General features: G+C 43.1%; 1 protein-coding gene and 1 non-coding gene across 2 annotated transcripts; both read left to right on the forward strand.

Moving 5' to 3' along the window:
* Nucleotides 1-1,013: 1,013 nt before the first annotated feature.
* On the forward strand, nt 1,014-22,444 carry LOC126234714 (uncharacterized). The gene is made up of 3 exons (XM_049943462.1): nt 1,014-1,143; nt 18,814-19,072; nt 22,122-22,444. Exons 1-3 carry the CDS (start codon nt 1,024-1,026, stop codon nt 22,352-22,354), a joined length of 612 nt encoding a protein of 203 aa, XP_049799419.1. The 5' UTR covers nt 1,014-1,023; the 3' UTR covers nt 22,355-22,444.
* Nucleotides 22,445-32,573: 10,129 nt separating this feature from the next.
* Trnas-cga (transfer RNA serine (anticodon CGA)) lies at nt 32,574-32,648 on the forward strand. The gene has a single exon. It is a non-coding gene; the product is annotated as a tRNA-Ser (tRNA).
* Nucleotides 32,649-72,089: the final 39,441 nt, after the last annotated feature.

Here is a 72,089-nt window from a genome sequence, read left to right on the forward strand (position 1 = left end):
TCGCTTTCCCTTAATTCCTGGTCTGCGTATGAAAATCATATTCATTTGGAGCAAACTACGCCCCTGTCACATTGCAATTCATACCACCTGGAACCACTGAGCAAATTCAGTCTAGATGTTTGTTTTTTTCCGGGCCTATATAGCATATTACCCCACTGTCTGCAGCTACAACTTAAAAGGACAGCCAGTTTCACCATTAGTTACGCAACAGACCTTTTCGCATTCGATTGAATGCCATCACGTTCCATCAGTTCTCATCACCCAGTTACACTAATATGACTCTATATCCATTCCTTTGGAGTGGATACTTAGTTGAACGTGCTGAACTGTTTGTAACTCCCAAGGACTTCTCCTTCGATCTTTATGGTGCGAATTTGTGTTCACTGTGGCGCGCCATTTTTCATAAGATATTCACGAGGCAAGTTAATGATGTGTTTTGAAGATTCCTTAAATGTCAACTGTGTCCATCATGTGAAGTATAATACATACATCCCATAGAAAGCTGATTTCTGTACCTTCCGTGCACTCACTTTCTGTCGCCCTCCTGAAGCACATGACGAGTCATCACTAGCTTATAATTTTCCTGATATAACTGTAACACAACACTTTAAAACGAACCTTAATAAAGATGAAACCTGCGATCATACTCAATGGGTTCTTTGTGAGATATTGGCTATCACTTTAATTTGTTTTTGGGATACTTACTGGCTTTTAGAACCTTCCACGACCGCCAGCAATATATGGAACAAACACTTCGTCCATTATTACTAACCACGTCATGTTAGACGTCAAGATGCCAGTGCCACCTCTGCTTAAAGAGCGGAGAGAACAAAGCTTTCCGTTGCGCAACGTGACCTTACCGTAGCACCTCAGGCGTTGCAGAAGAACCACACATAGCGGTTGACAGTTTTCTTCCTTTTCGCGGTAGACAGCAAAGGACAAAAAGCCGTGTGAACCGTCTTGCAGGATTCGTACATATAAGAGCGCTACAGTAACGTTCGGCATCAGTTGTGCTTGCAAATAATGGCCGTGTTGTACAAGGTAGCGATTATTCTCACCATAGCGTCCGTGTCTATCGGGCACGACCACAAGCATCACATGTGTCCGCCACCGTTTGGGATGAAACCATTTGATGCCGACAAGGTGAGACGTGTATTATTTTTAACTAAAGATTCCTACAAGTACCTAACAATTTACAAGTCACCATATAGTTTACGACTGAGGGTATTGTGGGGCAGCAGGTGGGATAATTGTTATTAAAATGTTCCTATTATTTATGCTGTTGTTTGCCATTCTCAACACTGGCTCTCTAACTACAATATTGGCAACCAGAAAGTGATTAGCAAAACGTGAAGCCTGTAATTAGAATTCCTGGTGCTCACTTCATCTGAGAAATACATTTATAGCTACAGCTTATAGCTCTGAGGAATTACGAGATTGTCTGGGATTCATAATCAAAAAACCATTTTCTCTAAAATGTTCACTATATTCTGAAAGTCACAGACCAAAATAAATCCTCACAATCCAACTACCAGAGCAGTTCAGAGTCTAATGCGCTGATGCAACTATAATTGTTCAAAATAATTGTTTAAGTGAATGCTCGCCATAATTTGATGATAATGTTCATCAAACGCCACGCTAAATAATGGTAGAATGTCTGTCCCGCGGCAGCACGTGAAAATACGACATACGCAAACTGAAGATAGATTATTAAAGTCAACCCACAATTAACACTTCACTCGAAAACGATTTCATGGTTACGCATATCCCGAGTAACTTATTACGGCATCCGAGGCTGTTTATAGCAATGATACCGACGCGACGCGACTCCCAGCACAGGTGGTGCGCTAATTAGCGTCTGGAGAGAACTGGGGCCTTCTCTTCTCGCGCAGCGTTCTTATATGTAAAGCCGCGGTGCGGACGGCTAAGGGAACGCCTGATCAAATCCGCTCTCCCGACTAGCCGCTGGGCTAGTAATGCACCACTTTAAGTTATCGAATAAATCATTGCTTCCTTTGCTGATGGCTGATGAAACTCTTAATTTAAATGTGCAATCAGCACACAGGTAAGTAATCATAATAAAAGTCTGACGTGGCTAAGTCAAATATTTTCGGCGAGAGAATTAATTTAATTACACTACACGCAGAAGACGAGCTCTGAACTTGCTCTTTGGAGATGTGCTATCGCTATAGTTTTATACTTATTCAGTTGAAACTTCTGACATCTTTATGATTATAGCGGATCTCCCTTCTACTTAAATTTAAACATCCTAGCCTTATTTATTCGCCTACTTAATCTATCTTGCTTCCTTAATTTCTAAGACAAAAACAAGAAAATCATGAATTTCTACTAAAATTTTAATTTGTGATATCCAGAATACTGTTTCTACTATATATTATGAAAAAGGAATCTAAATATATATTTTTAAGTTTCTAGCTCTTTTCTGTTGCGCCAATGATTTTTACAGAAAAAGTCCAAATTTCGAAAATGGTTAAAGTTATTGAACTGATATTCAACACATATTGATTTAGTATTACTCCTGACATGCTAGAAACGTTTCAGGTTATTTACTTGATTTTTAAAGTATTGCGCAACATTTATGACGTCAGAGCTAGTTACAGCGGACTAGGCTGGCACACAATGGAAAGATTCATTTGAATTTTATAAGGCGTGAGTATGCTGCTTCCCTACAGTATCTTATACTTCTATTCGTCATTCCCTTCCCTGATTCACTCGCAAATGGAGAGAGAGGAAAACGGCTGTCTACAAACATCCATACGAGCATTAATTTACTTTATCTTGTCTTTCCGATTATTTCGCGAAATGTGCGCTGGTGGCAGTAGAATCGTTGTGCAGTGAGCTACAGATGAGGGTTCTCTAAATTTTCTTAATGCTGTTGAGCCGTGGTGGCTCGCTCTGATCGATTTCCGGGTAAAAGATATCTTTTGTCGGCTGCCGAACGAGGAAACAGGGTGGCGCTCGGCCGAAGCGAGATGAGCCGGGTCGTGAAGAGGAAAGCGAGCGGCAGTCGGTGGAGTACAGTCCGAAAAAGGTAGATTGAAAACCGGCGTACTCGCCTGTGCAGTGCAGCGACTGCTGCAGTATTTTGCTGCGGGTCTGGCAGTGGGTTGGAATGGTCGCGGTGTTTATTCTGCTGCGATGGATTTGCCACACGTTGCCTTAGCCTCAAGTGTTTTAGTTTCCTTCCGCCTTTCCCGACATGGTTTCTGGGCAGACGTGTAGGTGAAGATTTCTACCATAGAGAATATTACTGTTTGCTATACTTGCTGCGTGCTTTGTGGTCCCTTCTGCCTGAATTGTAACCTGCTGGTTGTCTGAGAGAGAAAGTAACCTCTGAACTGCTGTGAGGTGTTTGTACTCTGATATACACATATCAGACAGAAGTTTTGCATCACCCAGGTTCCCAGAAGTCCTGAAGATAGACGTTAACTGTGTATATTGCATCACAGACACAGTCCCTTTAACTGTTCAAAGATGTAAACAACCATACATCAGCAGATTCTATTAGACGGAGGGAGTCCGATAGCCGATCATATCCAGGCATTCCACCAGGAAGGAGGCACACGGTTTATGTTGTCTGTAGTTCAACCATGCCTAGACGGTCAATACCGCGGTTCGATCACCTCCGCATTGTTATTTTGTGCCATGAAGGGCTCTCAACAGGGGAAGTGTCCAGGCATCTCGGTTACAGAGAGACAGTAACTCGCGATGACATGCCTCGCTCAGGCGGCCCAAGTGCTGTTACTGCAGTGGAGACTGCTACCTACGGATTATGGATCGGAGGAACCCTGACAGCAACGCCACCAGGTTGAATAATGCCCTCCGTGCAGCCACAGGAGTCATGTTACGACTCAAACTGTGTGCGCAATAGGCTGCATGATGAGCAACTTCACTCCCGACGTCCATGGCGAGGTCCATCTTTGCAACCACGACAACATGCAGCACGGTACAGATGGACCCAACAACGTGCCGAATGGACCGCTCAGGATTGGCATCACGTTCTCTTCACTGATGAGTGTCACATATGACCTCAACCAGACAATCGTCGGAGACATGTTTGGAGGCAACCCGGTCAGGCTGAACGCCTTGGACACACTGTCCAGCGTGTGCAACAAGGTGGAGGTTCCCTGATGTTTTGGATTGGCATTATATGTGGCCGACGTACGCCGCTGGTGGTCATGGAAGGCTGCGTAACGGCTGTACGATACGTGAATGCCATCCTCCGACCGATAGTGCAACCATATAGACACCATATTGGCAAGGCATTCGTCTTCATGGACGTCAATTCGCGCCCCCATCGTTCACATCTTGTGAATGAGTTCCTTCGGGATAACGACATCGCTCGACTAGAGTGGCCAGCATGTTCTCCAGACTTGAACCCTATCTCATGCCTGGGATAGACTGAAAAGGGCTGTTAATGGACGACGTGACCCACCAACCACTCTGAGGGATATACGCCGAATCGCCGTTGAGGAGTGGGAAAATCTAGACCAATTGTGGATAGCACACCACGACGAATACAGGCATGCATCAAAGCAAGAGGACGGGCTGCTGGGTATTAGAGGTACCGGTGTGTAAAACAATCTGGACCACCATCTCTGAAGGTCGCGCTGTATGGTGGTACAACATGCAATGTGTGGTTTTCCTGAGCAATAAAAAGGGCGGAAATGATGTTTATGTTGATCTCTGTCCCAATTTTCTGTACAGGTTCCGAAATTCTCGGAACCTAGATGATGCAAAACTTTTTTTGATGTATGTATTTTAGTGTTGTCTACGGAGCTTTGGTAAGACAAAGTGTGTACTACGTCTTCGTGGGGTTGTTACGGTTGTTTTTCTGGGCGTGTTATTTTACCTAAGTGTGTACTGACGCGAGCGGGGCAAACTTTAAGCTAGAGGCTCATTTGCTACTTCTCCGTGTATCTGAACTTCACCGTATGTCAATCTGTGATAGACGTTCCCTCAAGACTCTGAGTTGCTTGTAGTTTCAAGGATTTATGAAGTTTCTTTTAATTTCTAATCGCTAAGAAAGATACATACTTATTAGGATATGCTTTTAACGCTTTTCAGTGCCGTCCAGGCGAAAAATGTTCCGGGGATGTTTTTGTTTTGTGTTGATTACTCGCTACATGCCACTGAAGTCTCTAAATTGAAGATGCACTGGTACTCAGGCTAATTTGTTCGACAACTTTGTTAGCTCGGCCATAAGCATTGTGCAAAATGGTTATTCAGCGTCTCTGTAGATGGAGAGCAGTTATGGAACTTGCAGTTACGCTCCTTTCGGCTTATTTGGGCAGTTGTTGGTAATCGAAATTTGTACATTGGCTATTGAGTGCCTCAGATGGACATGTGATATTTGAACTTCAGATGCGCCTGTCACATTTTTTATTCAAAGAACTTGGTATAGTTTGGTCGGCCACGTGTTTAGCCTTGTCAGACCTTGCAGCCGATTGAGCAAGCACCACCGCCATCCGTAGTGATCGGTCTATTAAACCAGCGCCTTGATATCCGGACAGAAACCCACACGTTGGAAGCGTCAGTCGGTGTGCGTAAAGATGAAAAAGTGGTCCCCATTCCGTAATTAAAGCCTAATACTTCTGATCTGTGGCCTCTACACAGAAGCCAAATTTCATTAAATTTTAAAATCTTGGCTAACTGCCTGATCCGTGTTTCCATATTAATCGTATTTTTTAATATTCAAATAACTCTTGTCCTTTGAAACACTTTGGAAATTAGTAGTGCTGACTCAGATTAGATTTGTGATCTTTTACTCTCTTTATCTAGTGATCTTATGTAGAACTGTTGCATTCTCTTGTATCTTACAGAAGAAGAAGTAAGTGAGCCTCACTCACGATTTCAGAGCTGTGGTTTTCCATTGTTAAAGACAGAAATCATGTTTTTCAGACTCTTAACCTTTGTCCAAGTTGTCTGACGAATTCATGCTTCTATCTTTGGAGCGTGTGTTCCTCACAATGTATCCAACACTTTAAATGATTCCTTATTACCGAATTTGGCACAGTTAAATCTTATGATGGGCCTTTCAAATTATTTCAGTTATTTAGTTTCACATATCTGTTTCCCGAATTTGTCTGTTGATATAGTAAAATTGTATTGCAATATTTTGAACAAGATTGCGCTTTAGCAATGGTTAGAGATCAGTAAATGAATCCACAGTTTCGGCGGATGTAACCCCGTCTTCATCAGACAAACGTGTAACAGAATTTCACGTAGGAAATCTAAATAAGGAAGCGATCTGACATTAATCCAATGAAAATCTGCTGTCAGAGCACATCTTTGTGTACATTATAAAATTCGTTGGCTCCTACGTTAGAGATTTACAAGTAAAAATCGTTAAAATCCAGAAATAAAACCAATCAGACAAAATGACCGTCCATGTTATGAGGTGCAAATCGATTCTGTAGTTGTATTTTCGGTAAAACGGTGAATGTTTTTGAAAAGAAAACCCTTGGGGCACAGTCCTTTCATTTGGATCCTTTCTCGGCGTTCTTTTGGGAGTGAATACCCTGTAACAAGTGTTCCGCGAAAAGAACGCTCTCTTTCCTCCAGGGGTTTACATTTGAGTTCCCGAGGCATCCTCGTAACATTCGTGTGTTCAGCGAATCTACCGCCGACAAATCTAGCAGCACCCCTCTTTAGGGGACGTTGTATATCCTATGCCGCCAATGTTAAATTATCGAATTTTGTCACCCATTATCTAGGAAACTTTTTAAGACACCAACTTACAATTTCCCATAATTATTGAAAGCACCTTTCTAGATACACTGAACTAGAATTTTGACTAAAATTTTATTGATCTTTTTTTTAAACACTCAATTTTTGACAGAATTTTGAAAATAAATTAACGTAACAGCAAAACAACTAACAATATTATAATTATTCCGATTTCATATGTGTTGAATCTCACAGTTAGCATACTGTGAAGATTTCATGTCTCTACCATCAGTAAGTAGTTCTAAGTTCTATGGGACTGATGGCCACAGATGTTAAGTCCCATAGTGCTCAGAGCCATTTGAACCATTCGAACGTATGTACACACTTCCTTAGTAACTCAGGATTTGCCAGATCTTGTAAATACGCTGGATTGCCTGCATTAGTGCCAAAGGAAGAGAATGTTTATGTGTAAATTCATGCTGGGTGTCAGAAAATTCAGCTTGCCTCGTGGATATGGACACAAAGCTTGACAAGGCTTTTCATCAGATGTTATTCGATGAAAGAAATTGTCACAGTTATCTCTAATGGCCTTGCCATAATATTCCTGTAATTCATCAATTGCTTTGTCCGTTAGTCTTCCAGCACATTTCATTGTCTGGCTTGACAAGGCTTTTCATCAGATGTTATTCGATGAAAGAAATTGTCACAGTTATCTCTAATGGCCTTGCCATAATATTCCTGTAATTCATCAATTGCTTTGTCCGTTAGTCTTCCTGCACATTTCATTGTCTGGCCATCAGACAGTTTTGTGTTACCCAGCTTGTTCTTTAGGTTATGCAGACGAGTTCCCATTCTTTTCTTGACATCTCTTACACACTCAAGTTTTTGTATAGGAGCATCATATGGCTTACTGTTTTGTACTGCAATGAAAGCCTTGCTGTCTCCATCACCTAAGTAATTCGCATACCTGGCACGTCTCCCCTTCTGTGGAAAATGTTAACTGCTCCTTTTACCTCCATTCCTCGACTTGTGCCATCATAATTTTTTATACAATGCTGCTTATGAAGTAATCTGTTTTTGTGGATCACTGTACAACCTTGGCAGTACTTACTGAGAACTTCAAAATCCAAAACTTTTCCAGTGACAATACTTATTGCGGATGTAAAACCATTTTCAGAACCAAACCCACGCCTTTGGCAGGATCCATTCACAGCACTGCTGATGTCTGTGTCACCCTCATTTTGTTCAACAGCTTCTCATGCAGCAGCAACCATCGAATCTTCAGCCACAGCATTTACAGAGTCCCCAATTGCTGTTACATATTTTGTGTACTTAGAAGGTAGTTTTGGCAAATTTAATGCAGTGCAGAAAACATTACCAGCCCCTGCACCTTACCAATACATCTAAGACCATAGAACAGTCATACATTAGTTTCATACCTGAACACTTTGATGAAGTATGAAATGCTTTGTCGTTTTTGCACTTCTGACATTTAATAATTAATTTAGACACAACACCTATTCTAGCTTCAATATCGTCATAAAGTTTAACTTCACTATCACAAAGACAGCAAGAGACAGTTTTAGAAAGGATTTACAGATTAGTAATGACGTTATCCATAATATCATTACTTTTACCACTCTCACCCATTTCATTTCGGTACACTAGGGGGCGTGGTCACTTCAGAAACATTATCGTGGTTTCCTTCACTGCTAGCACACTTATTTTCAAGTACTTCAGAAGTAAATGCAGGTCTCACATATCTGTTACCCGCAAATTTGCGTTTCTTGAAGTTACTTTCACGCTTAGTCATTTTAATTAAGTATAAAAATCAATAGAAATTAGCTTACTACAAAAATAGCCGATAATCACACTACTTTCAACGAAAACTTGTATCAGAAACAAAGGACTGATTTGGTTATTCGTAATGCCAACTTCTGAGACGTAGCAGTAGGCACAGAACAAAGCAATTCGCAGCCTTCTAGACTGTGTAGTTCCCAAGATATGACCTGCTCAACTGTGGCAGTACATGTGTAGCCCCGAAATTTGACACTCACACGTCAACATTCAAAATACTATTTGAAGGTCTCACAATTGCCTGATTTTAATGTATTATATACCTAAATGTTTAGGAAAGTTCAAAGTACATTACGGAGTAGAAAACAGAATATGTCAAATTTCGACGAGTTTCACGTACCATATCCCCGTAAGTGCTTCGATTCTTCCTTCAATCCGAACTGGTGGGTATCCCTAAAAATCGATCAGTACTGAAGAATAGATCTCGCAAGTGTTCTATACGTGGTTTCCTTATAGACGAGCGATAATTTCCTGAATTTCTCGCCGTAAATTAAGTCAACTATTCGCCTTCCCTACTGTGACCTTACGTGTTCATTGTATTTCATATCGCATTATAATGTTTCTCTTTGAGATTTAATCGATGTGACTGTGTCGAACAGCAGTTCACTACCATATTATTCGAATATTGCGGGATTATTTCTCCTACTCAGCTACATCAACTCACATTTCTCTACAATTAGAGCTAGCTGTAATTCGCCTCACCTAACAGGTATTCTGTCTTTGTCATTCTGAAATCTTCTGCATTCACTCAACGACGATAGTTTCCCGTGCACCATAGCGTCATCGCCAAACAATCACAGATTGCTGCTCAACCTATGTGTCAGATCATTTATGTATACAGGGAACAGGGCCGATCCTGTCACACTTCTCTGGGTCCCTGCTAACAGTAAGCATGTCTCTAACGAACCTTCGGCGTTGAATACAAGATACTGGGTTCTGTTACTTAAGGAGCCTAAGAAAAACTCACATGCTGGAAACCTACTCCGCACCCTCGCATCTTCGTTTAGAATTTACAGCGTGGTACCGTCTCAAAAGCTTCTCAGAAATTTAAGAAAGTCGAATCTGCGTGTTGTCCTGCATCCATGACCCGTCAGATATCATGTGAGTAAAGGGCGAGTTCAGTTTCACACGAGCGATGCTTCCTAAATCGGCTCTGTCTTGTGGACACAAACGTTTCTGCACCAAGGAAAGCTTGGGACGCATTACCATGCCTAATACAATGTAGGAAACCCCTTGGCATTGAAAACAGCTTCCAGTCACGTACAAGTGGATAAATTTGCGTCCTGTATGATTATCAAGGAAATCTCGTACAATTCTTCCTGCAAAATAGTGTCACGTTCAAGTAACTATGATGGAGGTGTACACTCTGATGTTCTCATTGGCACATTTGGTAGCTTTGTTTAAAAATACTTGAGAATCGAGCCATGTAGCCTTTCCCTGTCGGAAAGCTTTAACACTCTGTGAATAGTTCTGATGCGGCCGTTGGAGGCGGCACTGTAAAATTAGCATGGCAGAAAATAAATATGAAGTTTATTGTAACACACGTAAACATTCTTCTCTGACAGGTGTTAGTTTGGAACGCAATAACTAAAAATAAGTCATTTCATGACTACTGAATGAGCATTAATAATATCTGGAGTCTGAAGGCCCAAAAATGTCATAGCAAATTGAAAGTTCCAACATACAGTGTCCATACACTATCTATACCGCAATAGAATTCCTGAAACGACTTACAATAGCGATCAAGCACCTCTCTTTCCAAAGTACACCACAACAGATCAATAATATTGGAAACTGGTGACTGTGGTGTCCAGGCTGGATGGGACAATTCATCCTCCTGCTCACGAAATCAGTCCTGCAAACTGTCTGAGCAGGTCCCTGTTGTCTTGGAAGGCCGGCCGGTGTGGCCGAGCGGTTCTAGGCGCTGCAGTCCGGAACCGCGCGACCGCTACGGTCGCAGGTTCGAATACTGCCTCGGCAATGGATGTGTGTGGTGTCCTTAGGTTAGTTAGGTTTAAGTAGTTCTATGTTCTAGGGGACTGATGGCCTCAGATGTTAAGTACCATAGTGCTCAGAGCCATTTGAACCATTTTTTTTTTTTTGTCTTGGAACACAGCATCACGACTGGGGAGAAACATTAGGATGGACCCGATCAGAAAAAGTGGTCTCATTATTATTGGCTGTAATGCGAACATCAAACTTTACCATACGGTGCATGGAATATCACAATATAGTAACCCAAATCATCACAGAAACTCTACCATCTTTCACTCTTGTGACTTAAATTTGGCCAGAAGCTAGAAACAGTGTAAAACAAGACTAATCCGGGAAGTGGCTTGCTTCCATTCTCACACAGTCCAGGATTTATGACTTCGTCATCACGTTTTCTTATTATGTACATTATCGCCACTGATGAGTGGTTCTGGAATTTCAGCTCGCCCTGCATTTCTCTGTTTATGAACCTCCCTTCGTGCTGTTTTCTTGCTGACAGGATTCGCGATCTCAACATGGACTTCTGCAGTGACTTTTGCAGCTGTTGTGCTGTTATTTTTCGTCACAAACCTCTTCAGCGACCGGCCTTTACGGTCACTTAACACACACTTTCTTCCGCATTGTGACTTACCACAAGGTATCTTTCCACTTTACCTGTATAAGGTATAAATTTTCGACAAGGGGCCTCTTGAATCTCCAATCACTTCGACGCTGCTGGTTACGGAACCCCACCATATGAGCACCAACAATTTTCGCACGTCCGAATTCACTTGCGAGCTCCAGATTGTACACAACTGTACAGAACCTGACAACGAACGACACTAGCACCACATTGAGGTCACTACAGAGGGGCCATTCGCGGTCAAATAAAATGGCGTCACCAGTGGGTTTGGCAAGCATCTGCAATTAGGTTAGTTATCAGTGGCAACAAAACGACTATTCACGTTGGTGTGTAGAATATATGAGTCTGGCGACATACCATCTGACTTTCGGAAAAGCATCATCCACACAATTCCGAAGACGGCAAGAGCTGACAAGTGCGAGAATTATCGCACAATCAGCTTAACAGCTCATGCATCGAAGCTGCTTACAAGAATAATATACAGAAGAATGGGAAAGAAAATTGAGAATCCGCTAGGTGACAATCAGTTTGGCTTTAGGAAAAGTAAAGGGACGAGAGAGGCAATTCTGACGTTACGGCTAATAATGGAAGCAAGGCTAAAGAAAAATCAAAACACTTTCATAAGATTTGTCGACCTGGAAAAAGCGTTCAACAATAGAAAACAGTGCAAGCTGTTCGAGATTCTGAAAGAAGTAGGGGTAAGCTATAGGGAGAGACGGGTCATATACAATATGTACAACAACGAAGAGGGAATAATAAGAGTGGACGATCAAGAACGAAGTGCTCGTATTAAGAAGGGTGTAAGACAAGCCTGTAGCCTTTCGCTCCTACTCTTCAATCTGTACATCAAGGAAGCAATGATGGAAATGAAAGAAAGGTTCAGGAGTGGAATTAAAATACAAGGTGAAAGGATATCAATGATACGATTCGCTGATGATATTGCTATCCTGAGAGAAAGTGAAGAAGAATTAAATGATCTGCTGAACGGAATGAACAGTCTAATGAGTACACAGTGTGGTTTGAGAGTAAATCGGAGAAAGACGAAGGTAATGAGAAGTTGTAGAAATGAGAACAGCGAGACACTTAACATAAGGATTGATGGTCACGAAGTCAATGAAGTTAAGGAATTCTGCTAACTAGGCAGTAAAATAACCAATGTCGGACGGAACAAGGAGGGCATCAACAGCAGACTCGCTATGGCAAAAAAGGCATTTCTGGCCAAGAGAAGTCTACTAATATCAAATACCGGCTTTAATTTGAGGAAGAAATTTCTGAGGATGTACGTCTGGAGTACAGCACTGTATGGTAGTGAAACATGGACTGTGGGAAAACCGGAACAGAAGAGAATCGAAACATTTGAGATGTGGTGCTATAGACGAATGTTGAAAATTAGGTGGACTGATAAGGTAAGGAATGAGGAGGTTCTACGCAGAATCGGAGAGGAAAGGAATATGTGGAAAACACTGATAAGGAGAAGGGACAGGATGATAGGACATCTGCTAAGACATGAGGGAATGACTTCCATGGTGCTAGAGGGAGCTGTAGAGGGCAAAAACTGTAGAGAGAGATTGGAATACGTCAAGCAAATAATTGAGGACGTAGGTTGCAAGTGCTACTCGGAGATGAAGAAGTTAGCACAGGAAAGGAATTCGTGGCCGGCCGCATCAAACCAGTCAGTAGACTGATGACCAAAAAAAAATCAGTATCTCGTGGTGTTTCCATGTCTTTGTCCAATCCCTGTTTCAAAGAAGATGCTAATTTTATTTTTGCACTTCTTAAGCTTAATAATTTGTTACAGTGAGTCGAAAACACTGTGAATAATTAAAGTGATTATAAGTAATGAGCGGTTTACATTTATAGCGCTCAATAACAAAATATCAGCACGACGATAAGGGCAGCAATGTGAACTTTGTGGGAGGTAACTGGTCAGTCATTCAGAGCGAGCGACTTGGCACACTGGTGAGCTCTGGACTGGCACATATCTGTTACAAGCTATCTAAATTTAGGTTTCCCATTGTTTCCCAGGCAAATGCTGGCCTGGCGTATTTGTTAAGTATGTTCCCTCAGTCTCGAATCACCTAGTTATGAACGGAGATCCAAAAAATGGCTGTAAGCACTATCAGTCCCCTAGACATAGACCTACTTAAACCCAACTAACCTAAGGACATCACACACATCCATGCCCGATGCAGGATTCGAACCTGCGACCGTAGCAACAGCGCGGTTCCGGACTGAAGCGCCTAGAACGGATCGGTCAAAGCGGCAAGCAACCAAGATCCACTTGACTTCTTTTCTGTACTTGTACATTGGGTGGCTCAGGGGCTCAATGCAAGACTAAGCACTTGAAGGCTACTGTACAATTCCTGTTGATTTCTAAGATATTTATCTGTCACTTATCACTTCTTTCACGTCTGGCAATTTTTATTAATGTGGAAAACGCCCAACTGTCTAGTGCTTTGAATTTCACGTTATATCTAGGTGCACAGCTCGGAAAAAATAGTATCTGTTAGCTGATGATCGGCTTGGCTTTAAGTTCTGACACTGCTCTTGATATTGCAGGCAAGACTCATAAATAATCAAAGAATATTGATAGAGAATAGGTATTGAACACTTCAAAACAGTAAAAGAAGTTCAACATATTCAGGAATGTAGGTGTAAGCTGTAAGGAAAGAGGGTAATGTAAAACATATTATAATCAAGAGGGAAAACGAATACTGACCATAAACGGAGTGCTCAAAGTATAAAGCGCATAAGGGAGGCATGCAGTCTTCAGGCAATACTCTTCAGCCGAAACATCGGAGAAGCAATCGTGGAAAGAAAAGAAATGTTCAGGAGAGAGGTTAAAATTTAGGAGGAAAAGATGTGGAAAGCTTCACTGATGAAATTATTATCCTTAGTGAAAGTGAGGCTGAATTGCAGGACCTGTTGAATCAAATGAAAAGTCTCATGAGAACACTGAGATTAAGCCGAAGAGAGACGAAAGTAAGGTGGAGTAGCACAAACAGATATGTGATAAACTTAACATCAAAAATAGGAATATAGCAAGAAGACTGTCACTGCCGTAGAGGAAATCCTTAGCCAATGTAGTCTACTAGTTTCTAAGAATGTGTGCTAGGAGCAGAGCATTTGATGCTGGAGAGGGATGACGAGATTCTAGTGGATTGATGAGATAATAAATGAGTGGAATTGGTAGTCAGAAGACTGATGACAAAAAATTACTCAGCATGGGTGTAAGAAAAACGCATGAGTGAGTTTACAGCTTTTGTTATTCATACACAACATCCAGGAAGCAATGGATGTAGATCACTACGAAGATTCCATTTTCTTCAATTTCTGAATCCATTTCGTCAACTACTGTCTAATATACGATCGTACGGAGAGTACTTTCCCGGATAAGTGATTGATCTCTAATTGGTTCCAAGAGTATTTGATTGATGGATCTCAGTACGTTACACTGCAAGGCGGATGTTCTGCAAAAACGAAAGAAAATCATTTGTCTTCCGAATAAATCTAACAGAACCTGTAAATTTCGCAATACACACAAGCGAATTATCATACACTATCAGAGGCAACATAAGACTGCGGCTGACCATGCTGTTGTCTACAGGACGATTGCGTGATTGGAAGAAAATACAAAAAGACAAGGACAAAATTGTCACTCGATGTAGTGACTAACAGCAACAATCAAATGTGGATAATATAAGACAATGACTACGACAAATCGAAGATACGAGACAATATTCGATTACAAGGAAAGTGGTGAACATACTAAGCACGTCAAATTGTATATATGTTCACGTACACAAAATTGGAAAATCAAATTGAATCGGTATTTGGGAAAACATGTGGAAGATTTAAATTAACTGGAAGGATTCTGGGCAAGTATAATTTATGTACAGGGTGTTACAAAAAGGTACTGCCAAACTTTCAGGAAACATTCCTCACACACAAATAAAGAAAAGATGTGGACATGTGTCCGGAAACGCTTAATTTCCATGTTAGAGCTCATTTTAGTTTCGTCAGTATGTACTGTACTTCCTCGATTCTCCACCAGTTGGCCCAATTGAAGGCAGGTAATGTTGACTTCGGTGCTTGTGTTGACATGCGACTCATTGCTCTACAGTACTAGCATCAAACACATCACTACGTAGCGTCAACAGGTTAGTGTTCATCACGAACGTGGTTTTGCGGTCAGTTCAATGTTTACAAATGCTGAGTTGGCAGATGCCCATTTGTTGTATGGATTAGCACGGGGCAATTGCCGTGGCGCGGTACGTTTGTATCGAGATAGATTTCCAGAACGAAGGTGTGCCGACAGGAAGACGTTCGAAGCAATTGAACATTCCAGCCTATGACTTGCGACTGGAGAAGTCCTAGAACGACGAGGACACCTGCAATGGACGAGGCAATTCTTCGTGCAGTTGACGATAACCCTAATGTCAGCGTCAGAGAAGTTGCTGCTGCACAAGGTAACGTTGACCACGTCACTGTATGGTGAGTGCTACGGGAGAACCCGTTGTTTCCGTATCAGAAGCTGATTAGCCTCCATGGGTACACTTCTGCGAATGGTTCATTCAACAATGTCTCAATCCTCATTTCAGTGCAAATGTTCTCTTTACGGATGAGGCTTCATTCCAACGTGATCAAATTATACATTTTCACAATCAACATGTGTGGGCTGACGAGAATCCGCACGCATTTGTGCAATCACGTCATCAACACAGATTCTCTGTGAACGTTTGGGCAGGCATTGTTGGTGATGTCTTGATTGGGCCCCATGTTCTTCCACCAACGCTCAATGGTGCACGTTATCATGATTTCATACGGGATACTCTACCTGTGCTGCTAGAACATGTGCCTTTACAAGTACGACACAATATGTGGTTCATGCACGATGGAGCTCCTGCACATTTCAGTCGAAGTGTTCGTACGCTTCTCAACAATAGATTCGGTGACCGATGGATTGGTAGAGGCGGACCAATTCCATGGCCTCCACGCTCTCCTGACCTCAACCCTCTTGACTTTCATTTATGGGGGCATTTGAAAGCTCTTGTCTACGCAACCCCTGCTACCAAATGTAGAGACTCTTCGTGCTTGTATTGTGGACGGCTGTGATACAATACGCCATTCTCCAGGGCTGCATCAGCGCATCAAGGACTCCATGCGACGGAGGGTGGATGCATGTATCCTCGCTAACGGAGGACATTTTGAACATTTTCTGTAACAAAGTGTTTGAAGTCACGCTGGTACGTTCTGTTGCTGTATGTTTCCATTCTATGATTAATGTGATTTGAAAAGAGGTAATAAAATGAGCTCTAACATGGAAAGTAAGCTTTTCCGGACACATGTTCACATAAAATATTTTCTTTCTTTGTGTGTGAGGAATGTTTCCTGAAAGTTTGGCCGTACCTTTTTGTAACACCCTGTATAAAGGAAATCGCATACAAGTCGCTAGCCCGACTGATTTTAGATTATTACTATACTTTTCATATTTAGAGTCAGTTGTCAGTTTTTGCACCATACAGATATCATATCTAAATCATCTTACAATTCGTTTTGATCATCTGATGACATTACATGACCGTAGATGACAGCATCACATGCAATCTATCTAAGAGCATATCCTAAATCTTTTATGTAGATTATGAAGAGCAGGGGCCTATGGAGTCTTGCTTCAGTGGTGTGACTGGATTCATGATTTACTAGCAGAAAGGTTGCAGTACGTAATGATCGACGGAAAATCATCGAGCAAAACGCCAAAGTGATATACGGCGTTTCGTAAGGAAGTGTACAATCTAAGAGCACTGCTCAGATTATATCCTAAATCTTTTATGTAGATTACGAAGAGCCGAAGGCTTGTAACACCTTACGGAACGTCGGATATCACTTTGGGGTTTTACTCGATGATTTCCGGTTGACCACTTCGTGCCGTAACCTTTCTGAGAGTAAATCATGAATTTAGTCGCACAGCTGAAACAAGACCCCATAGGTACGCAATTTAGTTACAGTCTCTTGAGAAGAACGGAAGTCTAGAAATGTCGAATCAATACGAGACCCTCTGTTGATTTTCGTGTGAATAAGGAGCCAGTTGTGTTTCACAAGAACGACATTTTCTGCATTCGTGTTGCCTGTGTGCCAATAGACCGTTATGTTACAAATAAATGATAATGTTCGAAAACATTATATGTTTCAAAATCCTACCCTAAATCGACGTTAGTGGTATGGCTCTGTAATTCGGTAGATTACTCCTATTTTCTTTATTAATTATTGGTGTGCCCTGTGCAATTTTCCAGTCTTCTGGTAAGAATCATTCGCCAAGAGAGCGGCTGTATATGACTGCTAAGTATGCGGCTATTGCATCACCATACTCTGAAAGTAAATTTATTGGTTTGCTATCTGGACCGGAAGACTTGCCTTTATTACTTTAAGCTGCTTCGCTACACCCTTGGCAGCTGTTCTCGATTCGAATTCTGGAATATTTACTTCGTCTGCTTTGGTGAAGGAATTTCGGAAAACTGTGTTTAATAACTCCGCTTTAGTGGCGCTGTCTTCGTTAAGATTACAGTGGTATCGCACAATGAATGTAATGACTATATCTTGCTGCTGGTGTTCTTTAGACAGAACCAAAATATCTTTGAATTTCCATTCAATTTTTGAGACAAAGTTTCATTGTGGAAGCTATTAAGTGCATCTCGCTTTGAAGTTTCGAGCTTCAGTGAAACATCGGGAACCTTGAAATTTTTGCGGTTTTGCTTTTTTTTTTTATTTGGCATGCTTTTTTCATTGTTTCAGCAACAGTATTACAAACTGTTTTGTGTATCTTGGAGGATCATCACCATCTTTTATTAATTTATTTGATATAAAATTCTCAAATGCCTCAGATTCTATTTCTTTGAATTTAAATCATGTCTCGTCTACACTTACATAGTTGTGAGAGAGCGGAGTGTCTCTTCGGAAGACGTGAAACGAATTTTTATCTGCTTCCTTGAATAGGTATATTTTGCGTTTAATTTTGGTGAATTTGGATGTTGTGGTGGTTGGTCTCGCTACAATGACCTAGTGTCACTTATTCCCGTGTCCTTCATTTTTCTTTCAATTTGCCCAGTATTATTTGTTGTTAAGGGATCAAACACGTTCTCGTAACCATTTAAACTTCAAGAGCGCTCCTGAACTAAAAACTGAAAATAATTTTCGGAGAAAGCAGCTAGCACCATTTTTGATAATCTTTAATTCCTACCACTGGGGCTGAATACGTATTTTCACCAACAAATCGAGGGTGGATTAAAGTCACCAGTAACTATAATTGTGTAAGTGGAACACTTATTTGTAATGAGATTAAGTTTTGTTTGAACCGCTCAGAAACTGTATCACCGGAGTTGGTGGATTGTAAAGTATAACCTCTATCCATACTAACTCACAGGAACTGTGTATTTCATTTTTGCTACTTCTACCAGCAACAAAGACGCCGTCATTAACTGTACTGGTATTTAATCTGCACTTTCTAAACATTGTAAAAATTTCTGCTTGAACTTATCTCCTAGCACCTTGTCAGTATTTCCACTCACAAGTATCTCTTTCTGGTAAATGCTTGCAACTAACTCTGTTCCTACCTACCATGCTCTTTGTTTTAGAATTTTTTATGTTTATTGTAGTTCCAGGGTGACTGGTACCTGGTGTCTCAATATATGAATGTACCATTCGGGCCGGAAGAAAAGATGTGTCTACAATTGAACTACAATCCTTCCTGGAGCGGTGAAGAACCTCAAGTGGAACTTACAGTGAAAATAAAAAAGGAAACTGAACAGACGAACATGGAGATGCGGTGTGTTCCTGCTAGACCCCCCGGGTCGCCTGGAAAGGGAAGTGCGGTATCAGTGTGTGTTCTCATGATGAACGAGACCGAATGGTACCGTAAGTATCTCGATACACACAAGCAGTTACTCCTTCTGATGACACAGTAATAGTGACGTAGCACTACAGAGCGCAGACACGTTCACATCCCTCTAAACAATATAGATTTATGTTGCGCACTGCGTACAGGATATAGGGAAAGCATTTTCGACAACCAATCGAATGGTCTTGATGTCGCGGGATCCATGCAAAGTCATCGGTAATGGTGGCCGAGAACTTCTGTTATATGGATGTATCCTCAAGACGAAGAACTTGAACAGGTGCAGGCAAATAGCGCACGCAATGTATTTCCGATGCGACACCGGCTTAGCGAAAGGATGTTTCTTTCCTAGCGCAGGAAGTCTGATCCCTCAATACATCAAGGGGAGGGAGCGAAAATACCCTGTGACTCTTGAGTTAGTTTATATTTTAAAATTTCGAAAAAAGAATATTTATTGTTTTTAATAAATACTTCTACTAGATTCCGTATATGTTTCAAATTTTTAAGTCAAACTTGACCTGAAAATTTAAGTCTCAGCAGCAGCCGTCACTTGCTCCAGTGTATGTCGTATTCAGTATATCACGTTCTGAGCTCGCTTGCACATAAATATCACATGACTAAGTCAGAAACTATGAACGAAATTTTCTTTTTTAAATTGTTTGTGGTGGTCATAAAGTCGGTACCACACGTTATTCAAAGTGAGTTGATATTACTGACAATATACTAAAAGGTATTTTTAGGCTTTGGGCCCTACTTACAAATCAGTACGTCTTTACAAGAGAGCCGGCCAGGGTGGCCAAGCGGTTCTAGGCGCTACAGTCTGGAACCGCGCGACCACTATGGTCGCAGGTTCGAATCCTGCCTCGGGCATGGATGTGTGTGATGTCCTTAGGTTAGTTAGATTTAATTAGTTCTAAGTTCTAGGGGACTGATGACCTTAGAAGTTTAGTCCCATAGTGCTCAGAGCCATTTGAACCATTTACAAGAGAGGTTGCTAAGATATTTCAACAACAAGTAACGAATTTTTTTTTCCGGGTGAGCATTAAATACTTCCCGCCGTCCCTTCCCCCTACTGGTAGCGCATTGGACGCTGGTATTGCTGGAGTTAACCTGGCCTGAAGTCCAGTGGTAGAGGAGTCGTACGGCCAAAGCCCTTCTCCTGATTCTTACAAAATACTTAGCACGTCCTTTCTGGTAATCAACACCTTTTAGTGGAAATGTCTGTCTGTGGGGAAAGAATAAACTATTGTCACGTCATCACGTCCACCACTCGCATTGGAGACCGGTTTCTCCCGACATCGCTAGTAAAAGATTAAGCTGCTTTTGTACGCCACTCTATCACATTCACTGCAGCGGACTAAGTAGATGTATTAGCAGATTCACAAAAAAATTAAGGATAAAGGTACGAATCATTATGAAAATAATTCAGATATTGGGAAATTGGGACATTTTAGAAGAAACCTGAGGAGGGGTGTTTCTCTGATTGATGTGAGATGCTTAGAGCCCAAAGTTCCGTACTAAACACTGCATCGACACATAATTTCAGCTAGATAAGTCGGACACTATTAAAATGTGTACTGCATCTGCCAGGATAGCAGCGTGCGCGTTAGTACGCTGCTTTCGGGATTTGGCGAGACGCAGCGGCCCCAGAACGAATCTGTCCTCCGAATTAAACTACAAGGGCGTGCTGAAAGGCTTGGATGTTGTTTGTAGGCCGATCTCACATACGTCTAGTGATAAGCGGGCTGTTACCCACTTAGTGTACCGGTTTCACTACTGACGAATTCTTCTAAGACTATTTCACACTATCGTATGGGGCAACACTAGACGCAGAACCATGTTGGGCATAAATGCCGCGTGCGAGAAAAGCGTGTCGACAGTATGGTCATCCGGCCACCCTCTACAACTAACATTTCCAAACCCAGATTAATATGGCGATCCAGTGAAGTTCCCGGCCTCGCGGAATGGCCGTGCGTAGTTTCAGGCGTCATGTCAGGGACTGCGAAGTCCGTCCCGCCGGAGGTTCGAGTCCTCCCTCGGGCCTGGGTGTGTATGTTGTAGTTAGTTTAAGTAGTGTGTAAGTCTGGGGACCGATGACCTAAGCAGTTTGGTCCCTTCGAAATTCACACACATTTGAGCATTTTGAAAATTCGCGATAAGGCCAGTAAAAACAAGTGCTGTGAGAGTAGCTAAAAAGTTAATTGGCAACAGACTCATAGTAAACACGTGACACGGAATGTTGACTCGTGATAAGACAATTTTAGGTTGAGCATATGCAGAGTGGTGCCAGTCACGTGTTAAAATTTAGACATCGATGACTTTCCAGCACACCAAATGTTGACATTCCCGAATGAGATTTTCACTCTGCAGCGGAGGGTGCGCTGATATGAAACTTCCTGGCAGATTAAAACTGTGTGCCCGACCGAGACTCGAACTCGGGACCTTTACCTTTCGCGGGCAAGTGCTCTACCATCTGAGCTACCGAAGCACGACTCACGCCCGGCCTCACAGCTTTACTTCTGCCAGTATCTCGTCTCCTACCTTCCAAACTTTACAGAAGCTCTCCTGCGAACCTGCAGAACTAGCACTCCTGAAAGAAAGGAGTCTCGGTCGGGCACACAGTTTTAATCTGCCAGGAAGTTTCAAATGTTGACATTATTGGCAAACAATTCCTACTCTGAAGTAGTAAGTGGATAACCTAGGTGTGGATAGCGAGTCGGAGAAACTCATTCTTCATCCACATGATAGTGAAGCCAGCTTATTGACCTAAATCTAGAGAGGCCTTCTGTTACGTCATACCCAATTCACTGATATCTTTCGTCTTCATGTTCACCTACCCGTTCAAAGAGGAAAGGAAAACAAACCTTGGCGTGCCCATTTAGCAAGAGTTGCTGAAAGAAGAATTTTTTCCATATCGTCCTTTCTTGTATTGCCTTGTGCCGCTAGGGACTATGGAGGTGGACTCTGCACATTGCAGCTTAGTTAATACGAGTACAAATGTTAAGTGGCTACCTTTGTCCCCTCAGTATGTCATCTGTAACAAACAGACACCGTGTATTTGTTTTTCAGCAACACTGCAGCACCAGATACTTTCCACTGACTACACCAGCTACGCAGTGACACAAATGTGCCTCGTGTTTTACGACCCGCGCGACGACGAATTTCGGCGAATTTTCTTCGTCGATGTGCTGTCTCGTCAGCCGTCGATGCCCAAAGAAGAGCTGCAGCTTCTAAAGTCGATCGCCAGCGGTGGTGACGCAGATATTGACAAGTTTAGAGACGCCAACAATGTTGGCTGCTGAACGGAGATGTACTGATGTACACAGCTTGTACAAACCTACCTTGCATGAATAAAACCACTACGATTGAAGTAAAAGACATTCACCATGTACTAAACTTAGCTACTCATAATATTATTAAATTTCTTCTACATTTAATATTAGCGAAGTATTATTAGACGTTTTTATATAAATCCTAGGTACTTTGCAGGACACGAGTTCCATTGATGAAAGTCGCAGTCAGTGTTTCTCACTACCTGGGAGAGTATACACTTGCACATAAATACGGTTCTCGTGTATAACCAATGTTTTGATTAGATTAAACGTCTCTAATACATTATTCTCAGTCGGATCAGTTTCTGGCAGTCTGACTGCTTTATTTCATATGAAACCAAATTTTGCAGTACTGTGAACGGTTATTATTACATTCAAATCTTGTAACTAAAAATGGTCAAATCTTCCAGTAAATAAGAGCAAGCATATGGAATGTTACTGAGAGCAAAAAACTGAACTAAGGAACTTCGAGGCTCTCGAGAAGAGTTTAAGTATTTGGAAAAGTGAATCTAGTAGGCCCTTAAAAAAACTATACTTCTGTAGGTATTTATGCCATTTTTAAAATTACAACCGTGACAAATAAGGTTTGAGGATAACTCCAGCACGAAGGCAGTGGTGGAATTACTCGTTTCGTTTATTTATGTACAATGCACTCCATTAAATTATTTCTAATTCTACGTATTTCTATTGAGTGTGTGTGTGTATGTATGTGTGTGTGTGTGTGTGTCTGTGTGTGTGTGTGTTTGTGTTGAGGGCAATAAAACATTTGTGTTGTGTAATGATGAGGATGAGAGAAGGGAGAGGGTTACATCTGGTGCTGGCACATAGGCTAATCCTGCTAATAGCACCGAGGGGGCCGCAAAACTTAACGTCCGCATCCGATGGACGATCACCATCAACAGTGTCACACGCCATCACTTCACGGGACAATACAGAGAAGTTTGGTGTTGAAACCAGAACATTCGCACAAAGTCTGGTGATCAGGATCTTTACGCCACCATCTCTCCTCCCCTTGGGGGCTAAACACGGGCAGTGAAGACTTTTTCCACCACCATGATTCGTAGCAGCCTACCCACGGGTCGAGCGCCACAGCACAAGCGTGCATTAGCGACCTGGGCCACGGAGGCAGGTTAGCCTGCAAATATTGTTCTAAAATTTACGCTTGACGCATGTTACAGAAAGCGTATACCCCGTTACTGTTGCTGGCCGGTGTGGCCGAGCGATTCTAGGCGCTTCAGTCTGGAACCGCGCGCCCGCTCCGGTCGCAGGTTCAAATCCTGCCTCGGGCTTGGATGTGTGTGATGTCCTTAGGTTAGTTAGGTGTAAGTAGTTCTAAGTTCTAGGTAACTGATGACCTCAGATGTTAAGTCCCATAGCGCTCAGAGCCAGTTGAACCCATTACTGTTTCTATATCTACATATACATACACTATGTGATCGAAAGTATCCGGACACCCACAAAAACACACGTTTTTCGTATTAGGGGCATTGTGGTGCCACCTACTGCCAGGTACTCCATACCAATGGTCTCAGTAGTCATTCGACATTGTGGGACAGCAGAATGGAGCGCCCCGCGAACTTACCGACTTCGAACGTCGTGACAAAATAAAACACCTACAGCCATCCTTATGATTCTATTTTACTTTGTAGCTACCAGTTTCAACGCCTCAGTGCGTCATCTCCAGGCTGTTTTAGATGTGGTGCAGGTTGATATGAGCCTCATACGTAACACACCAGTTGCCAGCCTTACTAGATACGCAGATAATGAGTCAGCACTCCAACCACGGCAAGTACTATGACAGTTAGGCGAGAGTTGAGAAAACTTGGATTTCGTGGTCGAGTGACTACTCATAAGCACACATCGCGCCGGTAAATGCCAAGCGACGCCTCGCTTGGTATGAGGAGCGTAAACATTGGACGACTGAACAGTGGAAAAACGTTGTGTTGGGTGACGAATCACGGCACACAATTTGGCAGTCCGATGGCACGGTGAGGGTACGGCGAATGCCCGGTTAAATTCATCTGTCAGCGTGTGAAATGCCAATAGTAAAATTCAGAAGCAGTGGTGTAATGGTGTGGTGGTGTCTTTGATGAAGCGGGCTTGCACCCCTTGTTGCTTTTGTGTGGCACTGTCACAGTACAGGCCAACATAGATGTTTTAAGCACCTTCTTGCTTCCCACTGTTGAAAAGCAATTAGGGGATGGCGATTACATCTTTCACAAGATCGAGCACGTGTTCATTATGCACGCCCTGTGGCGAAGTTGTTACTCGACAGTAACACCCCGGAATCGACTGGCCTGCACAGAGTCCTGACCTTTGGGATGACTGGGAGCGCCGACGTCTTACCAGGCCTCACCGACCGACATCGATACCTCTCCTCGGTGCAGCACTCCGTGAAGAATGGGCTGCCATTCCCCAAGAAACCTTCCAGCACCTGACTGAACGTATGCCTGTGAAAGTGGTAGCTGTCATCAAGGCTAAGTGTGGGCCAACACCATACTGAATTCCAACATTACTGATGGAGTGTGCCACGAACTTGTAAGTCATTTCCAGCCAGGTGTCCGGATACTTTTTATCACACAGTATAACTCCGTAACATTAGCATGTTGATCAAACCTACTCGTAACAAATCTAGCAGCACTCCTCTTAATTAATTTATTCTAGCATTGGAGCTCCTGTTAATTAGCAAACTCCTAGCCACAGATGCCTCTCTAAAGCCCGCTGAAGGATCGACCACCTTTCCAGTCAGCGGGTGAATAGGCGAGGCCAGCTGGCGAGTCTCCACAATGATTCTGTGCCTCGAGCATGTTAACCAACCGACATCGACCCTGCGGTGAGGACAAAACCCCCACGTCGCGTACACTGTAATGTGTCCCAGCAGAAGAAACTCTGGGTGAAACAAGTGACACCTGAAGAGTCTCATGAGACATCGCGGATTCTCCGCCATCAACACTGTCCGAAACAGCAGCCTGATGACGGATGACCATGGCTAAAAGTATCTTTAACTGTTCGTGAACTGAGGCTAGCTTCTTTTGGGTCCGCACGCAGCATGTATCCTAGTACGGTTGGTGCGTAAGTTCGTAGCGTTTTCCATAAATTTAATAACACGTAACAGAGATTTTAGAAATCAATAACATATTCTCCTTCACTACTTACAACAGTTTGCTAACTTTTAGACTCTGCGACTGTAGAAATCACGTGGTTTTGAGGCTAGAAACTAACGGAACTGTGTTCGGAACGTATTTTCATTCGGTAAGGTAATTGCTTGAAGACTGTTCGATAGAGAGCGGAACAGGTAAAAATGTGAGGGAGCAAGATCACGCAAAAGAGGCTGATGCGGAGTCACTTCCCAACCCAGCTCCTATATAATACGAGGGTGAGTCAAATGAAAATCTTAAATATTTTTTAAAATATTATTTACTGTGCGGAAGTCGTACAAAGCTGTATCACTTTTGAACATAATCTCCCCCACACTCAATGCAAGTCCTCCAACGCTTACAAAGTGCATAAATACCTTTAGAAAAAAATTCGTTTGGTTGTCCGCGCAACCAGTCATGCGCCGCGTCGCGTACCTCTTCCTCGGAACGGAACTTCGTTCCTCCCATTGCGTCTCTGAGTGGTCCAAACAAGTGAAAATCACTTGGGGCGAGGTCTGGTGAGTATGGTGGATGGGAAAGACACTCAAAATGCAGGTCTGTGATTGTTGCAACTGTTGTACGGGCGCCCGCAGCTCGTGGTCGTGCGGTAGTGTTCTCGCTTCCCACGCCCGGGTTCCCGGGTTCGATTCCCGGCGGGGTCAGGGATTTTCTCTGCTTCGTGATGGCTGGGTGTTGTGTGATGTCCTTAGGTTAGTTAGGTTTAAGTAGTTCTAAGTTCTAGGGGACTGATGACCATAGATGTTAAGTCCCATAGTGCTCAGAGCCATTTGAACCATTTTCTGTTGTACGGGCAGTGTGGGGCCTTGCATTTTCATGTTGCAAAAGGACACCTGCTGACAGCAATCCACGACACTTTGATTCGATTGCAGGCCGCAGATCATTTTTTAGGAGATTTGTGTACGATGTACTGGTGACAGTGGTCTCTCTAGGCAGGTAATGCTCCAAAATGACTCCTTTTTCGTCGCAAAAGAGAGTCAGCATAACCTTCCCTGCTGATGGTTCTGTTTGAAACTTCTTCGGTTTTGGTGATGACGAATGGAGCCATTCCTTGCTCGCTCTCTTCGTTTCCGGTTGGTGGAAGTGAACCCAGGTTTCGTCCCCAGTAATGATTCTTGCAACGAAGCCATCACCTTCTCATTCAAAGGGCCGAAGAAGTTCTTCACAAGCATCAACATGTCGTCCTCTAATTTCAGGAGTCAGCTGCCGTGGCACCCATCTTGAAGACAATTTGTGAAATTGGAGTACATCATGCACAATGTGGTGTGCTGACCCATGACTAATCTGTAAACATGCTGCATTGTCATTCAGTGTCACTCGGCGGTTTTCCTTCACTATGGCTTCAACAGCTGCAATGTTCTGTGGAATCACAACTCGTTGTGCCTGACCTGGACGAGGAGCATCTTCCACTGAAGTCACACCATTTGCGAACTTTCTACTCCATTCGTAGACTTGCTGCTGTAACAAACATGCATCACCGTACGGAACCTTCATTCGTCGATGAATTTCTGTAGGTTTCACACCTTCACTATGCAAAAACCGAATAACAGAACGCTGTTCTTCCCTGGTGCAAGTCGCATGTGGGGCGGCCATCTTACTGATACTGCGACGGTGTGTGTGCATTTGCACTATGCTGCCACCTACAGGCCATTCTGCACACTGTTTGTAGCACGCTTACCAACTTACAGGATAATGGCGCGAAATTTCGATTTGTTACTACTAATTTAAGGTTATCACTTGACTCACCCTCGTATTTCCTGGCGGTGTAACAGAATGCGAGCAGGCGTTATTGTGGAGTAGGATAACTTCACGTAGTTTTCCTGGTCGTTGTTCCTGGACTGCATCTGCAAGAAGTCGCAGTTGTTGACAGTAAATGTCAGCAGTGATGGCTGCACTTCGGGGATGTAATTCGTGGTGCACCACACCGTCGCTGTTCCATCAGATGCATAACATCTTCTGTGAACGAGCGCCGGTCTTTGTACAGGGAGTTACTGCTTTATTTGGGCTCAGTTCTTGTTTTCTTTTCCTTCGCCATTTCTCGTCACCAGTAACGATACAGGATAGGAATGATCGGTATTATTCAGAAGCCAACTGATGACGGGCAAGCAGTAATGCACACATGGCCACCTCTGGATGTTTGTGATTTTCCAGCGGTACCCATATACCCAATTTTTGAACGTTACCCATTGCATGCAAATGTCGCATGATGGCAGAATGGTGCCAGTTTGTCACATAAGGCAGTTCTTGAGAACACTCACGTCGATTATTGTGGATTCATGCGTTGAAACGATCTTCATCAAACCCCGAAATCCACCTGAACATGGAGAGTGACTAACGTCGAACGATCCTTCTTAGACCTATAAATCCATATTCTTGCTGTCCTCTGCGCAGTGGCATTATCCCCACTCACTTTGCAGTTGTTTCTAGCTGCCTGCTGCTGTCATTCCTCTACGGAACTCAAGCAGAAGAACATATAGGAAATGTTCCGATTTCTCCTCTTGGCTCTCCATTTTCTAGCATCCACATCTCTACTCACTATCTCCAAATGACAAAATGACAATTAGTGTTCTCCAATAGCAACAGGGAATTACAAATAAAAAACAAACGTTAAATAAATCATAGCAAACGGAATACTAACAAGCAAAACAAAAACGCTATGGACATATGCACCAACCTCATGTTGACTTAAGAATTAACTATAAAATCTCAGAGAGAAAGGTAAATGTGTAACTGTAACTTTCTACTGTATTAATGTTTCACCAATGGAGGATAGCACCTTACTGAATTGTGTAGGTGGCTGTTCAAAACAAATAACAACTGTGCTGCGGACTGTGGGGAATCTACACATTACAGTGACTAAAGCGCGAGATTAAATCTGTAATGGATACTGCTTAAAGAGGAGCATCATGGAGTGAGGAAGGCTGCGTCGCTGGTCATTAAAATTGCGACACGAGTAATGATATTATATTGTATTATACTGAACTCTACTTATTGTGTGTCTGCAGTACAGTAGGAACTGTGTAACCCAATCGGGCATCATGCTGAGCTGAGCTTTAATAACTTATGTGCGTTAGTAATTCCATGATATTACGATGATGGGCCACAGTTGATCATTCATAGTGGTTACAGTGCATACGGCGAGAGAAGCGCTCTGACAGTTGACGTGGACTTCGCGCCCGTGCTTCGCGCATTCACGATGGTGAGTCAGATCGTGACCTTTTGTTTATGTTACGATGGCAACGCCCCAGTGTTGCCGTAGTGCTGGCTCTCTAGCCGTCCATGTCGAATACTGGAAACTGCGCTTCCAGCTATCAGAACTCTTCTCTCAGCATACAGAGTATAGCGAGTAAGTAGCCTGTCGGTGTCTGAGCAACTCATGGCGAAATGTTTCAAGTAAGTGAGAGATTGGGAGAATGTGTTGACCTGGACAACAATCAGACACTCATTGTTGGTAAAGAGTCAGAATGGGCTGCCAGCAGTATTACATTGTCTTGTTCAAAGATTACGTAACAGACACATTGAATGTTGGGCACAGGTGCCAGCCCTAGCACATCAGAAGTGTAATTCCTGCTGTCTAAATTACCAGCTATGCAGAACAGTCACTCGGATCATGATGCCAAGTGCTCAGCCTGTAACGATGACGAACGAAATGTGGCAACGTTCACCTCCACAAAGTCTCCACATATGGTTTACGATCTTCTACTAAATTCTGAGCTTAAAGTCTGGATGCAGAAATCTATAGTACCAACTGTTCACATGAATTGTACGTACCATGCAGTACTAACACACTTTTATTACAGTCATTATGAAGCTTTTATTTTGCAGGACAGTTCAGACGTATCTGTCTACTCGTGAACTTATAGTTGGTAGACAAAACCAGTATCTATTGTAAATGTACATTAATAGTAGCATCAGATACCTTAGGGTCATATATTCTCTCTTTCATAGTCTCCCAGAATTTCACTCAGTCGCTTTTCACTTATTTCAGCTCTAATAGTGATTTGTTTATATGAAAATAGTCAAGTTGAGCCTTATTTCGGTTTCCACTTTAATTTTCAGGTGCCTCAATAACTGAGCCTTTGAGCGGATTCAGCATATGGAGAAAGGCATGGGCATACCAGAAGCAAAAGCTGTCTTGAGTCAGCCATCGTGTTGAGGATTGATTTAATTACGTTTTGAAATCGATTCAGACTTCAAGTACTACATTTGTCAAAATAGGGACGTTGCAACCGTTAACGGTGCGCAACAAAGGATAACGATCCACTTGTTGTTTCAGATTTAGTGGAGGAGCCATTAACAAACTCTCTTGTTCGTAGTACTCTACGACGAGCATGTCTATATTTCTGACAAGAGAGAAAGAAATCAAACTCGAGAACCATAATCGTCTATTTCTTGAGTAACCCATTACTCCCTTTTGTAATAATAGAACGAGAATGTCATGTCACAGAAATCTAAGAATCTCCTGCAGCACAAATCGAGTAGGAAAGTACAGGTAAGTATTGGAAGAACCCAAAAATGGTGGGAATGATTTAGTTTGTGAATTCGGAACAGGCAGCGGCCTAATCCTTGAAAGGTAGATGACAATGAAAATGATGATGGCGTACTAATAAAAGAGATATTGCATTCACAATAAGATTATCAAAAGATTTTTTTTTTTCATTCTTAAACATGGCTGCGTTGTCAGCGACCGTTATAAAGTAAAACTAAAGCAGTAACAGCCCTCAGTTGCTTGACTTTGGTTTCGGCCACTACTAGAAACATAGAACATAGAACGTGGCAGGCAAGCCACTATGGGCTCCTCAGACATGTCGATCTGAGCACCTCGACGTGTGTCAGCAGCACATAGTGGCTTCCCTTTTATGTTTTCTATTTAAAAATTATGTGACCTTAGCGTTATCGCTTGATATTTATTTTATACGTGACATGCTAATTCAAATGTTTTATTTTTTATGAAGGCACTCTTAGTAGTGGCCGAAACCTAGATCAAAAAGACTTCATTTTTGCGGCCGAGGGATGTTATTGCTTTAATTTTATTGTCAAAAGAGTTTATATATTTCAACACACTAAAAAACGGTCTCTTAATGGTGTTAGAGATATACCAATCCCAGACAAAATCGACATGTTCTTTCGATAATGCTAGTCCTTTTACCAACTTTCTCAATTACTGAATGGCTGAATGTAATGAAACAGAACACATTATACTACAACATTTCAAGCTGGATCGAAATTATTTTAGTACCTCGTCCATTTTGACTTGGTATTATCTTCCAATTTTTTCGAATTTGATTACAAAACGGACTTGCTTGTTGGGACATGGGCTATGACTCTTATAAATAACCTAGGAAATAAATTTCTGAATACAAACCAAGACATTGTCAGTCAAATAATTTATTACGAGAGATATGTCAATGATATCGTCATTTTACTTGAAACCAATTCTCTAACTAAATAAACTTGAAGCATCGTAAAATACAATTTGAGAACAGAAGGAGGAAAGCATTACTAAAAAGTTTCTGGATGGTAGTAGCCAAAGAATTAACAGCAGTTACAAAGTGGGTATTTTCCGAAAATCGTCGGCTACAGCCGCCATCATTAATCAGTCTTACTGCCATCCTTACAAACGATATCACGCCTTCTTTAGTTGCATTTGTACAGGTTTACACGAACTTTCATTGCGTTATAAGTTGGTATTGTTAAAGTTACCTCAGCATTGAAACAAACTACAGCGGCTAACGGCTATAATACTCACATAGTTGACGGACTGTACAAAAGTGATTTAAAGCAAGCCAGTAAGAATTAATGACATCAAAATAGAAATAAATCAACTTTCTCACCATGACTTACAACACAGAGAAAATTGTGACAAGGTGGCTAAGCACTTTTATAATACTAATGTGAAAATAACGGTTGGCACTGCCAATCGACTGAGAAATAAATTAACGCAAAACAAAAAGAAAAAGAATCTTGATATGTTTACAGTCTTCGGAGCTTTTCTGATAACCTGTTAAAATTTACTGCACACACTGGCAGAAGATTGTAAGAAACACTCAGAGGAAGCACTGAAGCCACCCAGGCTATGTCCAACCATGTCAATCACCTGATAACATGTACACGTCATACGATTGGGATAAATGACAGCCGGCCAGAGTGGCCGAGCGGTTCTTGGCGCTACAGTCTGGAACCGCGCGACCGCTACGGTCGCAGGCTCGAATCCTGCCTCGGGCGTGGATATGTGTGATGTCTTTAGGTTAGTTAGGTTTAGGTAGTTCTAAGTTCTAGGGGACTGATGACCTTCGAAGTTAAAACCCATAGTGCTCAGAGCGATTTGAACCATTTGACTTGGCTGCAATAACAAAAGGCATCGTAGACGCTTGGCAATGATACGCAGCGCAACGAGCATTGATATAACGTCCGTGGTAACCAATTGTTGTCGCACAAAAATCTCTATATTTAAAGTATTTTTCTGTTTACTTTATCATATGGCCTACAAAAGAGTTATTACATCAAATATACGTTCTACAGACCCCCTCTTCTTGAGTAAAATAAAGAGCATAGACGTATTATATAAAATATAATGTAAATGGTCGTTGTGTAAACTAAACGGATTTTTAACACCTTGCTTAACAAATCTCTTATTTTCGTACGACTAAGTTTAGTGTTGTTAAATCCATTCTCCATTCCACAGCTGATTCCAAGCACAGCAACCAAACAAAAATACAAATATCAACTTATTAGTTACAGCTACTTGATTTAACTATAGGAGTGAACCTTGTGGAGTAATTTAATTATGAAACAGTTACATCTCTAGAATGAGATTTTAACTCTGCAGCGGAGCGTGCGCTGATATGAAACTTCCTGGCAGATTAAAACTGTGTGCCCGACCGAGACTCGAACTCGGGACCTTTGCCCTTCGCGGGCAAGTGCTCTACCAACTGAGCTACCAAAGCACGACTCAGGCCCGGTACTCACAGCTTTAGGAAGGTAGGAGACGAGGTACTGGCAAAAGTAAAGCTGTGAGTACCGAGCGTGAGTCGTGCTTCGATAGCTCAGTTGGTAGAGCACTTGCCCGCGAAAGGCAAAGGTCCCGAGTTCGAGTCTCGGTCGGGCACACAGTTTTAATCTGCCAGTTACATCTCTATTAGACAGCCTTATGATTTTCATTAGGACAACATTTACTCTGAGTGTTACTAGGTCGTCCACTGGAACAAAGCCATGAGCACAGAAGTGGATATTTGCCTCATTAGCTGTTTATCGATGAAGGCACCAAGGTTCCTTAACTCGTATGAGCTTCACATCTATGTACAAGATAAACACTAACAGGAAGGGGTGAATAACTGAATTAAATCTGCTCGTCCAGTAGTAAATTTGGGGGTGCAACATGTAGACATACATTTATCTGTGCTTGGTTTTCATCTTTGGAATCAACTATGCATCAGAAAATGGGCTCACAACCCGCAACCAAGGCCGTAAGAAAATAAAGTTTTGTGAAACAAAGCAAAAACGTCGATCATTTGGTTTGTAAAACATACTGTATAATGTTTTATCAAAGACACACAGTTTAGTCAATTTAGAGAAGTTCATCATATTTTTTTTGAATATGCCATTCAACTGATTTTTGAGAGCATAAGCTTACTGGGCTTTTGAATCGAAATATCATTTGCCTGCACCATTTCTTTCCTGACATATCAAAATTAACACATTATGTTTGAAGAGCCTGCGCGGATTCAAAGCAGCATGAAATTAAATGTACAAAGACGGGAGATATATTGCAGATATTTCTCGATAACTGGCGCCGGACGTGAGCAGAAGAGCTGACAGCGGAACAAAGCGGCGTTGTGCTGCGCAGCTGCAGCGCGCCGGCGGCGATGTGTTTGTCTGCCGGGCTGAGTGCAGTCAGCGGGGCGTGGTTTCGCGCCCGGCCACCAAATTCCATCAGCAGCTCTAACGAGATTAGCCGGCAGCCGCCACTAGCCCATCTTTAATGGACAGGCACCGCAGTCTTTGGTCTCTGTAATAGGCACACAAATAGAGCCGCGCAACGCGAACAATGTGCCCAGTCTAGCACCTGCTGTGTCGATGATACCACGCTCCGCGGTCCAGCGAGCTCGTGTGTTTCGAACCGTACTCTTGTGGCTGCCTCCCATTATGCCCCTCCCTCAGTAACACTACGTTCGTTGCATTCAATAGGAGTCCTGTATCAACAGACATCTATAATGTACCACTTATCTTGTCATTCTGTACAACTCTGGTGCACAGCTGTGACGGAACTCGAATGAGTCCTGCTGCTTCGTTATTTCATAGAATTTTTTTTAGAAATCATTCATAAAAACAACCAAATGGAGTAAAGTCCTACGCTGTGTCGCAACGAAGAATTTTGCAGTGGTGTGGCTCTTTTTTGCATATGTTTATTCTACCAAAAAATCGCACAAGTATCGTACGGTATGACCGGTATCATTTGCCATTGCAACCTACTTCAGTCAGATTACTGCCCTGACAATCGTACTACTGCACGTTCTGGTACACTCCCTATAGCGCACATACAAACTCCATTATCAAAATACAAGATGATGGCGACAGTGAGGTCAAACGGAGAGTTTGTGAAAAACAAGGACAGCAAAATGATATGGTATAGCCAACAGATCAACATTAAATGAAAATCTCCCCGAAAACCGAGCGAGGTGGCGCAGTGGCTAGCACACTGGACTCGCATTCGGGAGGACGACGGTTCAATCCCGCGTTCGGCCATCCTGATTTAGGTTTTCCGTGATTTCCCTAAATCGCTCCAGGCAAATTCCGGGATGGTTCCATTGAAACGGCACGGCCGACTTCCTTCCCTAATCCGATGAGACCGATGACCTCGCTGTTTGGTCTCCTCCATCAAACAACCGAACCAACCTTCATCTCTCCGAAAACTTTAAAAGGAAATTATGCGTAACTAACAGTAACTATAGATACTATGTTATCAACAGGAGTCAATAGCACGAGCGAAAAACTGAAAACAAAGACGATAGCAGCATGCCTTCCACATAAACTGGCTAGCATGTAACTCCAAAAGAGTTTTACAACTAATGCTTGCATACGGTGAACCATACTGCCTAGTACATGACAAATGAAGGATTTACGTGCTTCATTGTTATTGTGGCTTCTGGCATCGTATAGTGCTAATGTGTATAAATTTTAGTGTCAGATGAAATGACGATATAGACGCACTGTGAGTAACAATGAATTTAGCACATTGCTGATACTCAACATACATTTGTATATAGTAAAAATAAGTAAGGAAGGTCTGCGTTTTCCAACAAAGGCAAGCTGACATACGAGTTAGAAAAAAAGGTATATCTGCGAACATAGTGAACCACATCTGTAACATTTTATTATACTGAACACTGCTCGGAAACTGTGTGAGTTTTTATGATGGTAGCCACACCTTTGGAGAGAGTTCAGAGTAGATCTCAGAACTCCGGATTGTTTTATGTAGTAAAATTCAATTTCCACCGACTGTGAATGGTAACGATGGCAAGCAAGATTTGTAAGGAGTAACAAAAGTAATCATACAATCTTAATATCGAAAATACTCCCTCAGATATCTTTAGAAAGTGTTTATGGAGGAAGAAGAATCCGTAAAACTGGAGAAACACTAAATATGTCTTTGTAAACGTTAGTGCCCTAAAGCCAGTTTTTCAGTGTCCAAGATATGTTTTACCTTTATGTTACAAACATTTTCAGTCGCTGTTCTAAAATAGTACTCACTGTGTCTTATTGCGGAACACCCATTGACGATATATTTAATGTAAAAGGGAAAACACGTCTGGGATCAGAAATATCAATATTACAAGCGAAAAAACCGTGTTGCTCAAAAAATCATATTTACACAGTTACTGCGTTATATGGCAACTTCAGAGAACTTGTCAAAGCAGTAATTGTCCCGCTTCACAAGAAAGATGACTGACAAGATGTGAACGAAGTACCCGTCAGCTTGCCCTATGCACTGTATGAGATACTAAAGGTATTTAAATTATGCCATTTAAGGTTTGAAGTTTATCCGCCAATCAGTAAAATCTAATAAAGCCATAAGCTCTACTGATCCCGACCGAGCCAAATATCTCACGAAATAAGCATCAAACGAAAAAACCACAAAGAACGAAACTTGTCTAGCTTGAAGGGGGAAACCAGATGGCGCTATGGTAGGCCCGCTAGATGGCGCTGCCATAGGTCAAGTGGATATCAACTGCGTTTTTTTAAAAATAGGAACCCCCATGTTTTATTACATATTCGTGTAGTACGTAAAGAAATATGAATGTTTTAGTTGGACCACTTTTTTCACTTTGTGATAGATGGCGCTGTAATAGTCACAAACGTATAAGTACGTCGTATCACGTAACATTCCGCCAGTTCGGACGGTATTTGCTTCGTGATACATTACCCGTGTTAAAATGAACCGTTTACCAATTGCGGAAAAGGTCGATATCGTTTTGATGTATGGCTATTGTGATCCAAATGCCTAACGGGCGTGTGCTATGTATGCTGCTCGGTATCCTGGACGACATCACCCAAGTGTCCTTACCGTTCGCCGGATAGTTAGGTTATTTAAGGAAACAGGAAGTGTTCAGCCACATGTTAAACGTCAACCACGACCGGCAACAAATATTGCTGCCCAAGTAGGTGTTCTAGCTGCTGTCGCGGCTAATCCGCACATCAGTAGCAGACAAATTGCGCGAGAATCGGGAATCTCAAAACGTCGGTGTTGAGAATGCTACATCAACAACGATTGCACCCGTACCACATTTCTATGCACCAGGAATTGCATGGCGACGACGTTAAACGTCGGTTACAGTTCTGCCACTGAGGACAAGAGAAATTATGGAACGATGACGGATTTTTTGGACGCGTTCTATTTAGCGACGAAGCGTCATTCACCAACAGCGGTAACGTAAACCGGCATAATATCCACTATTGTGCAACGGAAAATTCATGATGGCTGCGACAAGTGGAACATCAACGACCTTGGCGGGTTCATATACATCTACATTTATACTCCGCAAGCCACCCAACGGTGTGTAGCGGAGGGCACTTTACGTGCCACTGTCATTACCTCCCTTTCCTGTTCCAGTCGCTTATGGTTCGTCGGAAGAACGACTGCCGGAAGGCATCCGTGCGCGCTCGAATCTCTCTAATTTCACGTTCGTGACCTCCTCGGGAGGTATAAGTAAGGGGAAGCAATATATTCGATACCTCATCCAGAAACGCACCCTCTCGAAACCTGGACAGCAAGCTACACTGCGATGCAGAGCGCCTCTCTTGCATAGTCTGTCACTTGAGTTTGATAAATATCTCCGTAACGCTATCACGCTTACCAAATAACCCTGTGACGAAACGTGCAACTCTTCTTTGGATCTTCTGTATTTCCTCTGTCAACCCGACCTGGTACGGATCCCTCACTGATGAGCAATACTCAAGTATAGATCGAACGAGTGTTTTGTAAGCCACCTCCTTTGTTGATGGACTACATTTTCTAAGGACTCACCCAACGAATCTCAACCTGGCACCCGCCTTACCAACAATTAATTTTATATGAACATTCCACTTCAAATCTTTCCGTAGAAATAATCCCAGATATTTTAAAGAAGTAACTGGTACCAGTGTTTGTTCCACTATCATATAATCATAATATCAAGGATCCTTCTTTCTATGTATTCGCAATACATTATATCCATATTAAGGGTCACTTGCCACTCCCTGCACCAAGTGCCTATCCGCTGCAGATCTTCCTGCATTTCGCTGCAATTTTCTAATGCTGCAACTTCTCTTTATACTACAGCATCATCCGCGAAAAGCCACATGGAAATTCCGACACTATCTACTAGGTCATTTATATATATTGTGAAAAGCAATGGTCCCATAACACTCCCCTGTGGCACGCCAGAGTTTACTTTAACGTCTGTAGACGTCTCTCCATTCAGAACAACATGCTGTGTTCTGTTTGCTAAAAACTCTTTAATCCAGCCACACAGGTGGTCTGATATTCCGTAGGCCCTTACTTTGTTTATCAGGCGACAGTGCGGAACTGTATCGAACGCCTTCCGGAAGTCAAGGAAAATGGCATCTACCTGGGAGCCTGCATAGAATATTTTCTGGGTCTCGTGAACGAATAAAGCGAGTTGGGTCTCACACGATCGCTGTTTCCGGAATCCATGTCGATTCCTACAGAGAAGATTCTGGGTTTCCGGAAATGACATGATACGCGAGCAAAAATGTATGTATGGTGCGGCATTATGGGAGGAAGGATAATTGGCCCCCATTCTACCGATGGCAATTTAAATGGTGCAATATATGCTGATTTCCTACGTAATGTTCTATCGTTGTTACTACAAGATGTTTCACTGCATGACACAGTGGCGATGTACTTCTAACATGATGAATGTCCGGCACATAGCTCGCGTGCGGTTGTAGCGGCATTGAATAGCATATTTCATGACAGGTGGATTGGTCGTCGAAGCACTATGCCATGGCCCCCACGTTCACCGGATCTGACGTCCCCGGATTTCTTTCTGTGGGGAAAGTTGAAGGATATTTGCTGTCGTGATCCACCGACAACGCCTGACTACATGCGTCAGCGCATTGTCAATGCATGTGCGAACATTACGGAAGGCGAACTACTCGCTGTTGAGAGGAATGTCGTTACACGTATTGCTAAATGCATTGAGGTTGGCGGGCATCATTTGGAGTATTTATTGCATTAATGTGGTATTTGCAGGTAATCACGCTGTAACAGCATGCGTTCTCTGAATTGATAAGTTCACAAAGACACATGTATCACATTGGAACAACCGAAATAAAATGTTCAACGTACCTACGTTCTGAATTTTAATTTAAAAAACCTACCCGTTACCAGCTGTTCTTCTAAAATTATGAGCCATATGTCTGTGACTATTACAGCGCCATCTATCACAAAGCGAAAAATCGGTCCAACCTATATATATATATATATATAGGGTGATTATAGTTAATGTTAAGCTTTAAAAAGGCTGTAGAATAATACCACTGGTCAGAATGACGACAAATTGCAAAGGAATATCATCCGAGAAAGGGGGAAAACGTATGACAGAAAAAAATTGTGTGAAAATTGATCAGTAAATGGCGCTGTATGTGTCAGAATACCTAACTGGAAACACCTGTCATGCGCCCTACACAATGAAGTTGGTATAAACATGCCGGGTACACGGCTTTTCCTCATTTCGCGTCCGCGACGTTGGCCATGACTGTCTCAATGCACGATCGCGCTCTACTCGTAAAGCTGTATAACAAGAACGATGACTGCGCACACATCGCTCTGCAGAAGTTCCGGACACTGAAGGGTTTGAAAAAAGGCGTTAGTCCGATGACTGCCGTAGGTCTGTATAAAATGATTCGGAAATTCGATAAGACGGGTTCTTTTGGTATGCAACCTGGTAGAGGGAAGAAACGAACTAATTCGACGTCAGTAGAAGCAGTGGCCACAGCAATGCAGGAGTGGTAGTGTGCAAACCTGTAGTGTACTGAGAATTGCCCTAACATTGGATATACCCGCGAGCGCGGTGCGTAAAATCGTACGAAACATCCTTTTTTACTATCGATTCAAAATTAAACATGTGCACGAGTTGCTTCAAAAAATGCTTTAAATGGCTCTGAGCACTATGGGACTTAACATCTGAGGTCATCGGTCCCCTACACTTAGAACTACTTAAACCTAAGGACATCACGCACATCCATGCCCGAGGAACGTTTCGAACCTGCGACCGTAGCAGGTGCTAGGTTCCGAACTGAAGCGGCTAAAACCGCTCCGCCACAGTGGACGGCAAATTGCTTCCTGTTGACCTGCCAGCAAGAGAAACCTTTGCTTTAGAATTTCTTGCTCTCATGGAAGTGGACAATGATTGACCTTGTAAGATTTTGTTGGCAGACGAAGCCCACTTCTATCTGACAGGATAGATGTCAATTCACAGAATTGTCGAATATGGGCAACGGAAAATCCAGACTGTAATCAAACAGTAACCACATCATCTTGAAAAGGTCACTGTGTGGTGCGGGTTTACGACATCATTTATCATAGGGTCATATTTTTTCGAAGAGATGAGTGCTTCCGGTCCTGTTACTTGTACCGTCCCTGGTAAGTGCTATGAGTGTAGTTTGCGCAACCACGTCATTCCAGCTCTCCAACAGCGTGGATGTGTGGATGGGATCACTTTTATGCAAGATGGCGCACATCCGTATATTGCACATCCAGTTAAGAAGCTGCTGAGGCACCATTTCGGAAACGCTAGAATTATCAGCCGGCATAGCCTGTCCGTACCGACCACCTGATCTTAATCAAATGGTTCAAATGGCTCTAAGTACTATGGGATTTAACATGTGAGGTCATCAGTCCCCTAGACTTAGAACTACTTAAACCTAACTAACCCAAGGACATTACACACATCCATGCCCGAGGCAGGATTCTAACCTGTGACCGTAGCAGCAGCGCTGTTCCGGACTGAAGCGCTTAGAACCGCTCGGCCACAGCCGCCGGTTGATCTTAATTCACGTGACTTCTGGCTGTGGGGCTATGTGAAAGATGTTATGTTCAATATTCCGATTGCAAACTTACCTACATTTGAAACACACATTGCGTAACACATTCTGAACGTGGCCCCAGAAACACTTCGATCAGTTGTGGAACGTGCTGTTTCTCGGTTCCAACTTGTTGCAGAAAACGGTGGACAGCGGACAGCATATCGAACATGTTTTGCGCCAGTCAAAACAAAATTAATAATGCGATTTGATTTTTATTGATGCTTTTTATGTGATTTTGGCCTCAGGACAATTATAAACTGGTATGATTGCTGCTTTTTATGCGGTTCTTTGCCTCAGGACATTTAAAAACCGATTTTTCCCATCCGATATGATATGACATTGCCGTGATGGGTGGACATATGTAACTAACAGTATCGGACCTTTACACCCATCCACACTTAGTGCTACAGTTGCTTAAGGTCAAACGTTCGCCCTAGGCATTGTTCTATGATTAAGTTGTCATTTGTAGGCGACCACTATTAAATTATGATGCTTACAGTGCCACCTATTGCTACATTTTGTAACTATTTATTTTTCTTCTGTCATATGTTTTCCCTCTTCTCCGATAATATTCTGTTGCAATCTGAAGTCATTCTGACCAGTGTTGTTATTTTTACTTTGGATTGAAAGTTTAACTATAATCGCCCTGTGTATGTACGGTGGTAAAAACTATCCAATATTTCAGGGGATGGTTGTACATATCAAAACAAGATAATAAGAAGTAGTCATGTGTCCTACTAAGCACACATTCGGGCATATGACCACTTGTTCATAGAAGGTGCTCAAACTGATGTCCATCCGTCTCAATGTATGGCTCTACCTTTCAGTGTAAGGATTCATGTACTGTTTAAAATGGCCCTGGTTGGTTCTCAACGTGCTGAGATGCATGGATGGCACGAATGTGAGGTGTCTACACATCATTTATTGGATTGGAATAGACCAGTTGCTTCATATGTCCCCACAACCAGAAGTCTAGTGGATCTACGTCCAGTGAGCGAGGAGACCAAGGTATGGGACCTGCCAACCAATTCACCAGTTCTGAAATGTCCTCATCAGGTGCTAACACATAACGCAAAGAAAAGTTCCTGGTGCGCCATCTTGCATGAACCACATCTGTAGTCTGTCCTGACATGCCACATCCTCCAACAACATAGTCTCTACATTCTTCAGAAATTGGTAGTAACGATACCCAGTTAATTTGTGCGGTAGCACTTTTGGCACTAGCAACCTATTGCCAACAACGCCTACCCATAAACTGATTGAAAATGGATCCTGATGCCTTGTTTATTGAACTGCATGGGGATTTTCCTCGTCTTACACATGCTGATTAGGAAATGCCATCTCGTGTAAACATTGTCTCATCAGAAAAAAATCTTGGAGGGAAATTGTGGATGCACCACATTGCCATAAGGATCATTGGCAGAACTGCACTCTGGCAGGAGGACATTGTGCCCAAAAGGGGTGGATGTGCTGAACTTGGTACAGATACAACAACTGTTCATGAAGTACCACACAGACGAGAGGATGACTAATATAATCAGCTGCTGCTGTTCCTCACAAACTGGTTTCAGCATTGTGGACCACTGCACCTACAACACGCTTATCCATTACATGTGTGCAAAGAGAATAAGGCCTTCCATTGTGTCTGCTTTGTTGGGTGCTACGGAACCTGTTTCCCTGAGACACTGAGACAGTCGACTGAACATCTAAACAGATGGTATCCTGCGTGCTGGAAATTGTTAAGTGTGCAGGTTATGGGCTCTGAGATTAACTTTGCTAAAACATAGCAGTAAATCACGTCTACTTTGTGAAATAAAAAGCCTCCATTGCTAGGTTGTGTTAGAGTATCTTCAAGAGAGAAAACATGTTGTACCGCACCACGTACATCACAATAACATCTACTTTTAACGTGACTTGTAAGAAAGCCAAACAACACGGTTTGCATCCAGAGTTAGGAGACATGTACATGAATGTAAACATATGTAGCAAGACTACAATACAATCACACAACGTAAACATAACAACTCACTGCAGACCACCGACCCTACTAATGCTTACATCGATACTGCACGGCAGTACCACAGCATGCTGTTGACCCTGGTATGACATGGAGTGCAAATGCAACAACGATGCTCACACCTGCAAGCATATGTTTGTAATGCTTGCCTGCATCGCAGCATTTCATGCCAAAGGTTGTAATTAAGGTTAATTGTAGTCATCTGTAGTAGGACAAGTAATGCATTGCCACGGATGATATCACATGTGTGTGTCTGTGTGTGTGTGTGTGTGTGTGTGTGTGTGTGTGTGTGTGTGTGTGTGTGTGGTATGTGTGCGCGCGCGCGCGTGTGTGTGTGTTTAACATGGTAAAGACTGTAACAGGCAAATGTTTGCAAATAGCTTAAGAATCGTCTTGGAGCTGAAATGCGCTTATGACATTAGACTGTAAGAAAATAAAATCTGAATAAAAAGTATTTGAATATAGCATTGTTCCGGTGTGCTACACATATGTCCTTACAAGGTATCGTTAATGCTGGAGGCACAGAAGAAATTAAAATACATCACAAAGTTAAAATACATCATATTTTAGAGAAAGCACATATCATTATAAATGAGATAACATACACAAGTCTATTAATGAGGTAAGATCTGCACTATACATTCTATATTCTAATAACACACTGTACAGTATGCAGCCAGTGGAGGGCTTCTTCAGAGAGACTGTGAATGTCTTTAATTCCTCATCCTTAGCAACCATCAATTACATAATTTAAAAAATGATCCAAATTTGAAATTCACTGCCCGCACAGAAAGGATCAGTTCTAACATCTCCCTTTGATATAAAAGTGTTACAGCGACTTGTTCCAGGCCTTATTCTGCTTAATCATGTTCACTGTGTTGTTGGAATTGTAAACTGGGGCACTTGTTTGGTCACATCAGCAAGAAGAGTTCCATTTTGCGGGTTGTTTCGTCACCAGCGTTCCTGCCGTTCCCTTTACTCTTTGTCGTAGCGGCCCCTTATCAGTTAGAGGGTCCACACAACAGACAGGCAAGGTGGGCTGTCGAACTCCCTTCAAGAGCTCAGATCAAAACATCGACAGTGGATGTAAACATCAACAGACTTTCTCTGCAAAAAACGGCACTACTTCGTAAACAGCCATTTGACAGAGATCCACCAATTGGAACTAATGTGACTACATGTAACACTGCGCCGAATAGGTGTTATGAGCATGCCAGCAGAGTCAGACCAGCACTGTATACCTACAGCTAGAATAGCTCCGGCCAGTGCATACGCTGGCTCTAGCCTAGTAGACATTCGCCATAGCATTTGGTAGAAAGTTGTATTTTGTTGGGCGTAACGCCACTTTGTAATTGTGTAATGTAGTATTTTCGTTATTATTTCTTTTCATTGTCTTGTTCTCTTATACGGCTTTTGCTATCACGAGAATTGTTGTGCTTCTTGTTGTTCTAGCATTTAGAAGTTAGTGTATGCCAAGAAGGCATTTTAGTTAAATAAAGTGGGTTCTTTCCTGCCGACCGCAGGACACTACAGTTATTGGCGATGAGGATAAAACTTTCATTTTCAAACGAAATGGCCTCCTCAGAGGAATTTCTTCAGTTGTTGATGGAAACTCTGCAGCAGACTGAGGCAGTGCTCACATGGCTGGAACATCGCTCTCACTCCCCAGTATTGCAAGACATAGCTCATTAAGTTGATTTCATCATGGGTAAATTGTATTCTTTGTACGTGGCTCCATCGACGTTTCCAGTTTTCGAAAGGTCTGTCGAACCATGACCAAATTATGTCGAATGATTGGAACCATATTTACTGGCATGTAGGAACCACGACGAATTTCGAATTTGGGCTTTTTATAGCAACAGTCGGTCCACAATTGTATCGTTTAATTCAATAATTGAGCAGTACTCTCGCGATCTCTCGTTTACCAGTACTAAGGGCAGCATTTTTTAGTACTTTGACGCACAAATACAAGTCACCTCCGCCCTTTAGACTTTCTTTTCTTGTCGAAAGTCCCTAGGTCAGATATATCGGGAATGAATTAAGACGTTCTAGGGTCAATCCCGCGATTGCAAATTCTTGTGCGCCAACGTTGCCTGTAAGCAGTATTACGCCTCTTTGTTGATTCACGATATGGTGGTGTTTCATGCACCAGACGAGGGTCTTTGAACTGATATTTTGAAATTACAGGACCCGTACCTCGACACCTGTGTGCCGGTAATTCGTGCGTTTGAACACTCTCACCAGCTACAACCGCCGCATGTCGATCCGGCTGTTTGCGCAGCTTGCCAATTACCTAGCGTCAAGTGGGAGTCTCGTCAGTCCGTTGGTATCTCCCGTAACAGAAATTCTTTCGCCCGTTTTCCCTCATGTCCGGACTGTTTCCGGACTCACCAATGGTCGGAGTGCCCCCAATGGGGAGCAATGTGCACGGCTTGCAGCCAAACGAGCCATATCGCCATTGTGTGTCAGGCTTCGCAGAAAGATCGTGTAGATGCAGCGCTTTCTGCCGACGCACAGGGATCGTCACGAATCGTCACCACAGGACCTGGAAGCATCACACTCCATTGACGGACAAGTATTTTTCATTATTCTCCAGCCGGAAGCCCATTTCCTCCTTACCTTGGAGGTAGCGGATATTTATGTGTGTCTTCCAAATTGACTTGGCATCTTCCATTTCCATGGTGGATGGTTCCACAAACAAACGCTTGTGCTCGCCAGCTATATCTCCGTACACTCGCACCTTGCGTGGTTTCAGTAATCACCACATATCAGTAGGTGGCGTTTTTTCAACACAAACGTCCTACAGCGGTCATTGCTTCACCACTCAGATTTTGGTGGTCAGTTCCCCCGGCGCTATTCACCTACTGGGTATGGACATTTTTGATCGTCTGGCTTTGTGAGTGCAGGGCGAGGCGCAGGCGGTTTCGATCCCCTTCTCGGATACCCTCCTCGCCCTGGTGCACAGAAAATACGAAACGTTGTTTTCACCCTCCATACCAGAGGTGAAGGGTTTCACCACGCATGTTCGGCTTTTCCCTCTCGTTTAAGGCCAGCCCAGTCCCATTTGCTCTCCGATACAGGCTCCAGGTAGAACTTTGCCGCCGGCCGGAGTGGCCAAGCGGTTCTAGGCGCTACAGTCTGGAACCGCGCGACCGCTACGGTCGCAGGTTCGAATCCTGCCTCGGGCATGGATGTGTGTGGTGTCCTTAGGTTAGTTAGGTTTAAGTAGTTCTAAGTTCTAGGGGACTAATGACCACAGCAGTTAAGTCCCATAGTGCTCAGAGCCATTAGAACTTCGCCGTTTACAAAACGAAGGCATCCCTTCTCCCGTCGAGCAGAGTCGTTTGACGATGAATATCGTGTTGCTCGGTGCTTTACACTTCTGTGGCAATTTTAAGGGCACGGTAAATTCTCAGTCCGTCATCGACGCATATTCTGTCCCATGATGACGTAGTCACACATCTTGCGGGCTCAACCGTTTTCGCCAGTATTCATTTGCACGATGCTTATTTGCAGCTGCCATTGGACGAGGAATTGCAGCAGATCCGAGTCATCAATGCATCGTGTGGCCTTTTCTGGTACAACCACCTCCTGTTTGGCACTGCCACCACCCGTGCCATTTTCCAACGTTATTTGGCAAATTATCTGGACCATGTCATCATCAGTTGTCTCGTCCGCAGTAGACTTTCCAGCCAAGTTAGGTGGGCTGTTTCCAGTGTTTCCTAGGCTAACCTGCGTTGCCGGAAAGAAAAATGTAACGTTTTTGCGCTTGAGGTCAGTTGTCTGGGCTTCACGATTGATGCCCGCGGCCTTCATAGCTCTAAGAAGTGTATCGAGGTGATTCAAAACTTGTCTCCTCCCACCAACGTGAAGCAACTGCAATCGATCCTCAGTCAAATTAAGTATTACCGGCGTTTTATACCCCACGTCGCCGAGGTTTCGGCGCCCCTGACCAGGTTGTTGCACAATGGTATGAGTTGGGTTTGGTATGCGGCGTCTGAACAGGCTTTCACAAGTCTCAAGTCGGCTCTCTCCTGGCCCCCGTGTCTGGTCGCTTATGGCCGTTCCCTGCCCCTCATCGTCGCCGCCGATCCATCGGACTAGGGCCTGGGTGCGGTTCTCTCGCAAGTGGCCAATGGCGTAGAGATACTGGTGGCTTTCGGGTCCAAAAAATTGACCGACGCTCGAAAATTGAAAAGGAAGATTTGGCGCTGGTTTTCGCCCTGACGAAATTCTACGATTTCATGTATGGTCGCACTCTGCAGACCGACCACAAACCTTTGGTATCTTTGTTTCACCTGGGTGCCGCAGCGCCCAACCAGATGGAACGCCACCTCCAGGATTGGGCACTCTTCCTGATGACATTCGATTCTGATATTGTCTGTAGCACCTCCGAATGGCACAAAAATGTCGATTTCCTTTTCCAGCTGCCTGATGGGGCAGACTGTGCGTTTGACACCTCCTTCTTGGTTTGTTTCCATGTAGAAACGAACGTGGACACAGCTGTCGATCCGCTTCTGTTGGATGCTGGTGCGGTCCAGCGAGCCACTGCTCATGATCTGATACTGCATGCTATCCACTGCCAAATCGCTGTGGATTGGCTGACCAGCTGTTGTAGCATCTGTGATGTGGAAGTACAGTATTTTTGGGATTATCGGCACACTCTCTTTTTCTGCAGTGGCGTCATTCTTTTTCATAGTGATTCAGATGTTCCCTGGGTGATCATTCAATATGCACTACACCGCCATGTCCTCGATCTCCTCCATGCTAGCCATGGGGGAATCATCCTCACCAAACAGCTGGCCCTACGACACCTTTATTGGCGTGGCTTGGATAAAGACATTGCCTACCTCGTGTTAGCCTACACCATGTGCCAAACACATCCGGCAGTACCCCTGTGCCAGTATTTTTTGTGCCAGGCGCAGTTGCTCTGTGGGAACATCTCTACTTGGACTTTGCAGGGTTGTTTCATGGCTCCCAGTGGCTCATCCTGATCTACTCCAGGTCTGCATATCCTTACATATCCTGCATGATGAACACCACTTCTCCTATCAAAATTCTCTAACCCTCTTTGCTGTCAAGGGACTTGCAAAGTGATTGTTATGGATAATAGTCCATAGTTTACTTTGACTGAGTTTAAGCAGTTCTGTGCTGACAATGGGATTTCTCTTGTCCTCAATGCCCCATTTCACCCTGTGTCCAAAACGTTTTCTGCAGATGTTCAAGACCCAACTTGAGAATGGGCTTCTTTTTTTTTTGTTACATACAACGCTTCCCCCATACCAGTAAAAGTCCAGTGGAGATAGTTAACCGTCGACCATTTCACTCTCCCTTATCTGTCCTTGTTCCCGAGACTTCTTACTCCTCCACCTGCACTCCAGCACGCTCCTTCCATGTTGGGCAGGAGGTCTGGATGAGGATCTTCTCTGTTCCATGGGCGCTTTGGTTTTCATCATCAAACAATGCAGCCAGGTGATGGCGTTTCTACTGTGGGCCGACGGTTCTGCTGCCTGCTGGCACCTCAACCAGTTCAGCCCCCGTCTGGTGGACCAGAGCGCCCCAGGCGATCTGCCAGTGCTTGTCACTGGCCGAACTATGAAGGAACCTCCACCTCTGCCTCCACCTCAGCCGCTGCCTCCACTGCCAGCTGCCTCTGCTGCATCATCCCCTCCAGCTGCTGCAGGCCGCGGACCTATGGACATCGAGCAGGAAGTCCCTACTCCTGTGGGCGTTTGTAATGCACTGCATTGTTTTTCCAGGGGAAGAAATGTCATAGCGGTCACTTATGAGTTAGAGGACCCGCACAACAGACAAGCATGGTGGGTTGCCGACCTCTCTTCAAGAGATCAGATCAAAACGTCGCCAGTTGAAGTAAACATCAACAGACATTCCGCATAAATAACGGCACTACTTTGTGAACAATCATGTGACAGAGATCCACCAATTGGAACTAATGTGTCTAAGTGTAGCACTCTGCCGAATCGGTGTTATAAGCACTCCAGCAGAGTCAGACCGACAGTGTGTACCTACAGCTAGAAGAGCTCTAGCCAATACCTATGCTGGCTCTAGCCTAGTAGACACTCGCCATAGCCTTCGGTAGAAAGTTGTATTTTGTTGGGCGTAATGCCACTTTATAATTGTGTAGATTAGTAATTTGGTTATTATTGCTTTTCATTGTGTTGTAGTCTTATCTGCTTTGCCACCACAAGAATTGTTGTGAATTTGGTTGTACTTGCAGCTGGAAATTAGTGTACGCTAAGAGGCCATTTTAGTTAAATGAAGTGTGTTCAACTTGATCGTTACTTCTGTCCTGCCTACTGCAGGACACTACTCTCTTCAAGAAATTCCTAGCTTTGGACCTTTTTCCACAGTGACATCCTCGGATTGCAATCAATGCTTTGCAGGTATGATGATAAAATAAGAGATCACATTGATCTGATATCTTCTTGCACTCCGTTTTTTATTACAGCTCTGCATCTGATGTCTTGTGGTTGGATATTGGCTAATATTCAGAGTCAGGTTGTGTAGGTGGATTTCAGTGAGCCAGTTACGATCCTCATCGATTCAGTTAGCTACACCTCGATTTTTTTCTGTGTGGACGCTCATTGCCCATACAGGACGGTAGTATTCTACTGTTTTACAGTATATACCTCTGCACCAGCATGCTGCATCCCAGTATGGGCACTGAGCGCGCCTACAAATGAAAACTTGTGGTGGAGCTCTATGAATAGTTGAAGATCGTGGCTGGCTCACTGAAAATAGCCTTTCCACTTTTAAGGTCACCTTGCTCGTTTTATGCGGTTGGCGATAATTTTAGTGAATAATATCTCGTACACCACGGAGAGGAAGCTGATAGATATTTAGTTCATATATTGTCTGCTTTCTTGTGAAGTGGAATAATTACTACGTTAACAAGTACTTTTGACGTTTGCCATATACTGCAGGAGCTATAAAACTACTCTCTATTTTTAAAAAAGTCTCTTACAGACTGTTAAATTGATTTATGCATTCTCAATCGTGTTTATCCTGTTACATTTAATACTTCTTGAATTGGTGTTCTTGTAAGGTGTCAGGCAAATCCAACACCTTCCATGAAAATCCTGACATGATAAGCAAATCCAGTAGTATGTCACATAGCTCCGAATAAATCGTGACATTAAATTAACCAAAGTAATACGAGTAACGAGTGAGCAAATGGAATACCACAGACTAACACAAGAATGCCTAAATGCATGTCATACCTTCCCACCATGAGACAGACGCAGTTCCAAGGGGAGAAACGAGAACAGAAGCCGAGAGCAGATCCGTGTTAAGCTAGAAGGCCATACGATAAGGGACGGACACCCTCGTCGCCAGCTAACCGCTAGGACCACCCCCCAGCCCATGTTAAAAGCTGGAGCCCTCCAGAAGAACAGTATAGATCTTACGATAACACTAAAAGAGCCACCCCAGCCACAAGTTTTAGCGTGAGACTTTTTCGCGTCTCTGTTACGTTGCAAACTTTGAAAACATTGCCCACCACGAGAAGTATAACGTTTCTCATTGGCTAAACAGAATTTTTGTAGGCAGAGCTTAAAGTTAACATTGAGACTCTGATTGGTCAGATGGAAACACAGCCAGATAATTTTTTAAACTAACTTCGGTAAATTGTAGTAAAGGGAAGTTAGGAGAGAGTTGCTTCCGAGACAGCGCGGTGAGCGGAGCTGTGCTGCCCGTCGCCCCCTGACGAACACTGGCAAGGTAATGAACGCACGCGATGACGCATAACAGCGCATAAAGCTTCACTCAGAACTGCACAAGTCTCATCTGTTGCACCCTCTTTTTGCGTAATACTAGTGTCGATCGTCAATTAAAGCTCATAGTGTTCACATTTGCCACTTGAAGTAAAAATCTGAAACACGATGATTTTTCTGTCATATAGTTATTGAGAAGCCACATCAGCCACTGTAATTTACGACAAGTTAGATAAGTAATTAAAGATAATTGAGGGTCACTGTAGACCATTTTGATAGTTTTCTCTTTTGTGAAACTTAATTTAAACCTAGATTATAGATGTGATATGGCATAGGTCATCCTTCGATCCATTGTAGAACTTGGAAACCCATTCAGGGAATATTCATTCACATTTTTGTTGAACGCAGTTGGTTTTTACCATCCTGTATTAAAACATTTCCTTTTATCAATAGTGCAATTTACATACAATGTTTTGCGAGTAGAATAATATTTCCAATGGTAAACTTCACTGCTTTTTCGACGTTATTTTACCAGCTAACTAAAAATAGGAAAGCCTTGAACACCTTCCACTAAATTTAGTTAGTATTAAGATTCTTTTACAGGGAGTGCAGTGGAGCTGACGCTGAAATCATTAAGTATTTGGTTATATCATCGCTAATCTCACTGAACTCTACATGTCATGCATGTCATGTGTGGTCTGGCGTCTCCTTACCAGCAACTGGTCCCAGGTTCAAACTAGTCAATTCTCTAAAAAAAACACGCTCAGAGCGTCGTTGCGCGAAAGTGGTAGGGAGACACGATATAGAACAAACAGACGCCACGCAGAATGTTAGATTCTGAACAACAGAAAGTGAACTTTATTTCACAACATGACTGAAAATGCATAATGTACAGAGAAAAAAACATAGCTGGGATAGTAAAAAACCAAGTAAATGGTACGAAAATTTGTGCTTTGTTTGCGAACGTATATTCACTGTGTTTCCAGTTTTGTTGAGCTACCTTGAAATATACCAGCAAATCGATACGACACAAATAATGTATAGCTAACATACAGATAGGAAAATAGTGCACCTTAACAATAAAGGTAAACGGTCAGGTGATGAGTTTTTGTACTTGGGGCTTTTAGTTAACTTTCAATGCAAATAGGTATTCAAACATTGGGGAAAAGGGGGGGGGGGGGGGTGGCTTGGTATGTGGATCATTTAACAGATGAATGTTGAGAATAACAAGGGCAGACTAGAAATCAAACGGATCAAGTAGAAAAGTGGAGTAGGGGACGTAATTATGACTGTATAATTTAAAACTATGGAGAGTACTGCATGAAATTAGTTGAACTGTTGAGAGCTGGGCCACTGATGTTCTTTCCTCGATTCCAAAGCCTAAGAAAATACTGGCTCGCTGACGTAATGTTAGGTGACGAACCAAAATTAAAAGACACAAAGGAGTTGTATATAGAGTGTAAGTCTTGAGGAGTGGTCTTTATCGAGAACTGTATGATAAATGGGTGGTGATGAAGGTATATTTCCTTATAACAGATATACAGATTCTCAATACTTTTACTGCAATCTCTGTTATACCTCATTACCGCTACTTGGAAATAAAGCTAAGCAATTGGAAACATTGTGTTAATCTTCTTTTCTGTCATCCAGAGTTCTTTATGGTGCACTGATATCGTACTCCTAATTTGAATACCGTCTTACATAATTCTTCAGCATCCCATGTCAAGTTAAACACTAAATGAAGGACTCATGCACTACATAGTTAACAGGTGCTGCTTGTTTCAAGATTTCCTTGTCAATTTTATTTCCTTGGTTATTCTAAATGTCGTTTGTTTTATATCCGCCGGCCGGTGTGGCCGAGCGATTCTAGGCGCTTCACTCTGGAAATGCGCAACCGCTACGGTCGCTGGGTCGAATCCTGCGTCGGGCGCGGATGTGTGTGATGTCCTTAGAATAGTTAGGCTTAAGTAGTTCTAAATTCTAGGGGACTCATGACCTCAGATGTTGAGTTCCATAGTGCTCAGAGCCATTTGAACCATTTGTTATATAACCTCTTGAGAAATTTCAGTTAAGGGAGCTTTCCCCATCTAATGTGAATGTCACAACGACCTATAAGATTAATTTTGTGGTCCCATAATTACAAAATGTCGTCAGTATACGAGTATAATAAAATGTAATGTGCGTCGCCTTACTGTCCCAAGTATTAGTTTGTGCTGTTTTCCAACATTTTTAATATATATGACACTTCGGACTGATAATAATACGTATGTTTATCCCCCGTGTTACGCATTAATACAGTTTCTGTCCTATTAATATAATTCTCTGTATATATCCGTTCCCTCTCATTATATCCTGCAGTTTATTTAGGTAAAGATAGACATGTAACGTTGTTTCACAAAAAAGTGCACGGTACATTAGTGATACAATTGCTGATTTTATGGTTCCTGTTAGACTAGAAGGCTTCATGATTGTAACTTCAGACGTTTTGGATGACAAAGATGTTAACAGATTATTTGATGGCCAATCAAACCATTAGTACATCTGCATTATGCAAAGAAGTGAATCGCTAACAGTGGAGTGATCGACGGATGATGCAAGATTATGACTACAATTCAAGGACTTGTTGAGATACGTGGTCTCTTACCAGCAATACCTCTTACACATTTCATGCCCTCGGGCAATAATACTTTGTGAGCCGTGGCGGGACTAGCGTCAGGGATACCTTTGGCTTAGGTACTATCGATTGCCTCTGGCAGAAGTTTGTCTTTGGAGCCTGGTCCTGCTCAGGATATAGTGGGCAGTACGTAGTGGAAGGGGGAGAACAACTTTTAGCACCACACGCAGAAGTGCACGTATTAGCGAGACATTGGATAGGGGAACGCGAGCACGGTGTGCCTGAGTACGGGCGGCAGTTAGCGCTTGATCGTACTGCGGTCAGTAACAGCGGGCCGGATCTGTGCCTTCTTGGCAACCACGTGAAGCTTTGCATGTGCTCACTTCCGCGAAGGAACACGCTGTTACCACCGGACTAAGCAACGTCTGGTGTCTTCGCCACATCGATCCAGCGGCTGGCATCAAGTTAAGTAATTCAAGTCCTACCAACGATCAGTGAAATATAACCTTGATTGCTCTTGAGGCAGAAAAGCGTTGCAAGGACTATGATGTGATATTTCATACCTCCTATTGTGTGCTTCGCTCCTTAATAGTATTGTTCTTACTTCAGCTGGTGAGTGTCTAAAATACTGATACGTGTATGCAGCCTTACCGAACGATCTATATTCCGTGTCTAAGGATTGCCGTGTGGTACCTTACAGGCCCACATAAGGTGCCCCATGTGATGCTTTGGTTTTAATGAGTTAGTTCCGTTTGCATCATTCATGTATGTGGTTCTGCTTAAGGGAATGAAATCAGTTTTATTATTGTCAATTTTATCGAAGTAGTTTTCTGTATAAGTTTGAGTATTAAGGTGAAGGAAAGGTTGTTTGGTTCCCTGTTGTCGCTTCTGATTTATGTTTCAGAGATCGGAAGCAGCGGGCCACCGAAGTGCAGAACCTCCCCTTTTACATTACTAGCGGGCGTACCGGCGGTGGACTTCGCCTGAGCTCGCGTATGCTGTTTGGTTGCGATTTCGGTGTTCTGAACTGGGTGGAAGTACAAACGGAGTCCACATCTTAATTCGAAGATAAGTACTCAGTCACCTCCACCGTTCGTGGCCGAGTCGCGGCCTCACAATCTCGGGCCTCAGTTATTTTACAAGCTGCAGTTTTCTAAAACTTGTGGTGGCTCTGCAAGGTTGCCCGCGTTAAATGTTTTAAATATTTGTCTTAAGAATTCAGAGGGATTTCTGGAAGAATGTGTCTTAATTGAAACCGTTTTTTAAAATTGTGGTGCAATTCAGCCTTAGTGGCGTATGTCAATTTTGATGGGGAAATAACTGGGTTATTATTGATCAAACTGTTTAAAGTTGTTTGGTTATCTCGCCCGGGAGGGGCGGTTTTCAATCTATGTGGAAATAATAATTGATTTCCTGGTTATTTGATGTAAAGTTTATTTTGAATGATTTACTTGGCCCGAGCGGCGCTTTTTTTAAATGTTTGCAAAGAGATTAATTCGCTTGTGGTTTCATATAACAACCAGTTTGTAAAAAAATGCCTGAGTGGTGGGTTTTTAAATGTTTTCAAAGAGATTAATTTATTTGTGGTTTTATATAACAAGCCATTTTTAAAATTTGCCTGAATGGCGTTTCTTAAAGAAATTATTATGTGATTTATGGTCGTAATTCTCTTGGTGATTTATCTATGATGCAAATAAATACGTTGAAATGAAATGGTCACTGTATGGGTCAAGTCCTTCCACTCCCTTTATATTAAAGGTTAAGGAAATTGCAGTTCAAAGAAGAAGTAACGTTCCACTTTGGTCTATAGAAAGCGGTGCTGTGTACTAAAGCATCTACAGCTGTTTATGGAACTAGCAGATGAAATAATATTCATAGTGATAGTCAATGGGCTGAAAGTGTGGTCATGTTCCGAAAAAAGTTCCCTTACAGTACAAAAATATAGAGATTGTATTGTTATTATTGATACCTGAACTTTGAAACTACCATGCCCCATCGGCAACATTACAAAGACATTGGAAAACCTAACCGATACAAGTATTTTTCAATGATGGACCTAAGGAACAGATATCACCTGCCAGAAGTAGTCGCAGAAGATGGACTGGAAACTGCCTTCGCAAAAGCATGGGGCCCTTACCAGTATTATGGAATGCCAGTCGGGCTCAATAAGACTCCAGCTAAGTTTTAGGGACTTTTAGATGGAGTACTTCTTAGAATGAAGAATAAGAAGCATATGGTATTTTTCATACCACAGTATTCTTGAAAGATGCAACAGAAAACGTATGACATTTAGATGAAGTATGCAACAGACTACAAATAGAAAGTCTGAAACTCAGCATGGATAAAACCTGTCTAGCACAAACAGAAGTTAACTACCTCAGACATGTAGTTAGTGGAGAAAATGTGTAATGGGATCACTGATTAATATCAACAGTCTGTGACTGTTTGACACCAGAAACAACAAAGTGACGACAATTATTTCTTATGTAATTATTATCGAAAATTCATCAAGAATTTAACAGATATCATAAAACTGTTGCATCGTTTATTGAGGAAGGTGTAAGATTTGTGTGGTCTGCAGAATGTGAAACAGCATATCGCACTGGAAAAAGTGTTCGTATCAGCCCCAGTACTGATAGTTGCTGACTTCAAGGAAGCGTTCTTCTGATGTAATGTGACGCCAGTAATGGTGTAGCTGGTTGTATTGTGAGTCAACACATAGATGGTAAATAGCACCCAGTGGCTTATGCCTCTAAGCAGGTCAGAACAGAACTACATTTACATAAAGAAGGAGGTGTTAGGAGTTATGTATGGAATCATCTCTTTCACTATATAGTCAGAAATTTAAGTTAGTAACAGGTCATGCATCACTAAATGATCGTTGCGATTAAAGGATTCTTCTAGTACACTGACAAGATGAGCAGTCATACTGAATGAATTTGACTACAGCGTTGTTTTTAAAATGGAATGTAAGTGTACAGATAAAAGTACATTAAGCATTAAAATTGTAGTGCTGCAAGCACTAGGTAAAAGTGCACTTGAATGGCAGAAAGCACAACCATCTGGCATAGACTATCAGGTTATAGTTGCAGTTCATGACGCAGGATGCTTTAGTCTGCAGATCGACAAAGTTCAGAGCAAATGTGGTGGTTATGGCAGTATTCATGGATAATATTTTGTAGCAGATGCATGGCCATATGTTAACAGGTCATGGTGGTCACAGAATAATGGATATACGAGTTACTGGGAAATTCTGATGGAACACTTGATGTGGAACAGTATGTGATGGATTATGTACTTTGTGCACACAAGGCAGACCTTAGTTATCAGGAAATTACATTACAAAGATTGTCAGAGACATCCACACCTCCCGAACTGTCTTGGCTTTGTAGGACCGCTTAACGGAATACAAGTAGGAAATACGTATACATAGGATGCCCACATAAAACAGTACATCTCACACCTGAGATTCAAGTAACAATGAACTATCTAAAAAGGAATGAACAGCAGTAACGTTAAAAATAAGTAGTTACCTGTTTACAAGAATGGCTGGAAATAGTGGCCATGGGCATCCAGGCACTTAATGTAATGACATTACTAGCAGGAATGATGTTGTTAATTTCTCTAGGATCTGTGCAAGGACCATCAGCATACACTTTGCTTTTTAGTGAGCTTCGTAAATAACAATCGTGCAAAGTTAAGTCCGGGGTACTAGGGGGCCAGAGACCTTTCCAGACAAGTCTTTCTTCGGGGAACATGTGGATGATATGAGCCACACTTTGGCTGGATGTATGAGTGGTTGCTCCATCTTGTTGGGGTACTGCATACAGCTTTTCTGCGTCTGTTACTTGTGTATAGAAAGAGTCAAAGGGCTCTAGACACCTAGTACTGCTCAAGGTGTAATTGAAAAATTTGGTAGCAATAACGCACTTGCTAGACATGCACACCAAACACCCATCTTCTCTGAGTAGAGAGGTTTTTCATGCTGAATATTTGGGTTGTTCTACCACCAGTATCTGCATTTCTAGGAGTTTACACAACTTGAAAAATGAAACCAGGCCTCATCTGATGTGAAGTGAAACAAAGCTTCCAAGTAACTGCTAGCCTATCATGTTAACAGGCAGTTACAATAATGAACTCTTTTTCCCTGATCCTCAGATTTCCGTTCTTGCACCACACTAACACGAGAGTCTTTAATTTCGTATCTTCTAATACACGATGATACGATGTACGATATACAGCAACCTCCTGTAATAACTTCCTTACCAACTTGCACGGACTTCTCGTAATTTCTATGTCTGTCTCTAGTTTCAGAGGTCCTGACTGTCGGGCGCCGGTTCCCCGCACAATCTGAACGGATCCTACAACCATCCGTTTCTTGTACAGATCTTGAATAGTACTGGTGGCTGGTCGTGAGGACTTTCCCACCAGGATACTTCGCGTGAAATAATTTTTTTTACTTTCCTTGATGGCGCCCGTCTTTATGTAATATTCCACAATATCAGTGCTCTGTTGTATTGCGAACAGACCCATTCCTGTAACAACTCACAATACGAGAGTCTCTGAAGAACAGACAGTTGCTCAGCTTTCAGGTAAAGTGCAACAAACTTTCGAGACAGTGTTGCCACTTCACAAACAATTCGACAGAGATGATTGACCGCTAAGTTAGACCTGCCTGATTTGTATGATACACCCCAAGCAAATTATAATTGATAATTTTTCGAGATACATATGAATGATAACAAATACAGTTATGGTCAATAGTTGGATACTCAAGTTCAGTGTAGTGGATACCATAAATACTGTTCAGCGAACAAATTTCGCATCAGATTCAATGAAACAGCGTTGTCGTCCGCTTCGCATTTGAAAACTCTGAAAAAGTTATTTTCAAAAATGGTTCAAATGGCTCTGAGCACTATGGGACTTAACATCTATGGTCATCAGTCCCCTAGAACTCAGAACTACTTAAACCTAAGGACATCACATACATCCATGCCCGAGGCAGGATTCGAACCTGCGACCGTTGCAGTCGCGCGGCTCCGGACTGAGCGCCTAGAACCCAGTTATTTTCATCCGCAGACAAATGAGCGAACAAGAGGGTGCATATAACCATTTCTAAAATGATAAGCCGGTACGTTGACAGGCAACACAATGATTAATATATGAACTAGACCTTGGATTTGAAGTCTCACTGGAAATCGTAGTCATGAACTGTCATGAGAACAGGGAACCAGAAACAGACGATAAAAGTAGATTTACGAAACAGTAGTATATTGATACATGAGACATCTTGTGATACAGTAGGAATACAGTTTCGCCTTTCAGCTACCATAACCGGTACAACTAAAATTAGGTTTTCACACCCTGCGTCGTACTGGCCGGAAAATCCCTTACGAGTGTTATAACTGCTAAACATGACTTTCATAAACAATACTTTGAACCACGACCTATTACATTCATTGGACAAACTTACATCATCGCAGAGAGGACCATTTTCCACAAAATAAATGTTGCAGTATATCCCGCAATAGTGAGACAAACGATACTATACTCGTAACATCACGATTATAAGTGTTGCCATGGAGCGACTAGCAGTTTGTATATCCTACTTTTGCTTTGAATGTAAAACTGTGCACCTCCTGGATTTAGCAGTATATCATATACCTTTCGAGTGGCTTACTAGTACAAGTAACGATCAAAAAGTGTAACATAATGATACTATGATATTATATAAGTACATAACGAGTCAACAGAGTCAACATATACTGAAGAGCCTAAGAAACTGCTACACCTTCCTAATGTAGTGTAGGGGCCCCGTGAGCATGCAGAAGTGCTGCAGCACGGCGTGGCATGGAGTCGAGTAATGTCTGGAGTAGTACTGGAGGGAAGTGACACCATGACTCCTTCAGGACTGTCCATAAATCCGTAAGAGATATGCCCAATAATGTTCATTTCTGGGAATTTTGGTGGCCAGTGGAAGTGTTTAAACGCAGAATAGTGTCTCTGTAGCCACTCTGTAGCAATTCTGGACGTGTGGGGTGTCGCATTGTCCTGCTGAAATTGTCCAAGTATGTTCGAATGCACAATGGACATGGATGTATACAGATGATCAGACAGGATGCGTATATCGTATACAGACGTATCAGGGTTCCCATATCGCGGCAACTGCACACGTTTCACACCAGTACAGACCCTCCACCAGCCTAACAGCACCTGCTGACTTGCAAGGTCCATGAATTCACGAGGTTGTCTCCATACCCATACACATCCATCCTCCTGATACAATATGAAACGAGACTCGTCCGACCAGGCAACATGTTTTCAGTCATCAACAGTCCAATGTCGATGTTGACGGGCCCATGCGAGGCTCAAAGCTTAGTGTCATGCAGTCATCAAGAGTACACGAGTTTGTCTTCGTCACCAAACCCCACATCGATGATGTTTCGTTGAATTGTGCGCACGTTGATACTTGTTGATGGCCATGCATTGAAATCTGCAGAAATTTTCGGAAGGTTTGCACTTCTATCACGTTGAACGATTCTCTTCAGTCGTCTTTGGTTCCGTTCTTGCAGGATCTTTCTCAGGCCACAGCGGTGTCGGAGATTTGATATTTCCCGGATTCCTGGTATTCATGGCACACTTATGAAATGGTAGTACGGGAAAATCCTCACTTCATCGCTACCTCCGAGTTGCTGTGTCCCATCGTTTGTGCACCGACTATAACATCACTTTCAAACTCACTTAAATCTTCACAACGTGCCGTTGTAGCAGCAGTAACCGATCTAACAACTGTGCCAGACATTTGTTGTCTTATATATGCGTTGCCGACCGCAGCGCCGTGTTCTGCCTCTTTATATATCTATGTATTTGAATACGCATTGCCAGCCAATGTGGCCGAGCGGTTCTAGGCGTTTCAGTCTGGAACCGATTTACCGCTACGGTCGCAGGTTCGAATCCTGCCTCGGGCATGGATGTGTGTGATGTCCTTAAGTTAGTTAGGTTTAAGTAGTTCTAAGTTCTAGGGGACCGATGACCTCAGATGTTAAGTCCCATAGTGCTCAGAGCAATTTGAACCATTTGAATACTCATTCCTGTGCCAGTTTCTTTGGAGCTTCAGTGTAGAACTAAGAAGCAAAACAAGAACCATTTAAATAATAACGTCTGTAAAGTATTGTAACAGTTAATACAAAGTAGATGTCATTATATCGTTCCAAAAGAAACCTGAGAGATATTTGGTGCCAACTTTCTAAAGAGAAGGGGAATTTTGCACCGTAAAAAGGAATTGCCGGTGACAGTGAAACCTTTTAAAGCTTTACCCCGATAAGGGCAGAGCCGAACCAAGAAAGACCCGAGTGCAGTGTGACAGTCAGTATGTAACAAAGAACCAAAGACTATGTAGCAAATATTGAGCCACACTAATGGAGCGTTGCCGCACCACACTCCAGCAGATGGTTCAGAGCGCGACCGCAGTAGAAAGAACACATCATGATGTCATTCTGGCAACACTTCTCTGTACCGTAGCAACACATATGTTGTGCAACTTTCAGTCTATTGAAATGACAGAAACCTACAAAAATGTAGACTTTCACGGCCGGAAATATCATGTCCATTATAATTATCCGGGCTGTTATGCCGTGGTCGGTTGATGAATTCTGTGTCGATTCCCAACGTTTCGTCTCCGACTGCGGGAGACATCTTCAAGGTGGTCCGTAGCTCGATGGAAGGTCCAACACACCCACTGGATCGCTACTAACTGAGCCAGTGGGTGTGTTGCACCTTCCATCGAGCTACGGACCACCATGAAGATGTCTCCCGCAGTCGGAGACGAAACGTTGGGAATCAAATGGTTCAAATGGCTGTGAGCACTATGGGACTTAACATCTGAGGTCATCAGTCCGCTAGAACTTAGAACTACTTAAACTTAACTAACCTAAGGACATCACAAACATCCATGCCCGAGGCAGGATTCGAACCTGCGACCGTAGCGGTCGCGCGGTTCCAGACTGAAGCGCCTAGAACCGCTCGGCCAATCCGGCCGGCCCGTTGGGAATCGACACAGAATTCATCAACCGTCCACGGCATAACAGCCCGGATAATTATAATGGACAGAAAGCTACAAACAGAAAAACTGAAGCCACCGTTGGAACACAGTATAAAGTGCAGTAAGGCTTCGAGAATATGGCTTAATTCGCCTGTTGCCATAGTTCGATAACTTCATCGGCACGAGCCAACTAGCAAATTCTGCCAGACAAGTTCTGGGACTTCTCAAGCACGTATTCTACTCTATTCTAGCCAGTTGCCAGCTGTCAGTCGTCAGTTGGTGTGACAGTTTTATGAGTTACAGCGAATCCACGTCAGGGCTATTCCATAATGTGCTGCCTTATATTCGTCTGATGACTTTAGCTATGAGCCAAAAGCCAGCTTGGTGCACTTCACGCCGCAAATGCCTATCTTGCTGGCCCTGATGTGAAGATCTGAGCTTCTTCGACCAGCATTTCGCCCTGGGTCAGTCGAGTGTGACCTCCCAGCTCATTCGTGCTGGTCTCTGGCTGTACCTGAATGCAGCTGCAGGAATCTTAGGTGCCTCTCTGCTGGAGGATGAGGCCTATTTCTGCACAGCTGCTGTCATCCCTTGCGGAATTCTTGCCCGCTCACTTGTGCGCGAACCCCGACACCTTGGTTGGTTCAAATGGCTCTGAGCACTATGCGACTTAACTTCTGAGGTCATCAGTCGCCTAGAACTTAGAACTAATTAAACCTAACTAACCTAAGGACATCACACACATCCATGCCCGGGGCAGGATTCGAACCTGCGACCGTAGCGGTCACGCGGTTCCAGACTGAAGCGCCTTTAACCGCACGGCCACCCGACACCTTGAAGAGGACTTTGGTAAAGGAGTACGCCATGCCGTTGGCTCCCTGTCTGAACGGACAACGCCTGCAGACTGCTACGTCGGCATGCTGCACATCGCCACACCTGCAGAAGATGTGATTTCCGACCGCCGACATGCAACGTAGACCACTCAGAGCTGGACGTCAGCAACTCCTCGACGCATGCGCAACTCTGCTGGCTTTGATCAACACCACAGAGAAACTATCTGTATTGCACGAATCCTGAAAATAAATGTATTTGTAGCAAACTCTACATCACTGAAGCAGTCGCGCGTTTCACTGGACACACACCCACGCTCACAAGGAACCCCTTGAGTGCGAGATGGCAAAAGACCAATGATGTTCACAGTACTCGACATCGCCGCGCGTAGTAACCGCGTGGTTAGAGGCGCCATGTCACTGATTGCGCGGCCACACCCGCTGGAGGTTCGAGTCCTGCCTCGGGCATGGGTGTGTGTGTCGTTCTTAGCAAAAGTTAGTGTAAGTAGTGTGTAAGTCTAGGGATCCATGACCTCAGCAGTTTGGTCGCTTAGGAATTTACTCACATTTCAACACTTTTTACTCGACATCCCACATCTTGTCTACAATGTTGGCTGCTAACGGCAACAGGGGCGGGACTAGATGTATCCAATGGTGAGTACAGCATGAGGTGACGGAGCGTAGTTGAACTGCTTAGTCGACAAGTTATCCACAACAGTGCTAGTGACATGAATACAAAGTGGAGTAAAGACAGTGATAAAGAAAGCATAGCTTTGTATCTATAAAAACAGTGATAAGTTCACATTTCGTCCGAAAGGAACCCAAGGAATTTCGCAGAGCGAGAATGAAGTAGCAGATGAAATATTAAGGTTTTTGCTATATGAGTTAGTGGAAAGTGTGATGTTGTATATGCTCGACTGCGTGGACACCTTTTATCAGGAGTCCAATAAATGCCGTCTCAAATTAAAAGTAGTAAACGATCATAGTTGTCCAAGCAGCGGGCACTAAACATAAATACCAACATGGAAGGTCGTCTGCAGCATAGTAAAAAAAAATGTGAACAGGTTTCACATAAGTGCATAATAAAAGCTATGGATATTCAAGGGAGGACAGGGGGCACCCGTTCCAAAAACTGATATTTGCGCGTTTCAGTAATGCTCGATAAAATTTACAGAATGTACATGATATGACCTGTTACGTTATTCACATCAAATTGCTTTCGAAATAGATTACAGTGATTTCAATGGAGGCAGCGGTTGATTGCATAACTTCAAACAGTGCTAAAGAATTGGAAGACGTAGGATAACGAAATATCAAACAAATCATCATTTTCACGATGCACAGCAAAATGTGGAATCGGTCAGAAATTTATAGATGGGATAAAGAAACTTATCCCATCGGTCAGTAAGGAATTTTTGTGTGTGTGTGTGTGTGTGTGTGTGTGTGTGTGTGTGTGTGTGTGTCTGTGTGCGGAAGTTTGTGTGTGTTCGGAGCTTAAGTGTATGGCCACTCAACGCCGAGCTTATCGGCACCCTTACATATATTAAAAGAAAAGGGATTTGTGTTTTACTCCAACAAAATGGGATTTGAAGAGGAAATGCATTTGAAAGGAACCCTGGAAGTTAATCCCGCGTCCGGCCATCCTGATTTAGGTTTTCCGTGATTTCCCTAAATCGCTCGAGGCAAATGCCGGGATGCTTCCTTTCAAAGGGCACGGCCGACTTCCTTCCCCGTCCTTCCCTAATCCGATGAGACCGATGACCTCGCTGTCTGGTCTCCTTCCCCAAAACAACCCAACAACCCAACCTGGAAGTTAGAGGTACCTGAGCCGTGCGTGGCTCGTGTTCCCGCCATCATGTATTTTATATCCTGTTTTTAACGTTCTTCCACCTCACTACGTTAATTTAAATTACTACTGTCAGTGAGTTGCTGCTTTGCCTGACCGTGACAGGTGCAAGCAGCGCGTAAAGGTATATCCCCTCTCGTAGTATCTTTACTCTACTGCTATTAGTTCCCAGTCGTTGTCTGTCGTAAGCGAGTTCGCGTCGCCAGTTCGGGTTGCGAGTTCGGTTCTGCCAGTCGGTTGTAACGCGTTTGCAGCGCATTCTGGACCTGCCAGTCGGAGAGTTGCAATGCGGCACGAGTGCAGTCGGGTTGTAGCAGTGAGGTCTGCATCGACATGGCTCGCCCGACCATTGCCGCCACACACCACTTGAGCTGGGCCACGGTCTTGGTTGATCGTCGGTCGGTCTTCCAACCGGACGACGCGTTTTGGATCGCCGATTGTTCAAGAGTCGGCTCTGTGTATGTGTGTGTGTGTGTGTGTGTGTGTGTGTGTGTGTGTGTGTGTGTGTGTGAGTGTGTGCGTGTGCGTGTACATCGACTTAAGATTTGTCTTCTTGCATGCTTAGTTACTATTATGTATCGTTCAGCTTTTCGTGCAAGTGTTTGTCAGGTTGTGTGTGTAGTTGGCGTTATGTCTACTGACGACGATTTTAGATGTTGTCGGCATTCTGAGTGCAGTCCGTCGGTTGCTGCGGACGAGGGAAGTTACCTTCGCGCGGTGCAGTCAGCTGGGGCCGCTGGCAGCCCCTGCGTAGTGTCGGAGCGTGTGTGGAGCAGTCCGATCGCTACGACCTTCGTGGTTCGCCGACCCAGGAAGTCAAAGTTGAGTAGTGGTTTCAACTACCCAAGCCACGTCTATTCATGTTGTGGTGGTTCGCTTCGGTGATTTGCTGTTACGGAGGTTTCCCGGTGAGCAACACCGAGTGGTTCTACTGCTGAGATTTGGCCGCCATGCGGTGCAATTAACATTTCTGTCGACTACGATTCGAGTGCACCAGTGGAATTTTCTGTCTTGTGACCGTTGGTGTTCTGGTTACCTGCCCTGGGCACTGACGTAAATTCAGGCAGTGTTCTTTTGAGCGAGTTATCTATTACCGTGTTTCAAATTCAAGTGTACCAGCGGAATTTTCTGCCTAGTGGCCACTAGTGTTGCAGTTACCTGCCCTGGCCACTAACGCAATTTCAAAATGGTTCAATTAGCTCTGAGCAATATGGCACCTAACTTCTGATGTCATCAGTCCCCTAGAACTTAGAACTACTTAAACCTAACTAACCTAAGGACATCACACACATCCATGCCCGAGGCAGGATTCGAACCTGCGACAGTAGCGGTAGCGCGGTTCCAGACTGAAGTGCTGAGAACCGCTCGGCCACTCTGACCGGCAACGCAATTTCAGGCAGCGTCCTGTACTCACCTGTTGCAGCTGTCCAACTTGGTGTGTAATTTTGACAGCTAATACATGCTTCATTGTGGATTTTAACGTTTGTAACATTGCCGGTTTGAGCTCTCATGTACTGATTGAGGGAAGCAAGTCGTTGTGTCGGTCGGTCCGTTGCTGTCCCCTGGTTGGGTTCCGACGGATCAGGTACAGTTAAGCTCACCACCTGTATCACCTAAGTGAACGAGGGCAGACCGACCTCCCTGGTGGCCTTCTGAGTGCCACCGGTGTTTATCTGTTGTAGTCTTATGGTTATTGTTTATTTTCTTAAAATTTTGGTTAATTAATATTTAAATGTATCGTTCAAGTTTAAACACTGCGGCCTTCTGCCTTTAAACATTATGGTAATATATTTTAAAATTTTGAAGTTTAATTGTGGCCCACAGCCCCTGTTATAGCACCTTGCCTATGTTGCTTCTTTAAATTATTTTACTTCTATCTTAATTGGATGTTGAGCTTGTTGATTTTTAATATTTCTTGGTGTTAAACGTGCTGGCTTTCTGCATTTAAAGGTCTATAGTACTATATTCTAAAATTTTGGAATTTTATTGTGGCTCTCAGCCATTTGTATTGCACTTTCGTATGTTGTTTTTTAATTATTATTTTGCTATCTTAATTGGATTTTTATCTTCTTAAGATTTCTTGTTGGAGGCCTTCAGCCGTGACAGAGTTGCATTCGGTAAAGATTCTGCTATATGCCGCTTTGGTTGTAAACGTTATTGAATTACAATAAATGACAATTAGAAGCAGAAACTGACCTCAACCCTCGGCCCTTTCCACAATCCTATTAGCTGTTTTGCCCAACGGATTTAGCGGGCGTATCAATACCAAGAGAAATCCAATTAACATCAGTGCCTTTACGCATTCGTATGCAGTATGTAGACTGTTAATCTGGATAATAAATTGGCTAGAAAGTTAAATATGGTGCTGTGAGAAATTGGACGTCCTTTGTGCCTTACGATTCTTTCTAGAGTGCATGATCTTGCAAGATGAGTAGGAAATATTTACGTCACAACAAGCAATGGTGGGGGGAGCGGCAGTAGAGAACTACAACCATGGTATGACACTGCTTTTGGCCCATCGCTGGTCACAATGATTCCTTTTGCTTGGTTGGTTGTATTTGTATTAAAATGATGTTCCTTCAGGTGAAACTATATCTCCTGAGTATCTCCTGAGTAGTTTGTGACATTGCAGTTAATACTACCACGGACCACTGGACAAATGCAGTCCATGGATATTTTTTCTTCCATGCACATGAAACACATCATCGCACATGCAGCTACACCTTAAAAGGTAGCCAGTTTCAGTAAACTACACGACAGACTGTTCCACATTCGGTTGCATGCCATCACATTCCATCAGTTCTCATCATCCCGTTATACCAACATGATTATATATGCATTCTCTAACAGTAGATGTCTAGCTGAACGCCCTTAGCGATTTGTAACTATCAATGAGTTCGCCTTCAGTCTTGATGGTGTGAACATTTGTGATCATTTGGTGTGACATTTTTCATGCAGTGTCCGTGGTGCAATCTTTTGAACATTCCTTGAATGACGACGATGTGCTTTTCATGAGTACATACAAGTGGTGGTGTGAAAGGGCTACTAGCTCACTTTTTATATGAAATTGATATCAAATTAATTATGCAAATTAATTGATCAATTAATTACCCCAACCCCCTGATGACATAATGGGCTTTCACGGTTGGCACGTGTGTCGCTTCCCCATCCTCATCCCCTTTCCCTTCCCCTTCCCCTTCCCCCTCCCCCTCCCCCTACCCCTCCGCCTCCCCCCTTGAAATGAAGTCAAATTGAAATTTTTGTAGCAAATTCAAAAACTGGTGGGAAATTCAAATTTATTGGCAGGAATATCCAATTTTGTGTGTTCACCTTGAGGTATGGAGACCAATGACCTAGTTCTCAACATGACCACCTAGGTGGGCTGTTGTCCACTCCCCTCTCTTCTAACTTGAAGTTGCCAGGAAAAGGACTCTGCCCACGCCGGGCTGCTGGATGGTAGGGACATAAGACTTTATTTTGTATACTTTACAGAATACTGCTTGTTTACACAAGTTCCTCTGGCATTGGTCGAGCACTAGACATTGGCTCCATCCAGATGCATCAATAATTTTTGGTTGTGGAGAGGATATTTTTGCTATTGGTCTACTACTAGAGAGTAGCTCCATACAGTCTAATCAATAGCTCTGTATTTGAAGGTTGCGTAATAATAATGGGGGCAGCAAACTATCACTGAAGCACAGGGGACTAGCCTCCTGACAATGTTCATGCTACTGGGTAAAAATAATACTGGAACAGTGACCAACTGTGACACTGCACCTTTTTTTGTTGTAGGTTAAGGTACAGCATCAACAGTGGACCTTGTTCTTACTGTCCTAGTCTAAGGGTAAATTTATTCGATCCTATAATGATATCATTCCAATGATATCATCGGAGTGCACGTCGAAAGGGTGGCAGTGCGACGGTGCAAGTTCAAAGTGGCGGGCATTATGTAACACTACTACATAGGTACTCATATTGGTGGTTTTATGATGTTCAACACATATCTAATGGTCTTATCAAGACCGATGCCTTATTAATGGACATGACAGAGCTATCTTTAGCCATGGTCTGAATCTGAATCCTCAAGGATGGTGAGAGGAACAGGTTAGTGGTGCCAGTGCTGGGGAGTTTTGGTGCCAATATAGTGCAAGTCACTGACCGTGCCCTGCAGGGCATCCACTTTGTCATAGTGACGCCCTGCGTCTCGAACGGACGTCTTCAAAGTTACTATGTTTGCTTCATCGAGGGTAACTATCTTCATGAGAGGAGGGGCATGCAGGATCCATTGAAGCACTGTCTTCTGCAAGTGCTACAGGGTTTGCATCTGAGATATACTAATCGTGGCCCATGCAGAGTAGCTGTAGGAAAAGAAGAGTGGACAACCACCCGGTACAATTGGATCTCAGTTTCTAGGTTCAGTTCCCTGTTGTTGAACAGTGGGTACAACGCTTTTATCAGCTTCTGTCTTTTTCGGGTGACTTATGCTACATGTCGATGTAAGAGTTGTATTTTCATCCCTGTGGGTACCTAGATATATGGCACTGGGAGACCAGGGAACCCAGAGGGGGGAAAAGTCGGTTTTAGACAGCAGTTTAGGATGTTGGTAAATAAGACCAGTGACTTGCATGGGCAGTGGCAGAATTCACATTGGAGATGCTTCATGAGAGTCTCGAAACTGCTTGCACCACCAGTTGTAGCGGTTTTTCTGGATTGTCATCTCATACATTTAGGAAGTCAATTCATCGAGTGGGGTTAAGGCCCATGGGACAGCGAAAGTAGAGGACTTCATTGCCTTCTGGATTTTTGTGGTTAGGCAATCAACAGCACTAACCAGATTGGCATGCTTTGGGAGGTCGAGGTTTTGAGGAGTGGTGTGATCCTGGAAAATTTTGTCCCAATCCATGATGGTCAAGGTAGAACGGACGTCTATAGACGGGGCGACATCAGTAAGGCGCAGAAGCATTGAGTCGTGGTCAGAGGCCAGTTCATGGAGTGTTTGCTACAAAAGCTGTACCGCAATGGCCTCATCCAAAACGTCCAGCTGGCATCAGAATGAACTGGTATATGGGTTGGAAGGTGAGGGCCATAGACCAACAGTGCTACAGGATCTTCCAGTTAAAGGAGGAGTCAGCCCTTGGGATTAGCAAAGTGAGAATGCCAAAGCCCGATGCTTGGCATAGAGATCTGCTGCAACGAAGAGTTTATCAGACGATATCAACATATGAAGGTCCACCTCAAGAAGTGGTAGGTTAGGGCTCAAATACGCCGCAGCGAAAGTAATAGCACTAAGGCAGGTACAAACACTGACTCTCATAGCGTCTGTATGTTCTAGTGATTGGAGAACCTCGTGATTATGTTCGAGAGTCTTATGTAGGAACGCTGCCTCGACGATTGAGTCGTTCTGTGTCATAACAAACCATGTTCCGGAAACAAAAATTGTTTGTGGGCTTCAGGTGGGTTTTTTCAACAAGTAAAATGGCCACATGGTAGTCGTAGAGGAAGGTGTTCAGTTCAGTTTCATGCCATTATCATTAAAAATACAAATAACTAGATCCTGGAGGGGCTGATGGTTGTGCAGTGGGCGATTCGCCATTATAACAAAATCTGGCTGAGCGTGTCAACAAGGGCAATGACCTTCGTATGGCTGTCCTCCAATCTACGGATCTTGTGAGCTGTTTTATAATTGACAACCCTGATGTGGGGTTGCATGAACAGAGGGATGACCTGGAGGATCTCTTCCACGTCATCCTGGAAAGAACCATCTGTCTTTACCACTGGGTATTATCCTGGGTGGGCTGCTTGACCCAGCCATGGGCAGCGTGACAGTCGTCGGGTTTACCCCATAAGATGGGGAAACGGGTGCGGCCCCACGACCGATTCGTCCTTGGTTTCCTTCTTGGAGGAAGGGAAGGCTTCATACCTTTCTGGTATATAGGTCAATCCTTTTGGATGGCAAAATGGTGCATATGACCTAACCCAAGATACAGATAATCCTCTTCAGACACAGACACTAACACGACATACGACTAACACTCTGGAATACCCCCCTACAACTAAACGACCCAGCCAGATACCTAGAAGTATGCTTAGATAAACATCTCAACTGTAAGATCCACCTGACGCACCTCCTTAACAAAACCTGACTCAGACAAAACCTAATAGGACAGGTTCAAGGACGCTTTTACGGCTGCAGCACACAAACCGCACTGCACACATACATAACCTTCATTCTCCCAGTTTTAGAATATGCAGCAGCCCCCCTGGGAGCCATACACGCACTAACTGTGAAAAGACTGTTCAGCACAGAACGTAGACTCCTATGCAATGTTGCCAGTATATGTTATATAACAACCAGCAACGAAGTTTACGAAACCACCAGACAGGAGCGATAAAAAACCAGACTAGCCAGGCTTAGAGCCAGGTACGGCAACCATACCCTGAACAAAGGACCAGGCATGGAAGACATTGTCACCGTAAATCACAGATAAGCCGAAATTCAAACACACAACACCCTCTCACACAAGAGAGCCAAAATTTACCCCGATCTCGGTCCCATCCTGGCACCACTCACTAGAAACACCACCATTCTCCCGCACTTAGAAGAAAGAACGCACGAATAATAGACAAATACACCCACACCTACAACCAATCACACTAAAACACCACAAACTACCATACACAAGAACATGGCCCATTAAAGGAACCTCCAACCACATACCAAACAAAGTCACCATTCCTTTCCACTCCCCCATCTTTCGCTCTTCACTCTAATCAACACAAAGAAACAGCATAAAAAACTGATTGTAAATACAAAATGTTATGTACAACTACATGCAACGATCGAGAAGGAAATATATCACTATACATGGATACCATCCTTCCAACCATCATATTTAAAGTATAACTTTTTTTATTGTTTCCGTTGACCTTCCCTGTGTTTTGTTCCTTTTGTCTTAATTAAAACAGTAAAATATATGTATTGTAAAATTAACAAATAACTTGTATTATGAAGTAGTTACAAATGTGAATTGTAAACTGTTAAAGAACCAATTGCGTCATTTGTATCTAACTGATAGGCTAGTTTATTGATTTTATCATGGGAGTCCCTTTGCACTGTGAATAATCTTCTTCTACAGTCGAATTACACTCGCCAGGTAACAATTACAGGCGCTCCAGTGACGAGTCTCTAGGCTTCCCACAGGCTGGGTACTCAAATACCAAAACGGTTCGTAAAAGTCGTCAAATAGATGAAGACAATCAGCGCTGTCGGTCTATGGAGGCAGTAGAATGTTTCACTCCCAGCTCCACGTCCCCAAGGCCTCCACTACCGGGCCGCATATGGGTGCCGGATTAGTGGAAGTGCCGGATTACTGAGTGTCTGAAATTTATTTTCTTCATTAATTTTTTATTTATTTTGAAGACATAGGGTATATAGAGTACTGTACTCCATTAAAACGAAGGATACAATTTTAAAACCTCGAGGATATGCTTTATTAAATCCAAAACCATTAATTATCGAGGAAAACTTAGTCCTTGAGTGTACAATATAGTGTACATAATTATACAGACCTATCACTCACTATGAAACATGTCCCAGATTTTTAAGTGTCACAATGATGATACACGACGGTGACATGCTTTGTCACGCAACCGCTTTACAGGCATTACATCGGTACTGCATGTATCCGGTTGTTGCATTATGTACTCCAGGAAGACTTGAGCAGCTTCAGCGCCAGCAGTGTGAGAAATCTGCATGCTCTCTCCTCCTGTGTCCTCTTCATCACTTTCATCATTAATTTCTTGCACACTTTTGATTATTTCTTCATATATTAAAGTTTGGCCCTTATCACAGTTTTTCTCATTCAGCCACTTAGTAACATCTTCATCATCAATTTCTTCTCCTCCTGGAAGGTTGTGGAACATGTCAGTGTACCAAGTAATTGATAATTCCGAATGACTGGTTCATCGTTATCAGTGGATCCAACTTGGCATCAATGTATAGTCACAGTTTTCTCCAGCTCTTCGTTATGGTAGCGCTATCCACTTTATCCTATGCTTTAGCTGCTTGGAAAACAACATCACGTATGTTAATTGCTTTCCACGTCTTCAGCATGGTCTCGATGGAGACGTTTTCACTTTAGTTCAAAGGAGACGAGAAGTGAATATCGATAATGACAGTCAATTGATTCCAAAATTCTCTGGGCTGTCATATTGGGTGGGAAAAAGAGTGCTTGTACATCTACATCTACATCTACATTCATACTCCGCAAGCCACCCAACGGTGTGTGGCGGAGGGCACTTTACGTGCCACTGTCATTACCTCCCTTTCCTGTTCCAGTCGCGTATGGTTCGCGGGAAGAACGACTGTCTGAAAGCCTCCGTGCGCGCTCTAATCTCTCTAATTTTACATTCGTGATCTCCTCGGGAGGTATAAGTAGGGGGAAGCAATATACTCGATACCTCATCCAGAAACGCACCCTCTCGAAACCTGGCGAGCAAGCTACACCGCGATGCAGAGCGCCTCTCTTGCAGAGTCTGCCACTTGAGTTTATTAAACATCTCCGTAACGCTATCACGGTTACCAAATAACCCTGTGACGAAACGCGCCGCTCTTCTTTGGATCTTCTCTATCTCCTCCGTCAACCCGATCTGGTACGGATCCCACACTGATGAGCAGTACTCAAGTATAGGTCGAACGAGTGTTTTGTAAGCCACCTCCTTTGTTGATGGACTACATTTTCTAAGCACTCTCCCAATGAATCTCAACCTGGTACCCGCCTTACCAACAATTAATTTTATATGATCATTCCACTTCAAATCGTTCCGCACGCATACTCCCAGATATTTTACAGAAGTAACTGCTACCAGTGTTTGTTCCGC

Source organism: Schistocerca nitens, chromosome 2, assembly GCF_023898315.1.
Source record: "Schistocerca nitens isolate TAMUIC-IGC-003100 chromosome 2, iqSchNite1.1, whole genome shotgun sequence".
In the NCBI taxonomy this organism is placed as follows: domain Eukaryota; kingdom Metazoa; phylum Arthropoda; class Insecta; order Orthoptera; family Acrididae; genus Schistocerca; species Schistocerca nitens.

Coding starts and splice junctions, on each gene's coding strand:
- LOC126234714 (XM_049943462.1), top strand. CDS start 1,024: ATGGCCGTGTTGTACAAGGTAGCGATTATTCTCACCATAGCGTCCGTG. Junction 1,144..18,813: donor AACCATTTGATGCCGACAAG/GTGAGACGTGTA, acceptor TGTTTATTGTAG/TTCCAGGGTGACTGGTACCT. Junction 19,073..22,121: donor GAACGAGACCGAATGGTACC/GTAAGTATCTCG, acceptor TTTGTTTTTCAG/CAACACTGCAGCACCAGATA.